Raw genomic sequence first — 53283 nt, 5'->3', positions numbered from 1 at the left:
TCAAAATTTTTTTCTTTCATGTTATTGTTTCTAACATATTTATAAGATGATTTCTTTGTTGCTTTGTATGTCCCTTCCCCCGCCCCTGCTTTCACTGTATTTGATGTTGGTATAATTTGTGGAGGGGAAGGGCAAAAACAAATCATTTAAATAGGGATACAGGTGGACCCATTGCAACAATGAGTTGTACAAGTCATTATTTCGAAAAACAAACTTTACAACCTTGTGGAGGGGGGGGAGGGAAGGGGGAGGGAGGGAGGTGGGAGGGAGGAAGGGAAGGACAGAGGAGAAAGGAAGAAAGGAAGGAAGGAAGAAGGAAGGAAGAACAAAGAAGAGAAGACAATGGGGTAATGGGGTTGGGGAGTAAAGACAGGATTTATGGGGATGCTGTTTCCTAGATGAGTGGCAGCAAGGTCTCAGTATGCTTAGTGTAACACATACAATGATATGAGTAATCTGCATTCACTGAGCATAAATTTAGTACATGTGCCAGCCACTCAATGCTAAATACTTTACCCACATTATTTCCTATAATCGCTCCAACAATGCACTGGAGTTATGACAAGCCCTTATTTTGCAGTTAGAAAAATATAGGCTCAGAAAGATTCAGTAACGTGTCTAAGTTTATGGAGTTAGTTCAAGCAGAGGCTGGAATTCTCATCTGTGTGTTTCCAAAGTTCCTTTTCTTTACTTCATTCTTTTATGAATACTATACAAAGCTCCCACTGACATATTGTACACATGTGGCTAAAATCACAGCCCATGCATTCAGGAAACAATGAAATAAGACTAGAGAGTCTGTTTGGATCTTTAGTCTTCACACATGCTGCTGCCTGCTGACTTGTGGAGGTACTGTAAGACAGTATGGAAGTTAAGCAATAAGGCTGGGAATGTGGCTTCATGGTAGAGTGCTTGCCCAGCAGCATGCACAAAGCCCTGGGTTTGATTCCTCAGTACCACATAAACAGAAAAGGCCGGAGCGAGAGCTGTGGCTCCAGTGAGTGCTAGATTTGAGTAAAAGAAGCTCAGGGACAGTACCTAGGCCCTGAGTTCAAGCCCCCAGGACTGGAAAAATAAAGAAAGAAGGAGGAGGAGGAGGAGGAAGGAGAAGCAGGAGGAGGAGGAAGAGAAAGAGGAGGAAGAGGAGGAGGAGGAGGAGGAGGAGGAGGAGGAACAATGTAGAAGAAAGTCCATATTTTTTTGTGCTGGTACTTGGGCGTGAACTCAGGATCTGTATGTACACTGTCCCTTAGCTTTTTTTTTTTGCCCACCTTGGGGCTTGAACTATGGGCCTGGGTGCTGTCCCTCAGCTCGGGCTGGCTTTGAACCTTGTTTCTCAGATCTCAGTCTCCTGAGGAGCTAGGATTACAAGCCTGAGTCATCAGCACCTGGCTAAAATCAGCTAATATGAACATTCATTCGAAAGACATGGAGATAATAATGACCAAAAAGGCCAAGGGCCTAGCCCTGTGTTTGGAACTCAGGCTTTCAAAGCCTAAATTTTCATTCAGAAGGGGTGTGTGTGTGTGTGTGTGTGTGTGTGTTGGTTTTTTTTCTCTCATGGCTGGCACTCCACTGCATGAGCCATCTCTCCAGTTTAATTTGTTGTTCTGGATAATTGGAGATAGTCTTAAAAGACTCTTCAGTTCTAGCTGGCTTGAAACCTCGATATTTAGTGCTTTACCTCTTGAGTAGCTAGGATAACAAATGTGAGCCACTGGTGCCTGGTTTAGAAAACTTACTTAGTTTACATCATCCTAGTCTTGGTATAGACAATGGTATTGCAAGTATTAAGTAAAAGCCTAACTGCTTCATACCCTGACTTGAAGAGCAGTCTGATTGGGAAGATCAGTGTTCACTCTCAAGCACCCAAACCCAGAAGGGGACCCTTGAAGTAGGTAAAGAGGAAACAAAATCCCCAGAGGGATTAGGGAGGTTCCAGTTGCCTCAGTATCTTTCAGTGACAGGATTTTAGGGTAACTGTTTGCCTAGTTTAGTATAATTAAGTTAAAGAATTAAGGCAGGCACCAATGGCTCATGTTTGTAATCTTAGCTACTGGGAAGAATAAGATCTGAGGATCTTATTAATCTGCAAAAAAACAGAAGTGGAGTTGTGGTTCAACTGGTAGATCACCAAACTTGCGTGAAAAATAAAAGCCCAAGTGAGCCCTAGTATCTGCACCAAAATCAAAACAAAACCAAAAATAAACTAGCTGATCTTCTGAAAGTTCCATACACTTCTGAAAGTCAATGTGTCTACATGAGTTTGCATTAGCAGATTTAAGCATTGGAGTGAATTTCTGAGAGCATGCCACATCACTGCCTCTTGTGAAGTCTTTCTGGTTGGCTGGCATTCAGGGAGGAGGAGTGGGAGGGAGGAAATCCAAGACAATTATTCTTTGGCAGCCTTGGACTGGGAGAACAGGTAAAGCTGTATTGAGAGTGGGCAGTTCCTGTCAGGCAAGTATCAGTATTAATGCATCCTTGCCTTTGATCAAAAGTTACTCATGGGAAAGAAGTGAATAACTCATAAATTACATCCAGGTCTTTGGAGGAAATGTGAGTTTGTTTTCAAGTGGTAAAAGCTACAGAAAGAGGGGCTGAGGGTGTGGTTCCATGGTACAGTGATTCCTAGCATTCAGGAGCTTCTAGGAACCTACCTCCACAACACTGCAAACCAATAACAACAATAATTAAAAAAAATAAAACTCCACTATTATCACCCCAAGCACTAATAACAAAACTAGAACAAGACTGGGAACCAGTGGTTCACTCCTATAATCCTAGCTACTCAGGAGGGCTGAGACCTGGGGATCAAGGTTAAAAGCTAGCCCTGGAAGAAAAATGGTTAAGACTCTTATATCCAATTAATCAACAAAAAGCTGAAAGTGGAGTTGTGCCTTGAGTGGTAGAGTACCAGCCTTGAGTGTAAAAGCTAATCACCAGTATAAGGCCCTAAGTTCAAGAAGTAGTTCTGGCACAAGAAAAAAAGGAGGGAGGAAAGAAGAAAGGGAAGAAAGGAAGGAAGGAAAGAAGGAAGGAAGCAAGGAAGGAAGGAAGGAAGGAAGGAAGGAAGGAAGAAAATTTTTTTTTGTTAGTGTGGGACTTGAACTCTGGGCCTGGACGCTGTCCCTCAGCTCTTCAGCTCAAGACTTGATCCACAGCTCCGCTTACGGTTTTCTGAGTGGTTTATTGGAGATGAGTCTCATGGGCATTCCTGCCAGGGCTGACTTTGAACTGTGATCCTAGATCTCAGCCTCCTGAATAGGTAGGATTACAGGTGTGAGCCATCAGTGCCCAGCAGGAATTCTTGGAAGAAAAAAAAAAAAAAACTAGAGCAAGAATAGCTGTTTGTGACACCAAAATGCAGACAGAAAGGAGAACAAATGAGATAGTAGAGATAGTATATTTTTCCACAATTAGCAGAGAAAGGTCCAGATTTCTCTAAAGGTTACCAATAGGATTAGTGAGGTGACAGGTATCCTACGGCTTCTCAGGGCCAGGATTCTGGGTGTAACTTATTTGCCTAGCTTGACATAATTAGGTTAAGGAACTGACTTTCCTATAAGGTTTCTTTTTTTACATCTATGGATCTTTCTTATAATAGCTCCATAAGTAGAGACCAGGGATGTTGGTAAACATCTTAGCACCAAACAACTCCAACAACAAATTACTTGGGTGAAAATGTCACTAATGCTGAGGCTGAGAAACAGAGGTATAGCGGATATTGTCACCCAATATGTTAAAAGTGAAGATTCTGGGGCTGGGGATGTAGCTCAATGGTAGAATGCTTGTCTAGGAAGTATGAGACCCTGGGTTTAGTCTCTGTACCACAAAACCAAACCAAATCCTAAAGATTCTGAGGCAGAGAGAGTAGTAGTAAATGGCCAAGGTCAAATGAGCTGGAAAGTGGCTCAAACCCAGCCTGGCTGGCTGAGTCCAGTTCTTTTCTTACATTGTTGCAATGCTACTGAAAGATGTTTTGTCTTGTTTATACTTCTGGCTGTGCTGCCTCCCTAGAGTGATAAGCACACCATCACAGATTAGAAGAAGGTAGAATATACAAACGTCGAATATACAGTCTCTCAATCCATTTTAACTCTGTAACTTGCATCATAAGTTCACCGTCTAAAAGACGAGTCAATCCTCCCAGCTCTTATATCCCAAACAATGTTGTGTGTGTGTGTGTGTGTGTGTGTGCGCGCGCGCGTGCACGTGCATGCCAGTACCAGGGCTTAAACTCGGTTTCTTGAGCTCTCAGCTTCTTCACTTAAAGTTGGTATTCTACCACTTGAGACACATCTAAAGTTTTTGCTTTTTGTGTTTAACTGGAGATTAGAATCTCTCAGATTTCTTTCTCCCAACTAGCACTCAACTGTCATTTTTGGATTTAAGCCTTCTTGGTAGCTAGGATTGCAAGCATGAGCCACCAGGGCCCACCCAAAAGAATGTCTTTAGTCCCTTTCCCAAAATTAGCTTCCCAAAGGGGTCCCAACTTGCACTGTAAATCTCACAAAGGAAGCCTATTGATATAATTGAGCACAAACCTCCTATTTTCCAGGTGAAGATAATGAATGCTAGAAAAAGGTTCATCACAGTTTTGAGGAAGAGGGATAAAGAACTTACTTATCCTGCCACCTAGAGCATAACTTATGCTACTGCATTCTCTAGAATCAGGTCTGTATAACATACCATTCATTCCATAATATCTATGGTACTTGGTACTGGATATAGGCCAACACAACCTTGGCACATCCATGTACTGTTAAAAGTATTATTCTGGAATTTAAGGATCCTAATGGGATATGGTAGTGTTAGGAAGGAAGAGAGCTATAGTAACCCCCTTCCCTTTATAACATCTCTCTGTGGTCAGGGATATTGACTCCCATTCACTTCAACCCTATTTCCCCTCCCTTACTGCCTAGCTCTTGCCTTAGCATCTCTGGTATTGGCCAAAGTGTTCTTTCTGAGGCCAACTTTGAGGCTGAGCAGGTTACTTACTGGTAGCTTGCTTAGCCTTAGCAGGGTTCCATTCCCAGCATCAACAAAAGAAAAATCTTGCTGATGTTGGTGAGGGTTGCCCCTACACTTCACAGTAAAGGAAGTTTTCCTAAACAAACATTTGCTTCTTTAATTTTTACTAAATGTAAAAAAATTCATACAGGCCGGGCACGGGTGGCTCATGTCTGTAATCCTAGCTACTCAGGAGGCTGAGATCTGAGGATCACAGTTCAAAACCAGGCTAGGCAGGAAAGTCTGTGAGACTCTTATATCCAATTAACCACCAGAAAACCAGAAGTGGCACTGTGGCTCAAGTGGTAGGGTGCTAGCCTTGATCTGAAAGCTGAAGGACGGAGCCCAGGCCCAGACTATAAGCCCCATGACTGACCAAAAAAAAAATTCATCCAGGTCACAGTGGTGTTCACCTATAGTCTCAGTTATGAAGAAGGCTAGGCAGAAAGATTACTTGAACCCAGAACTTTAAGGCCAGATTGGGTAATATAGTCTCAAAAAATGAAAAGAGAAAGAAAAAAAGAAAGAAGAGCTGGGGTCATGGTTCAAGTGGCAGAGCATTTTCCTAGCATGCTTGAGACCCTGAGTTGAATCTCCAGATCTGCAAAGAAAAGTAAACTGAATAAATAATGTGTAAAATTTGATCCATTTTCACCTATGTGGATGTCTATGAAACTGGCCACAATCAATATGCCAAGCATATTAATCACCTCAGAAATTAGAATAGTTTTTTAAATTTATTTATTTATTTTTTATTTGTGAACATACTGTACAGAGGGGTTACAATTACATGGGCAGGATAATGCGTACATTTCTTACCAAGCATTGCAGCCTCCTCCTTTGGTTTACCCTTCACATCCCTTCCCAGCCTCCCCCCTCCCCCCCAATCCCAACCCTTCTCCTCCGCTCCTCCCCCCCCCGACCAACGTTGTAAAGCTCGTTTTGGACATGATAACTTATACTTCTCGTTGTTGCATCAGGAGAATAGTTTTTTATTAGCATACATTAGGTATATAAGGGGGAGGAGCTATTGTTGTGACACTTCTAACCATCTATACATTTCCCAACTAACCCCATCCCCTCCATATCTCTTCCTTACCCTACTCCCAACTTACCCCAAACAATTTCAACAAGTTTCAGTGTCCCATGTTCATCCATGCAAATAATCTACCTCAACTATATCCCCTTTTCAGTAGTTGAGCATAGAGCTGGCTACTCTGAATTGAAGACAAGGTCTTTGGTTGATGTAAGCATTCCTGCAGACAAGGCTGTTGCTATCTTTGTATGCAGACCTTGATTCTGGGCAAGCACACTCCATAAATGATCTGGGAGAACAATGATACATTTCTTGTTACATAGAGAAACTGGGCAGTTTGTCTGGAGCACTATTTTTCCAGAGCCTCATTTCTCACTGTGGAGGCAGAAATTGGCCTGATAACCACTCAAGCCCCTCTTTGCTGGGATTTGTACTTTAATTCCTATAGAACATCCATAACCAGCTTATGCTACAGGACAATGACAGATTGGGACACTGCACTCTACTTTTCTGCTTGCTTGTAAGTTTTCCCTTTATATTTATATTCTGTGGGATTTCCCCAAATACTAGCAAAGTAGCCTGTTAATAAGGTAAAGCTGGGTTTATTGCTTAGTGAGTAAAGGAAAATATCATCTCTGCTAGGCTTTGGCAATGTCTCAGAGAGTGGTTGGCAAGGTCAGAACTTGAGAATCATAAGTTTGGTTTGAAGTGGGTCTTCCAATGTAGGGTCTTCAGTTAAACAAGGATTGTGATATAAATAGTCCAGGATAGGTTGACACAGCAAACCAGGATTTTGAGATGAGAGAAACAAAGAAGCTAGCAAATTGCATGCTCTGTTTATGATTTCCATTGAAAAATTACATTTTTTCCATTGCTGGGGATTAGAACCCAGAGTCTCACACTTGTTTAAGCAAGCACTCTAACATTAAACTACGTTGTTAGCTCTAGAATTCAATTAAATTTAATATAGGTATTGTTTTGTGTACCTTGTTTCTATTATATGTGTGTGTGTGTGAGTGTGTGAGTGTGTGTGTGTATGTGTGTGTGTGAGAGAGAGAGAGAGAGAGAGAGGATTTATGAAGTATATGTTTTTCAAAGAGTATAGATTTTGTGTGTGTGTGCTGGTCTTGGGGCTTGAATTCAAAACCTTAGCACTGTCCCTGAGCTTTTTTTGCTCAAGGATAGCAAGGATCCACAGTGCTACATCCGGGTTTTTGTTTGTTTATGTGGTACTGATGAATCAAATCCAAGTATTCATGCATGCTAGGGAACCACTCTACCACTAAGCTACATTCCCAGCCCAATACCGATAAGATTCCACATAGAGCTAATCTCTTTTTCATGTAGCTTGTGACTTAGTGAAACAGACATGATCTGAAGATTTGAACAGAGGGCCTCATTCAGGTAGATGAAGAGGTTGAGTGTGTGTATGTGTGAGTGTGTGTTTAAGCCCCCAGTCTTGGGGCTTAAATTCAGGGCCTGGGTCTCTTAGCTTTTTTTTTTTTTTTTTGCTGATGGCTGTAACATTCTATTGAGTGAGAATTTTGAATCCATAAAGCTGTTTTCCATTTCAGTAGAGGGGTGAAATAGAATGTTGCTACTGTACTGCAGCATAAAAGAGACTAGAAAAGAACAAGTTATTATTGTAAACATCTAAAACATTTTTGCCAGTACTGCAGCTGGGCACTATCCCATAGCTTTTAAACATTTTTATTGTTATTATAAAGGTGATGTACAGAGGGGTTACAGTTACACAAGTCAGGTAACGAGTGAACTTTCTTTTGGACAATTATCACTCCTTCCTTCTCTCTCTTCCAGTTTTTTCCTCCCATCCCCATCCCCATTTTCCTTTGGAAAATGTCGTCTCTTCCCTCACACTCTCCCAATCCCTTAGCTTTTTGGCTCAACGCTGTCTCTCGATCACTTGAACCACCCTTCTACTTCCTGCACCTAGCTAAAATAATTTTTTTTTTTTTTGTCGATCATGGGGTTTGAACTCTGGGCCTGAGTGCCGTCCCTCATCTCTTCAACTCAAGGCTAGTGCACTACCACTTGAGCTACAGTGCCATTTCTGGGGTTTGGGGGTGGTTTATTGGAGATAAGAGTATCACGGCCTTTCCTGCCTGAGCTAGCTTTGAAACATGATCCTAAGATCTCAGCCTCCTGAGTAGCTAGGATTACAGGAGTGAGCCAGCAGTGCCTAGCACTGAAATAAATCTTAAAGAAGTCATTTCACTGGGATTCAGTCTGTTTAGGACAGGAACTAGGTAAAAATGATCTTTGAGGGTATCTCACTGGAAGGATATTATATTATCCTCTACATAGAATTCTACAACACAAACAGGCAGTTAATTTGAGATGTATTAGCAGGCAATCCCATTCTTAGGTATTGCTGGATTGAACAATTGATGTGATACAATGGCCAATGAAGAGTTGCCATTCTCACATGGATTATATCCTTCTATGTGGAAATTCTGCCACTTTAGGGATTTGGCAGGCAGATTACCCTCCCCCACCATCAAGTCTGAATTCCCCCAAAGGGTTCATTCCTTTGCATATGGCACTCTTTAGCCAAGCATCTTGGCCTTTCACACATTTTTTTTTTTTTGCTTTTCTGTTTATCAAAAATGAACCTTGAAAACCAGGCGCAGATGGCTTTGCTACTCAGGAGGCTGAGATTTGAGGATCACAGTTCAAAGCCAGCCCAGGCAGGAAGATTCATGAGACTCTTATCTCCAATTAACCACGAGAAAACCGGAAGTGGAAGTGTCTCAAAGAGCTCAGGGACAGCACTCAGGCCCACAGTTCAAGCTCCATGACCAACAAAAAAAAATGAAGCTTGACTTCTTTCTTCTTGAAAAGGAAGCCTGCAGTGACAGTTTAGTAAGAGTAGCTTGTTAAAGAATTAGCCACTAAATAAAGAATGAAAGATTACTAGAGGCTAGCCAGGAATGGCAGTGCATGGCTATAATCCTAGGTACTTAAGAGAAGTAGCCAAGCTGGGCACTGGTGGCACATGCCTGTAATCCTAGCTACTAAGGAGGCTGAGATCTGAGGATCACAGTTCAAAGCCAGACTGGGCAGCAAAGTCTCCCAGAAAACCAAAAGTGGCTCTGTGGCTCAAGTGGTAGAGTGCTTGCCTTGAGCTGAAGTGCTGAGGGACTGTGCCCAGGCACTGAGTTCATGCCCCAGAAATGGCACACACACAAAAAAGATGCAGGAGCTAAGTTAAAAATCTGAGGCCATGGACTGGGAATGTGGCTTAGTGGTAGAGTGCTTTCCTAGCATGCATGAAGCCCTGGATTCAATTCCTCAGTATCCATACAAAGAAAAAACCAGAAGTGGCACTATGGCCCAAGGATAGAGAGCTAGCTTTGAGCAAAAGAAGCTCAGGGACAGTGCCCAGGCCCAACTGGACCCAAAAACAAACAAACAAACAAACAATGGGAGTTGGGTGCTGGTAGCCTAGGCCTGTAATCCTAGCTACTTAGGCTGAGATCTAAGGTAAGAAAATCAGCCAGCCTGGGCAAGAAAGTTTGAGACTCCTTTCCCCAATTAACCAGCAAAGAAAGAGAGAGAAAGAGAGGGGGGAGGGAGAGGGAGAGCGATAGCGATAGTGAGAGAGAGCAAGCTAGCAAGAGAGAGAGGGAGGGACAGAAGGAGGGAAGGGCCAAGAGGGGAGGAGAAGAAGAGGGGAGAGGTGTGGGGGAGGAAACTGAAGGAGGGAGGGGGGAAGGGGAGGAAAGTGAAGGAGGGGGAAGGGGAGAAGGGGAAGGTGTAAGAGGGGGGAAGGGGAGGAGGAAGGGAAGGAAAGTGGAGAAGGGAGGGGAGGGAAGGAGAGGGGACAAGTGAGGGGAGGAGAGGAAGCAAGCTGGAAGTGCCCCTGTCGCTCAAGTAGTAAAGTGACTGTTCTCTTCTGAGTGTTATCTACAGAGCTGGGCTTCAGAGTACATAGACCTGTGAGGAAATCAATTTTCCTCCTTTCTTTCTTTTTGGTGCCTGTACTGGGGCTTCAACTCAGGGCCTAGGTGCTGTCCTTTAGCTTTTTCCCTCAAGTATAGCACTCTCCCATATGAGCAACACCTTCACTTCTGGGTTTTTGCTGGTTAATTGGAGTTGAGTCTCACAGACTCTGGACTCTCCTTCCTGGGATGATTTCAAACCTGGATCCTCAGATTTTAACTCTGGAGTACCTAGGATTACCAGCCTGAGCCATCAATGCTCAGCTTTCCCTCTTTTCTTTTTTTCTCAGTTGTGGTAGTACAAGGTGAATCATTCCAGAAGCCACATTTTGAAATATAGAATATTGGAGTCTTTATTATACAGTTAACGGGCTGGAAGCTGCCAATTGTAACAAAGGCCTGCAACAGGCAAATACACATAACACAGCCAGGAATCATGCTAAAGAGGAAAGAAAGAACAAAAACAATACCAACAAGCCAATTTAGCTTGGGGGCAGATCCACAGGAAATTCCCAGTCCCAGGCACTGGACTGACAGATGCAGTAACCTATCAGCCAAGTGCCTGCCCCTGTCTCCAGGGATCCGGGCACACCAATCACCTGGGGGACAGGTGATGGGCAGGGGGCTTTCTTCTCCAAGCATGAAGACAAGATGCCAGGCCCTATAGTCCACCATGTGGTGGCCAGACCTAGCCTCCTTACTCAGGGCCTGGGCTTTGTCCCTGGGCCTCTTTTATTTCCCAAGGTGTTCCATCACCATTTATTTTCATTTGTAGTTTGTGATAATGCAAAACATTCTTTTTTTATTGTGAAAATATAATTACATGGGCAAGATAACGAGTACATTTCTTATCAAGCATTGTTGCCTCCTCCTTTGTTTCCCCTTCCCATCCCCCTCTTTCCTCCCCCATCCCCCCCCCTTCATCCCTGGGCCTCTTTTTGCTCAAGGCTAGCACTCTACCACTTGAGCCACAGAGCCACTTCTGGCTTTTGAGTGGTTAACTGGAGATAAGAATCTCACAGGGACTTACTTCTTTGCCTGGGCTGGCTTCAAACTGCAATCCTCAGATCTCAGGCTCCTGAGTAGTACCCAATTTCCCTCCTTTCTTAATGGTGCCATCTTAGGCCATGCAACTGAGCCTCAGCTTTCTTTTCTGTAAACTAATGAAAACAAAATCAACTTTATTGAATGGACAAAATGCATACGGAACTTAAGGAAATTCTTTTAGTAAAGTTATTGTGGTTGGGAAGAAGATCACAAAAAGAAAAGAAACTTAGAATTTCATAGCAATAGAGGCATATAAAGAGGCAATTCATCCATGATACTTGGGGTAGTCACAAAGAAAGATGGCAATAGATTTAAGTTCAAGGTAGGTTCAAGGCTGGTGCTCTGCCTCTTGGGCCACACCTCCATTTCCAGCATTTTTTCAGGTTACTTGGATAAGAGTTTCTTGGATTTGTCTCTCTGGGCTGGCTTCAAACCTTGTCCTCAGACTTCAGCCTCCTGAGTAGCTAAGATTGCAGGTGTGAACCACTGGCAACTGGCTACAGTGAGCTCCTTTTGAACCTTTACAAAAGGATGGAAAGATTTCTCAATTTTGGCTGCATTCCTTGAGGCCAGAGTTCAGGTAAAAGTTTAAGCAATTATCATACAACCTGACTTAAAGTAATCATTGATGTATTCAGTCTTTTCTTCAAATGGATGTTCAAAATATTGCAATTTAAAGAAAGGCCTGGTAGATTTCTTAGCTAAATACAAAAGACTATATTCTGTGGCAAATTCACACGTCCTTTCTATTTTTCCTGATTCCCGTAAGATTCATGGGTGATTTTGTTGGGGAAACTGGATTTTTGACAAATGAATTTGAATCTTACAAATGAATTGTGATTTTTATAAGGAGGAAAGAAAGGAACATGTTCTAGGTAGGCTAAGAAGCCAAAGAGATACAGACTTAAAAGAACCACAGCCAAATTACATTCTAGAGCATGTTGGCTGGTGAAAAGATACACAAAAGAATACATTGCTATACAGTGTAAAGGAGCCACTCTCAGCAGTGTTAACATTGCTACCAGCCATTCTCAAGTGTTTAATTGGAGAATAATTTCTATGAGGACTGGGAGGTAGTCCTAAATATATTTTAGCCAACCTGCAAAATCGAAAGGATTTCACAATATTGCTTTCTCCACTGAAGAATCCCCAAATCCCAAGTATGCAGAAAAAAGTAAATTTACCTTTGTGGATACTAAAAGCAACAGTAGTAGATGCTAGGAGAGGTAAAAAAAAAATCCTAGAACTTATCAGGTGTGACATCACAGCTATAATTCCAGCACTGAGTAGATTGAAACAGAAGTGATATATTTAAAGCCAGCCTGTGCTATATAGTAAAACTCTGCCTACAAACAAATATCCTACAATTTTCTTTTTTCCCCTTTACTTTTCTGTGCTGTTAGTGGGGCTTGAACTCAGGGCCTTGCAATTGCAGTTGGCTTTTTCACTCAAGGTTGATGTTCTATTACTGAAGCTACACTCCCATTCCCATCTTTCAATTTTAAACTATGAAAAAGAACTGGAACATATTCGAAAACCCTCTTGTAGAGGAAAAAAATAACACCCAAAACAACAACCAAGATTCAGAAAGGGGCAGAGTCTTGTCCAAGGTTACAGTAGTGGCAAAACCCAGGTAAGACTAGAACCCAGGCCTATGTACTTTCTTTTAAAAAAACAATTTTTATTGAGATTAAGTGATTAATAAATTTCACAGTATTGTGGGGATAGTGATACTTAAAGTTACAAACACATTTTAACCTTTATGAGGTGCATTGTCATTATTATGGTCTATAAAGCTTATGGACTCTACAATGTACTTTCAACTCTTATTCCAGTAATTCAAGCAGAGGAACTATGTCTGGATACTTGCCAGGAGATATTTTTTTTCAACTTAATTATATGTTAGATGTTTTCCATATTTCTGTTTCAATGTCTAAAGTTTTCTACTGAATTATCAAATCATAGAACTATAACCATATATACACCAATTGTATAAAACAAAAATATACTATATAATTTATATAAATGTATTCCTACACAAATTTATTATGAACTAATTTATACTAATTTATTTGTTGATTTAATTAATTTATAAAGTTATACTCTATAAATATATTTGAATATAATATAAAATTTATAAATTAGGGCTAGGAATGTGGCTTAGTGGTAAAGTGCTTACCTTGCATGCATGAAGCCCAGGGTTCGATTCCTTAGTACCAGATAAACAGAAAAAGCCAGAAGTGGCCCTGTGCTCAAGTGGTAGAGTGCTAGTCTTGAGCAAAAGCAGCTCAGGGACAGTACTAGTGTAAGGTATATTAAATAGGTAGGTAGCGGATGAAGAGAACACCATGTGCTATTCAGCCAGAAGAAGTTTATTTACCGAACTGCTGCCTCCACTGTGCATGGTGGAGAGACATGGCTGAAAAGGAAAGGGGCAACCCACCCCAGGCCAGGACTTATCTAGGCCAGGGACAGGAAGAGGTGCCGCTAGGTGGGGGAAAGGTGTGGCCACACTGGATCCCCACAGACCTCAGCGTCTGGAACCCTCCTAAGGTCAGATGGGAGGCATGTGACCAGAGCAGGATGTGACCTAGCAGGAGGGGAAGGTGACTGCTTCCAGGTTTGCCAGTTACTTAGGTAACAGATTGTGGGCAGAAACTTAGCCAAGAGGTAGAGAGGTGTCCTTGTGCAGACCTTACACCCAGGCCCTGAGTTCAAGCCCCAGAACTGGCAAAAGTTTTAAAAATAAATGATCTCGTTATAAATATTTATTATAATCAATTATGATATTAAATATATTGTTATAATTTTATCACATATATTTATTATATATTATAAATATATTTGTGTATTATGCATAAATATATAATTTATTTGTACTTATACATTGTATATGCTTATAGCTTATAAATATGTATTGAATGTATTTATAAATATTTGTCTATAATTATTTAGAAATAGTCATGTTATAATTAACATACGAACATAATTTTATTAATCATATATATTTGCAAACAATATAAAATATTTATATGAAGATATATTTACAACCATATAGAAATATAACTCAAAGCACATTTTCAGGAAGTACACTAGCTGACCACTTTCCCTTCGCAGTCCGCCAATGGCGGCAGCTGACTCTTCCCGCCCTTGCCACGCCGCCGTCCAGTCCCCGCCTCCACCCACATCCCCACACGCGTTGCCGTTTGTGAAGGAAGCGGGTGAGCAAGCGGAACTTTGGCGGAACCCAGAGATCGAACGCAGTCGAGCTATTAGGGATGTTTTGTGAACAGAACACTTCCTGCGGCGAGGACGTAATTACGTCTGTGACCTCTATGTTCCATATTCCGATTGGCTACGCTCATACTGGAAGGCGGGCTTGCGTCCGGGTCATGATTTCCAATTGGCTGATGGAGCTCGGCGGTCCGTTAAAGTCAGAGTAGCACGAGAAGAGGCGGGGGTAAGCTAACGTCGCCGCACGAGACTCGGCCTTTGGCTTAGTCTTGCGGGGATGGATCGAGTGTGGAGTGCGTGGTACAGGAAGGGCGTTAAAGAAAAAGAGTTGTCGCCGGCAAAGAGCCAAAGCATCGTGGTGTCCTGGCTTAGCAAGGCGGAATGGGACCAGGTGACGGTTTATCTGTTCTGTGATGACTTAAAGTTGCAACGATACGCGCTAAACCGAATCTCCGCGTGGAGGAGCAGGTAATGCGGCCGCTGTGTCGCGCGCTGGCGAGTTCCTAAAAGGTTCAGTTGGCCCGTCCCCCCCAACCCCCCAGATTGTCAGATACTACCACTTTTCTCAAGCGTGCGGGGAAAGTTGAAGCCAGGCTCCGTTTGTAGATGGAAATCTTGTAACAACTTAACGTTTTCTTTCTCTTGGGGAGAGTCCTGGAGGGACTAATGATGCCTCACCTAGGGCTTCAGAAACACTTGAGAGGTGGCTTTCGGATTGAAATTAGGGAGAGGAGGGGAGGGGCTTGTCTGAAAAGATGAGTCTGCATGTGTGTTGTGTTTATTTCAGTCTAGTTGGGTTGGGGCAAACTAACAAGGAATATGGGGCTTCTCTAACAGCTTGATGGTGTGAAAAAACGTGTGTCCAGCCCCACAACTGATTTGACAGTCTAGCAATTAGGTGTCCTTTGTATACCTTAATCAGTCCCTCGTGCCCTGTGTTGCTTTTGGATACCATGAGCCTGTCTTCCACTTTGGTTTCTTAACTTCATGTACACCCGACCTTTTATATATAATAGGAATATTTGTGCAGTGACCAAAATTCTGAGATAGGGTGGACAACTGTAAGGGACTTTTATGACGGTGCTGGTCTGTGGCTCCTTTAGGTTAGGCAACGAACTTCCTCTGGCAGTGGCTACTACTGCTGACCTGATACGTTGTAAACTCATGGATATAGCTGGTAATGTGGGCCATGATGAACTTAGACTGCTGTATGGCATGGCATTAGTCAGGTAAGACCTACCTGGGACTTAAGAGTGGGCGGGAGGTTGGCTTTGGGATCTTTCAGGTGATTGGCCTGTGGTAAGCAAAGCTTGTTTTCAGGGACTACCAGAAGCAAAATGCTGTGGCTTGGCTTATCATTGCTTATATTGATATAGGTTTTTGTACCCCATGCCAACATAACTTTTCTTTCTTTCCCTGTCCTTGTAAGCCACTCTCTTCCATTTTTCTTTTCCTCTGGCATGTGGGGAGGCTTTGGATTGGATGTCCTCTTTGGGTTTCCTCCAGTTTTCATAATCCTAATTTGGTTTCTTTTCTCATTAACTCCTCATCCAGAGGGGCTTTTTTCTACATTTTGTATTTTATTTTGCGTTTTTAATTGTTATTATTATGTAGTTGTACAAAGGAGTTACAATTGTATAAGTCATATTACCAGTACAGGACCTCTTGAACAATGTCACCCTTTTCATCACCCCTCCCCATTTTCCCCCTCCTGTCTCTACCCTCAAGTTACATAGTTCAGTTTTTACATAATGTATGCTGAATAGAATGACTGCATTTGCTCACACTTCATTCCCCTAGAGGGACTTTCTAATTTCCCTTGACTGTGATTTAATATAGATTTTGCAGTCTTTTTTTTGGGGGGGGGAGTCCATTCGTGGGGCCTGAACTCGGCCTGGGCGATGTCCCTCAGCTCTTCAGCTCAAGGCTAGCGCTTTACCCCTTGAGCCACAGCGCCACTTCCGGCTTTTTTTTCTTTTTGCTTATGTGGTGCTGGGGAATCGAACCTAGGGCCATAGGCATGCAAGGCAAGCGCTCTACCACTGAGCCACCTTCCCAGCCCACAGATTTTGCAGTCTTATTCTTATGTATATGTACACCAACTATTTTTCTTTTTATTTCCTTCATGAATGAATGGTTGCTGATTTGTGAAAGTGAAGACCTGAGCTGAGAGTTCCTGATTTGCAAAACTGGCTCATACCTGTGAGGAGAAAGGGCAGGGAGATTGTGACTGAGTTTTTTCATGTCAAAGTCTAGTCTCATCTCATCCCATTCTCTTTGTCTGTCTTGAGATCCTCATATCCTCTTCCATGTACATATCATATTATATAGTCCTTTATTATACCATCTGTAACACACATTCTAGCATTTTATGTCATAATTATTTATCCCAGATTGAACTCATCAAGGCCAGAGCAATATCTACTCTGTATGGTTTCAGTACAGAGCAGACTCAGTAAATGTTGGAGTGGTTGGAATTATCTTTGCTTTGGCTGACATCAACCATATTAACAGGACACTCATTTGGAAGATTGTGGAAATGCAAGGTGTCAGTAACGCAGCAAGGTATTTTGTATAAAACAGTTCTTTTGGGCTGTGTCACTTACTTCTTCCCTAACCCCAGGTTTGTGAATCTTATCTCGGAGAGGAGGACAAAGTATACCAAGCTCCCCCTCAGGTACCTGGCTCAGGAGGTGCGTATGATAAAATAGCCTTAATTCTCTTTCGCCTAGAGGATTTACAAAATGGGTATGAGGTAAGGTATGTTAACAGACTAGTTCATTACATCACTACTAGCTGAAATCAGCAGGAATTCCTGAGCCTAATTTCCCTTTTTTTGTGTCACTTCTGAGGCTTGAGACACAGCTCCTCTCTGGCTTTTTGGTGGCTAATTGGAGATAAAAGTCTCATGGACTTTCTTGCCCAGGATGGCTTCAAACTGTGATCCTCAGATCTCAACCTCCTGAGTAGCTAGGATTACAGGCATGATCTACCGACATCCAGATTCCAGTTTTTAAGCAACAGAATTGTTCCCTTAATCCTCATAACTTAAATTTCGGTGGGCTTGTCTAGCCCTGCTGCCTTAGAGTGGCCCAGTGAAGCTGAGGAGCCTGAATATACAGGGGACATGAAAGAGGTGGCAGTCAAAAAGCACTTACCTTTAGATAGCTGACAATCTGAAGGAGGAGACAGCTCAGCCATGCTGCAAGAAGATCCTAGATATTCCTACCATGAGTTAGTATGTGAAAACTGTGTAGAGGCTCAGAGGACAGGTAAGTTCTCAATCATCAAGAGAAGTTTCCTGGAAGAGGTATGGGAAGAAAAGATGGGTAATAGGCACTCAGGGAAAAGCAAAGGGAAAGGGCAGAAGGAGGCTGGAGAATGTGATTGTTAATGCTCATTCAGAAGTCTCTGTTGCAGGTGAATGGTTGGTGGTTGGGGGATATGAGTACCTTTTCTGATTTTTAAGACCACCTTCACAGAGCAGTAAAACTGAGCAAGAGACCCTTTTTTTGTGCCAGTCCTGGAGCTTGAACTCAGGCTCTGTCCCTGAGCTTTAGTGCTAAGGCTAGTGCTTTACCACTTTGAGTCACAGCTTTACTTTCAGCTTTTGTTGGTTAATTGGAGATGGGAGTTTCATGGCCTTTCCTGCCCTAGGCTGGCTTCAAACTGTGATCCTCAGATCTCTGTCTCCTAAGTAGGATTATATGTGTGAGCCATCAGCACTGGGCTAAGAAACCCATTTTTAACCTTGACTCTGTTAGAATGACTAGGGTCTTCTACCAGAGAATCAGTTTCTTTTTGTTCTTGTTGTTGTCAGTAGTGGGGCTTGAACTCTGGTTCAGCTCTTCAGCTCAAGGCTAGCACTCTTCCATTTGAGCCAGCTTTTTCTGTTTATGTGATGCTGAGGAATCGAACCCAGGGCCTCATGCATGCAAGGCAGGCACTCTAGCACTGAGCCACCTTCCCAGTCCCCAGAACATCAGTTTCTATATCTGTAAAGTGAGAGGAGTTATCAGGCTAATTTATCACTGGGTTCCTTTCAGCCTTTGCATTTTTTAATTTTTGTACTCATTCCTCAATTCCACTCAGATAAACATTCCAGATTGGATTGTTGAACTTCGCCATGAATTGACTCACAAGAAAATGCCACATCTAAATGAATGTCGCAAAGGTGAGTCCCCACCTTTGAGGAGAGTATAAGTATCATGGTTAAACATTGGAGCCTGGACTAAGTGGCATTTGAGGTAGAGGGATTGTAGGAAAAATCTTACCAGGATTCAAAGCCAGGAATAAAGTGAAACAAATCAGTTACTCACCTTGGGCACAACATTTAAGGGTCTGTCAAGTCTGATGATCCAGATAAATAGTACTGGGGCTCAATATGAGGATTTGAACTAAGGGCCTTCAATTTGCTAGGTGAGCTGCTCTATCCCATGAGCCATACCCCTGTGGTAAGTGGAATTTTAATGTGAAAAACTATGTGATGAACAAAGTTTGGAAAATAAAAACAAAATTAGACTTACTGAGTTCTTTTGCCTTAGGCTTTGTAGGATACTGATCTTATTTGTCTTGTTACCTTGAATAGTTTCTTAGCCTCCTCTTAAATTTTGCACTTGAGGTAATACCTCTCCAGCTTCACTATACAGCAGGGACAGCAAGATGAGACACATGAGCCATCAACAGTGTCATATATCTAGGAGATCTTTGGACATTCTACCCATCTCAATTGGAAACCCATTATTTAGAGACAGAAGGAAGGATTGTGGTTTAAGGCCTGCCTGAGCATAAAAGTTTGTGAGATGCCATCTCAACCAGTGGCTGGGTATGGTGGTGCTTATCTGTTATCCCAGCTTTGGGAAAAGTATAATGGCTAGGTGCAGTGGTGTAAACCTGAAATCCCCAGTAACATGGAAAAGCACAAACAGGCATAAAGCAGGAACCTACTTGAAAATAGCCAAGGCAAAAAGAAGTTAGCGGCATGGCTGAAGTTGTTAAGCACCTGCCACCAAAAAACAAATGAACAACCTGGTGATTTAGTTTGGCTTTGGCTAAGGCTGTGTGGGGCTGAGTCCCAGTTTCTTACTTACCATCACTTGCTGTTTTTAGCATCCAATGTCAGTATAATTTGTGTTCTAGGAAAGATGCTAGCAAATAGGAGAAAACAAAAAGGGATAACTCAGACTCAGGAAGACGAGTTTTTAGAGGCCCTGTAGTTGCTAGGCACATGCTCTACCACTTGAGCTACACTGATATGAATGATTACTAGACTTTCCCATTGCTCACAAGATGAGGTTGGAGGGCCAGAGAGCTGGGGACCTGCTAGTTGCTTGCTTGCAGCTGGTTCTATGCTATTGCCTTTCCTTCTTCAGGCTGCCAGTTTGTGCTGAAATGGCTCCAGAACACCTACTGGTGCCATCAGTTGGAGAACAGTATGAAAGATACTTTGGAGTTTGAGGAAGAGAAGATGGAGATAGGAGAAGATTACCAAGAAGATAATCTAGGAAATGCAGGAGGAAACCCCAGAGGAAAAACTGGAGGAAACCAAAAGTCTAACACCAGAAGAAACTCTGGAGGAAACGCAGAAGGAAACCCCGGAAGATACTCCGAAGTAAATCTTGGAGGAATCCCTGGAGGAAATATAGGAGGAAGCTCCAGAGGAAGCTCCAGAGAAAACTCGGGAGGAAACTCAGGAGGGAATCCCAGAAAAAACCCAGGGGATATGGGAGGAGACATAGAAGAAGAGGAAGAAGATACGAATGTTGATGATGAGCAGAGATCTGAGTCTAAGGATGATGTAAAAGGTGCAGAGTTGGATGTCAAGGATGATGAAAACACAAAAGGCAGTGAAGTGGTGGATTCTCGAGGGAAAAGGCCTGTGAGACATAAGGAGTTGTATGGTAGGTGCACATGAATGAGGATAAGCATGAGCCTGGACATTTTAGACTTAGGGTCAAGCACTTGTTACTTTGTAGGCTTGGCATTTGCAGTAGCCTGTGGTGAGTTCTAGCTTGAAAAATTACTATCACAAACCATCATGCCCAGTTTCCATAGTCAAGTCGTTGTCATATTTGCCTCTCAAATTATTTTCCTTGAGTTCTGTGAAGTAGGTCTGAAAGGAATATTAGTTCTCAGTTCACAACTCATGAAATGAAATGAGACAGGCTCACAATCCCAGCTGAGCAGGCTGGTTGCCCTACCTGTCTCCTCATTCTGTTTTCAGAAAGAGCCTGTCAGCTGCTGATATCTTATGAAGAGGAACAGTTTAAGGTAAGGAATTGCCCTTGAGCTGGTATACTCTCATTTGCTCTAGCATTTATTCTTGCCAGCTACCTGAGAGAGAAAGAAGTTAAATTCTTTTTTTTTTTTTTTTGGGTCCAGTCATGGGGCCTGAACTCTGGGCCTGGGCGCTGTCCCTCAGCTCTTCAGCTCAAGGCTAGCGCTCTACCCCTTGAGCCACAGCGCCACTTCCGGCTTTTTTCTTTTTTGCTTATGTGGTGCTGAGGAATCGAACCCAGGGCCTCATGCATGCAAGGTAAGCACTCTACCACTGAGCCACCTTCCCAGCCCAGAAATTAAATTCTTACGAAGGAATTTGAGAGAAAAGTGGCAAAGCATGAGAGAACTTCTCAGAAAGAGAGGGGGGAACTAGGATGGAAAGAAGAGGTATGGAGTCCATTAGGGTCATCCACACCAGTGGAAGAGAGTAGATGATGAAGTTTGTGGATAATCTTCCCTTTGGGTAGGAGATACCTACTGGGAATGGGCAGTTGCACAATCCTACAGTTTTGCAGCTGATGGGCAGGTGGAGGAGTATCAAGAACTTCACTAGATGGGGGCTGGGAAGGTGGCTCAGTGGTAGAGTGCTTGCCTTGCATGCATGAGGCCCTGGGTTAAATTCCTCAGCACCACATAAGCAAAAAGAAAAAAGCCGGAAGTGGCGCTATGGCTCAAGAGGTCAAGTGCTAGCCTTGAGCTGACGAGCTGAGGGACAGCGCCCAGGCCCAGAGTTCAAGCCCCACAACCAGCCCCCCCCAAAAAAAAGAACTTCGCTAGATCAGGTCAGCTGGAGGGTGCTTTTGATTTTTTTTGTTGGTGGTGATGTGGGGCTTGAACTCAGGACCTGAGCTCTATCCTTAACCTTTTTCACTCAAGGCTAGCACTCTACCACTTTGAACCACAGCTCTACTTCTGTTTTTTTGGTGGTTAATTGGAGATAAGAGTCTCATGGACATTGCCTGGGCAGACATTGAACTGTGATCCTTAGATTTCAGCCTTCTGAGTAGCCAGAATTACAGGCATGAGCCATCAGCACTCTGTTGGGGGGTGCTATTTTGATAGGGAGGGGGTCATTTAACTCAGAAAGCATTTAATTCAACTCTACATTTTCAGACAAAAAGGAACTAAAGGGGCTGGGAAGGTGGCTCAGTGGCAGAGCGCTTGCCTTGCATGCCTGAGGCCCTGGGTTCGATTCCTCAGCACCACATAAAGAAAAAAGCCGGAAGTGGCACTGTGGCTCAAGTGGTAGAGCGTTAACCTTGAGCTGAAGAGCTGAGGGACAGCACCTAGGCCCAGAGTTCAGGCCCCACGACCGGACCCAAAAAAAAAAAAAGGAACTAAAGCCATAGATGATTGAAAGGCAGAACCAGGTCATATACAGTTAATGATAGAACCAGAATAAGAAGCCAGGTCTTGCCTTCCATATCCATTATATCCCTTCATTCCCCTCTGGCCATCTCCATCCAGATGCTCTTACTGGACATCAGTCTTATGATTGAGAACCACAGGGTCTGGTTATTTTTAGTTTCTGGGCCAACGGGAGTTGTGCATCTACCCCTATCTATCCTGTCCTGTCTCCTGAAGGTCAGTGCTGTGGTCCCCTGGGAAAGGGATACTAGCGGGGTTACCTGGTGGTTTGCCTGGTGTAATCAGCCTTCTGATGGGATCCTCTTTGCTTACAGGTGCTTGAGAAATACAGATATTTACCTCAGGCTGTTAAGGCGTGGAATGACATGTCCCCACATATAGAATGGATCCTGGGTGAGCTCAAGGGCATTGCATGGGAGAACAGGTATGCAACCAAGTAACCAGGGGCTTTCTTTCTAGAGTAAGAGAGTACATCCTTATTCACACACACACACAGGTTCTAGGCTTGAACTCAGCCTTATTCACACACACACACACACACACACACAGGTTCTAGGCTTGAACTCAGCCTTACACACACACACACACACACACACACACACACACACACACACACACAGAGGTTCTAGGCTTGAACTCAGGACCTGGTCACTGTCCTTTAGTTTTTTCACTGAAGGTTGCCACTCTACTACTTGAGCTATAGTTCCACTTTTGGCTGTTTTGGTGGTTCATTGGAGATAAGAGTCAAATGGACTTTGCTGCTTGGGCTGGCTTCAGATCTTCAGATCTCAGCTTCCTGAGTAGCTAGGATTGCAAAGCATGAGCTACTGGTGCCCAGCTTACGTGTTTCCTTTTTATCCCTGAAATGTAGTGCTCACCTTAAAGCAAAAAAATACCTTTTTGGTGCCACTCCTGGGACTTGAACTCAGGACCTCAGTGCTACTTGTGAGGTTTTGTGCTCTAGGCTAGCTAGCATTCTATCATTTGAGCCTTAGGTCCACTTCTAGCTTAAAAAAAAATTGGTGGTTAATTAATGGTAAGAGTCTCATGACTTTTCCTGCTTAGTCTGGCTTTGAATCAAAGTTTTCAAATTTTAGCCTCCTGAGTAGCTAGGATAATAAGCATGGACTACACTGGTGCTTGGCTAAGAGTAATTTTTAAAGAATCTTCATGAAGTGTTTTTAATACATGATGTCAACCCTATCACTTTGTTCTTTACCAGAGCACAAAGTATTGCTTTATCTGTCTTGTTCCTATCTTGTTCTTGGGGCATTCTACTTAAATTCAGGTAGAAGGGACTCTAGGGGAACTTTTTACTATGAACCTGTGGCCATGGTCTGGGGTTATAGTTCAGAGGTAGAACATTTACCTAACATGCATATTCCCTGAGTTTAATTCTCAGCACTAACAGAACAAATGCTAGGCTTTCACAACTAGGGAAAGCTAGAAGATGAGATGGAGCAGAGAGCATAGGTAGGTGGTATAGAATGTAGAGTAGATCTGCTGGGGAGCCTGCGATGTAGTATGGACTTTCCCCTGCACTCTGTTCTTTTCATTCTTATTAGTTTCAAAGGTGTTCCGTCAGTTTTTCCAGCCTTGTCGGTGAGAAAATAGCATTGTGCCATACACAGTAGTGTTTTACTGTAGTGCTGAGCAGGAATCTGGTGGCTTCTTTAAGTGATCTTGGTTTTCTTTTTTTCTTTCTTTTTTTTTTTTTTGGTCAATTTTGGGGATTAAACTCAGCCTGGGCACTGTCCCTGAGCTCTTTTTGCTCAAGGCTAGTGCTCTATCAATTTGAGCTGAAGCTCCATTTCCAGTTTTCTGGTGGTTAATTGGAGATTAGAGTCTCATGGACTTTCTTGCCCAGGGTCGCTCTGAACCATGGTCCTTAGATCTCAGGCTCCTGAGTAGCTTGGATTACAGGTGTGAGCCACAAGCACTTTGGACATGAGTGTAGTATAGTCTCTCCTGGCACTGGGACATCTTAAGGTGCTTTATTTCCTTCCTGACCTGGTCAACAAGGAGGGAATCTTGGGAGCCACTAGTAAGAATCAGTTTTCATTTGCTGATTTAGTGGTTTAGATTGGAAGTAGATGAAAATGAGCGATTATCTTGGTAGCCAATGTCTTCAACTCCTCTAACTTTCTTCTGGGTCCCTAGAACTCTGGATTATATTTTGTCTATCAATTGAATCCTCAGGGTTTCTATGTCGAGGATCTAGCCGACAGGCCATATAAGGCCTGTGCAGTCATTTGGTGAGTATTGGAACAGATACGTATGCTTTTTGTCAGCTGCTCAGATCCCATTTGCCTGTATTGAAATTTTTATATGGCCTATAAATGGCATAAATGTCCAAAATGGCACCCCTGATCTAAAAGAAAACAGCCAAAGAGAGGAGAGATAGATGACTAAAGAAGAATGGTCAAGAGAAGCAACAAAGATTACAGGACCTAAATTCTGAAATCCCTTTACCATACTCTAGGTCGGACACACTGTCTCTGTCTCTCTCTGTTTCTCCCCCCCCCTCTCCTTTCCTCCCTCCCTCTGTAGGCTATGGGCTTTTTTTGCCCGTCCTGGGGCTAGAACTCAGGTCCTGGGAATTGTTCAAGGCTAGCACTCTATCACTTGAGCCACAGTGCCACTTCTGGCTTTTTCTGTGTATGTGGTACTGAGGAATCAAACCCAGGGCTTCATGCATGCTAGGCAAGCACACTACCACTGAGCCACATTTCAAACTGTATGGACTTCTTACACACACACACACACACACACACACACACACACACACACACACTTTTGTTGGTTCTACTTAGGTAGCCACTATACACACACACACACACAATTTTGTTGGTTCTACTTAGGTAGCCACTATTACTCTTCTTGTAGGCCTTAGATGGACATGTGTTTGGCGAGTTCATGTTCAAAACCCATTGATCCTAGACACTCTAACCCTTGCTCCAGAAGGTGTTCAGTTATCTTCTGCCTCATTTCTCCTAGTGATGCTTTTGGTCACATGAACAAAAGATGCTAGCTGCCTTGGGGCTATTGCAGGCAGGGAGGAGGAATAGGTGAGGTCTTCTGTCCTCTTCAGTTTACAAAACTAGTTTTCTTTTTTTGGTACTGGGTATTGAACTCTGACCAGTGCTGTGGTACTGAGCAACACACTCAGCCCCTTCCTCAAGTTATCAGTCATTTAAAAATAACCAGTAAGGGCTGGGATGTAGCTCAGTGGCAAAGCGCTTGCCTAGCAAGTGCAACCTCCTGGGTTCGATCCCCGGTACCAAAAAAAAAAAAAAAAAAGACATAAAAATAACCAGTAAATGGATCCAGCATATTTATAGTGGTCATGTTTTTGTTTTGTTTTGTTTTTCCCCTGGGATGGGGGTTTTGTTCTATTGTCCAAGTGAATCTTCAACTCCTAGGCTGAAGCAGTGCTCCCACCCTTAGCCTTTTAACTACTTGGGACAATAGGTTTGTGCCACCATGCCCAGATAAACTCTGATGTCTCCTTTTAGGAATGCTGTGTTGGATGCTTTTCTGGATGATGGATTCCTCATTCCCACATTTGAACAGTTGGCAGCTTTGCAGATAGAATATGAAGGTAGAGTCCTGGGAGCCATTGTAACCTTGAGGTTTTGAGTGGGAACACTGGTGGTGGGCCATAGGGCCCTGGTTGGGGGGGATGGAAACTTCTCAGCCCTTTTGGCTGAGCATGACAGGTAGCCCTGCTGACAACACTGTTGGAGCTGTCCTTAGCTGGCTTGGAATTGACTAGGTGGGGTAAGGAGGGTAGAGTGGGAGAATCTTAATACCATTATTGTGTCACATTAATTGTGATTTAGCCACTGGCTAGAGAGCTAGAACAGCAGCATTGGAAGGGCCTTATGAGGTCATCTAGCTCAACATCCTCATATTACAGATGGTCACACTGAGGTCCAGAAAGGGGATGATATTGGCCCAAAGTCACGCAGTGAGTTACCAACAAAGTTGAAGTCAGAACCAGAGTTTTTTTTTTCTTTTTCTTTTTTTTAAAGTCAGTGGTTGGTTGCAAAACCCTAACTGGTTTCTCTTTCTCTGCTATTCTGCTCTCCCCTTTCTTCCTGTTTTGTGGTGGCAACCATATTGGTGATGGTGGTGGGGGGTCCTGTGCGTGTCCACTTGTGTTCTGGTGTGTGCACGCGTGCTCTCTTGCTTTTGTACTGTTTCTTTCTCGCCCTATTTCCTTTCCACCTTTATCAATGGTGTCCCTCACAAACCAGAAAACATGAACTTGGATGACGCCTTGGTGCCAAAGCCATTCTCTCAGTTCTGGCAGCCCCTGCTCAGGGGCTTGCACTCCCAGACCTTCACAGAAGCCCTGATGCAAAGGATGTTCACTGAACTGCCATCTTTGGGGGACAGTGGGATCCGGGCTACCTACATCCTTCGATGGATCGTTGAACTGATTGTAGCCAACACTAAGTCTGGTGAGAGAAACAATTCTAGCCAAGGGCATAAGGCAGACTGGGCAAGAGTGTGTGTGCCACTGCCCTCAGCTCTCTACTGAAAAGCATTAGGCAGATACCTACTTAGGTAAAGGTTTACGTTTGCCCAAGCGGTTCTGCACACAGCTGTAGACAACAGACTGGGCTGAGCAAAAAGCCTGCATACTGCTGGGCGCCGGTGGCTTACGCCTGTAATCCTAGCTACTCAGGAGGCTGAGATCTGAGGATAGCGGTTCGAAGCCAGCCCCGGCAGAAAAGTCAGTGAGACTCTTATCTCCAATTAACCACCAGAAAACCGGAAGTGGTGCTGTGGCTTAAGTGGTAGAGCGTTTGCCTTGAGCTGAAGAGTGCAGGGACAGCGCCCAAGCCCAGAGTTCAAGCCTCACAACCAACAAAAACAAAAACAAAAAACCTGCATACCTTTAGCAGTTAGGAAGTATAGTGGGGGAGGAACTTGCGGGGTATAGAGAGAAGGTTAGTAAAGGTTGCTTCTCCTTAAGTCATTCTTTTCTCTTAGGTCGGAATGCTCGCCTCTTTTCTGCAAGCCAGTGGGAAGCAAGAAAGAGCTGGAGGCTTTTCAACTGCTCTGCCTCCATTGACTGGTCCCAGGTGGTTCAGTTCTGCTTGGGATCACCTTGCTGGGCCAGCCCCCAACTCCTTCAGCTGTAAGTCTTTTGAATTCCTTCTGGTAAGAGGGTGAGGCCCTGGAATCCTTAGGGCCACTCAGCCCTGGACTGGCCAGCCATTAGAGGGCCCTTTTCACGACACTTAGTCCAGTCCCTCTCCCACCAACAGGTGGCAGAGCTAAGTCCAGCTAACTGAGTGGCAAGAATATGTTTTTGCCTAAGATCATTCAGTGTAAGACTTGGCTAAACTGAGTCCAGCAAGAGAATGTTTAGCACATTGGCCTGCACAGAGTAAGTGCACAATTAATGGTAGCTGCTGTATATTACCAAATCCAGGTTTTTTACTCTAAGCCCAGTGCTATTTCCTCTGTTTCCGTCTCAAAGTATACCTCTGATAGTTGCTCAGCAACTAACAGTGGCTCCCTGTTGCCTTCTTGGTGAAGTGAAGGCTTCGTAGTCTGACATTTCATATATTTTTCTGATTCTGGCCTTAACCTATCATGGTAACCCTATACATAAGTCCCCTTTACCAGTCTGCTCTGGGTTCTGGTCAAATGGAATATTGCACTGATTTCTGTAAATGTCTGTGGTTGTTTCCCTTTCCCTTTCTCTGTCATTTTCTGCCCCCCTTCTCCTACCCCCACCACTTCCCTCATTCTCATGGAAGCTGTCAACACCTGAATGATTTTCTTCCTGCTTTCTGGAGCAATATCTATTGCATTTGGGTGATCATCTGACACTACAGCCTTCAACCCAGTGATTTTCAGTCTCTGCTATACCCAGCAGCCCATTTCCATCTCAAAGCTGTTTCACATCTGAAAGCTGACATCCCTGCATCCCACTCAGTGACTACAACCTACAACCTCTTGTCCTGCTTCTCACCCTTGCCTATCCATGACACCTGTTCTGTGCCTGTACTAAGACTTCTATCCCTCCATTTCCTTGCTGCCTTCCTGCCTGTGGTTGGTCACTCATCATCAACACCCTCAGCTCTCCTTATCCTTTGGCTGTGTCTGACTTGCAACCCACTGTGCTGGGATTAATCTTCCAACTCTACTTCCCCTGCTCCTCAGCCTGTTTAGCTGAGTTCTGCTGGAGAAAACCACATAGTCCTGTGGATTGCTGCCACTGCAGAGGTATGATGTTTAATCTTGGGCTAGGCTTCAGTTCTGTTTGTTTGAACTTTTACTTGTTTTCTGACCACTTTCCTGTTCTCTGACTACTCTAAAACCTTACCACTCACTTGAAGTCCTCCTCCTCTCCCATTTCTCACCCTAGCTTCCTCGAGCACAAGGAGGCATTCGACAGGGCCCTCTCCACCTGAGGTCCAGCCCTCGTAAACTGATATGCAGCTGCAGTCAACCTCACCAGTCTCAGGATGAGATGGCCTTATCCCACCTCAAAGCCTGCTCCTCCACCTGTGCTCTGAAACTACCTCTGCCAGCATCGCTGGGGCCTCACTCCAGCCTCTCACTTGCTCTAAGGACTCTTGCTCTTCAACTTGCAAATGTGCCTGAGTTTTTCTCATCTTAAAAACAAAACAGAATAATAATTACAGTACAGCACAAAATGGTTAGACTCTGCATCTTCGTTGAGTTATTGCCAGCTTTGCAAACCTGTTCAAGCAGTCCTCAGTAGTTTGTCTCTTATTCCTTAATCTATTACCATTTGTGCCCACCCTTACAGCTGCATTGACCTAATTACCAAGTACAGGGGCCAATTTCTGAGTCTGCTGCCTTAATGCTGTTTACCATTCCCTCCTGGAAAGGCTTGTACTCATTCCTAGTTACTAAGGCACAAATCTCTATAGCCCAGGCTCTTCCCCCCACAATTCAGCCTCATTTACTCAGTGCATGCTGAACATGGATGACCCATAGGCACAGTATTGTGACCAAAAGAGAATTTCTTACTCCCTGTCCCAACCCCAAAGTGATCTTCCTCTATTCCCAGTGTCACTGATGGTGGCAATATTTACTCTGTCCTGTTGACTCCCTAAAATCTGAGATTTTTGTGTTACCCTTTCTACTCCCATGTTGTCCTCTTCGGGCTACTAGACTATTTTGAAGGGCAAGGTCTCTGCATTAGCTATCTAGCCCCAGCACAGCAAACAAATACAAGCCTTGGTAAATGTTGATCTGAACCTGCTCTGCTGTATTCTTGATAGCAGTGCTGTCCTTGATGAAGGCTTAACCCAGTGTCCACAGTGGGAGACTTGATGCCCCAAACATTCTTAATCCCCCAATCCTACTATTCAGTCCAAAGGTCTTTCTTGACCTTTTATGGCATTTGGGGCACAATATTTTTTAAGATTAGAAACCGTGGCCTTATAGACAAACTCAGCCAAGTCAAGACCTAGAGGAAATAGGACTGAACCTGACAGCCACACTGCCAGAAGTGTATACTCTAGATTAGAAGTGATTTAGATGGATGAAAAACTGAGAGAAGAGCTGAAAGGGCCTGGAGAGTCAGGATGCAGCATCAAAGAAGACACATTTGAACTGTTCAAGCAGGGAAAGTAGAGGACATTTCAACATGTAGAAGGAACAGCTTGTGTATGTATTAGTGGGAGGGAATGCAGAGAGCAGCTTGGAAAGGTTTGGATAGGTGGCTTTCAAGGTACTTTCCAATCCTAAGTGCCTGCAGAATGGAAGCTGCTGGTCTTGGAGAAGTCTGGACCACAGAGATCTTCTCCCAACCAAGCATACCAGAGGGATGCGACACATGCCAGCAGTAACAGCGGCTCACTTGGGTATGATTCCCTATGCACAGATTCTGCCTTTCCCAGATAATCAGTAAGTTTAGATGAAATTACCCCATTACACAGCATTGATAATAGAGGGGATATTCCCAGGTATTTTGCAAGTAATCAAGGGCTAGAATCCAGATAGCTATCCTTGGTCCTATGCTCTTCAGTAATGCTCCACTAGGTGGTACTGTTGCAGAAAGCATCTATTAGTAAATGAATATAGAACTTGCCCTTTGTTTTTCCTAGAGTAAAAATAAAAGAGAACATAGGTGATTACCAGGCATGGTGCTGTGTGTTTTTGTAGCAGTTATTTCAGATAATTTGACACAGCAATCTTGGGAGGTGGAAATATGATACTCTGACAGGTAGAACATTAAGGGTGTGAGGATTAAAGTCACATGGTTTGTTGACAATGGGATAGATCTGGGTTTGGGTCCTGTGAAACTTTCCATCATCCTGAACTTGTGACTACCTCACTCCTGAGCTTTGAGCTTGCACACTGAGGAAGGAGATGCATTTTACAATGCTTGTCATCCTGTCACCTTAGTGGGCAGGCTAGACAGCTAGAGGTAATGGGAGGGTAACAATAGCAGTGCAATAGTATCTCATCAGTACCAACTGCCTGAGAATATTTATTATTAATCACACTAATGGTCCACAGTGAAAGGGCAGAGACTTTCTCCTTGGCTTTTTCTCTAATAAAGCTAAAAGCTGTTCCTAGCTAACTGCTAGTAAATTCCACTTGAGCCAGTATCCTTCTAAAATATGAAATTAGTCCTGCAGAGCAGAAAGGGTCTCTTAGTAGAGTCTAATATTAGCTATAAGGCCTGTCGTCCCCCAACAGATGGGTGACCATACACATGACCAGCCTGCATGCGCCTAGAGGGAAACCAGACATAAGTCCCTTCATGAAGCAGGTGCAATACACATGCATACACCTAGAAGAACAGTCCCCATCCTGCCACCCTGCCCATGTGTGCATCAGTGCTGGTGCCAGGTTGTAAGCAAGTTTGGGTGAGGTATGCTTGTCTTCTCCCATGAGCTCTGTATCTGGTGGTTGTTTGCTGTTGATGCCATCTGTTTGTGTGTGTGTGTGTGTATGTGTGTGTGTGTGTGTGTGTTTACATGATGTCATCAGGTTTAATTCTTCTCTGACCCTTGCTGTCAGTCTGTCTGTCTGTTTGTCTGTGTGAGCAGCTTCTCCCTTGCATCTCCACTGGCTGTACCCTTACATCAGCCCTCACTGACTCTGACCTGAACTGTCCCAAGAGGCTCTGCCCTGGTCTCCCTGCCTCTAGGCTGCCCTGCCCAGGTCCCCTCTACGTGACCATCCAACACCTGATCACCATGATGATCATCAGAAACCACAGCTTTCATGTGTGCTCAGAGTTGGCAGGTGACCTGCACCCCAACACACATGCACCTCCCTTTTCAGCCTTCTTTTTCTCCCCTTTCCAGGGGGGCCTCACCTGCACCAAGGCCTCCCTCAGTCTCCTTCCTTGTGCTTTCTGCCTCCCCCAGCTGTTCCTGTAGTACCCACCATCAGTTCCCAATGCTCATAGGGTCTTCCTTGACTTCCTGCTTTGTCTTGTCAACTGCTGCCTTTTCCCCTCTATTCCAGGCTGGGCTGTAGCTACTCACATAAAGAGAGTACATCTTGTCTTCCATGCAGAAGGAGCCTAGCATACTTCCAGGCATATCCTTGGAGCTCAGAAAGATTGTTCAGCTAGACCAGGAGAGAGGGATCTGCCATTCTTATTTCCAGCCCTGCAGGCCTGTTTATGATAGTTTTTCAGTGCAGACTAAATAGCTATCATAGATTGCATGCCCACTATGTACCAGACACTGTGCCAGATAGCCTATGTGAGCTTTATTTCCTCATCCCAAGAACCTTATAGGTGCCATTATGATCTTCATTTTAATGAGAACAGAAATGAGGCATAGATGAAGCACAGAGCTTGTTTAGGACCCTATCATGATACTTTTGTTTCTGTCTTACCTGCTCTACAATAAATACTGCCTATCAGAGGCATGTGTAGAGGGGCAAAGAATATATTCCAAGCCTGGAGTGTTGAGGTATGAAGTAACTTGATATTTTGAATCTTTCCTACCTCATCCCTCTTTTTGCTCAGTGTCTTCAAAGCCATGGGACAAGCCATACCAAAGGAGGATCAGGCGAAGCTGCTGCGCGTCTGTTCAATATATACACAGAGTGGGGGTTTTGACCAGGAGGAGGATGACACGGTGGTCCCTACTCCCATTGGGAAGACTCCATTCACAATAGAGAATCTGTATCGGATCCTCAATCCACCTGACTCCAACTGTAAGTCTGAAGAAAAGGCTCAGCAGTCAGAGGAGCAGGGTAGTCTTCATGATGTCAATCAACAAGTTGAGGAAGAGGAGATGGAGAAGGAGGAGGAAAAGGTCTTGGAGGAGGAGATAGAGGAAAAACAAGAAAAAGAGGAATCAGAGAAGGAGAAGCAAAAGGTCTTGCAGGACCAGATAGAGGAAGAGCAGGAAGAAGAAAAGGAGGAGGAAGAGGAAGATGAGGAGGATGAGGATGAAGATGAGGATGAGGATGAGGACGAGGATGAGGATGAGGACAAGGAAGATGAGGAAGAAGAGGAGGAAGAGGAAAATGACATGGAAGATGAAGAAGGGGATGGAGAAGATGAAGAAGATGATAATGATGAAGAGGAAGGAAACATGGAAGCTTCTTCTTATACTACATCAGAGTCTCCCACAGTGATGCAAGCCAGGATCATGGCCCACAAAAGAGAAGTTTTACAGGGCTCTGCATGGCAAGTTGGTTCAGGTAAGGACTCTGATATTCCTCATTGACTTCTTTCTCTGGCTGTCTTCTTTTTTTTTTTTTGGTGTCATAGGGCTTGAACTCTGGGCCTGGGTGCTGTCCCCCTCAGCTCTTTAGCTCAAGGTGAGCACTCTACCACTTGATCCACAGCACCACTTCTGGTTTTCTGGTGGTTAATTGGAGATAAGAGTCTCACTGTCTTTTCTGCCCTGGGTGCTTTTGAACTGTGATCCTCAGATCTTAGCTTCCTCAATAGCTAGGATTATAGGCATGAACCACCAGTACCCAGTTACCTCTTCTTTTTAATTAAGGGAAATTATTAATTGGAACGCTTTGTAGAGTGAGACCAAATTGGCCTTGAACTCATTGTCCTCCTGTCTCACACTCCTGAGTTTTTAGTATTAAAGACTACCATATTTGACTTCAGTGTTTTTGGTGGTACTTGGATTTGAACTCAGGACCTTGTACTTGTTAGGCAGGTGCTTTGATGCTGAGCCACACCTCTAACCCTCCAAGTCTCATTTTTTTTCACATGGGGTATCACTGTGTTGCTCAGGCTGATCCCTGACCAATTTATCTGTCTCAGCCTCCAAGTAGGTGGCACTACTGCTGATAACACTGGCTCTTAAAGTTGCACCCTGTGGATAGGGTTCAAAGTAACAGGAGGTAGCCAGTATGAAGCAAGTCTAAGAGGCAGCCAAGTACATGGATGATGAGTGTCTTTGTACCCTCTTAGGATGGAGTATGTAAACACCAAGGACCACTGTAAGGCTGCCAGCTCTTTTAGGTAGAGCACATCCAGAAGGAATTGACATGGATATGGGCACTAGGCTGGAGAAAGCAAGAGGCAAGAGGATGTATGTATATATTATTCTGCATATTTCAGGTGCAGTAATTATTTACTTGAGTTCATGAAGGCTGGCCAGTAGTGACAAGATTTTGCTGTATTTAGAAAGAATAAACTCAAGACATTGAGTCAGAGAAACTGAAAGTAAGATGAGAAGAGCAAAGAAGGAGTGGTGGGGATTTCAGGTGTTTATACAAGCTCACAAGCCCAAACATGAAAGGTGGGACAGAGAGCGTTGCTGATGAAGAGTAGGAGCCTGAATCTTCCTCCAAGGGTAGTCTTTTGTGTGCCTTCATTTGGGTTGGGGAGTAGGAACTTCAAGGAAGGCAGACCCAGGAAAAGTAGTAGACAAGTCTGCAGAATATGTGGAGGGGGGTGGGGCCTATATACTGAATCTTAGGGAAGGGAGGAAAACAAGTGGGTCTGATAATGAACAATATGGAACTCGAAGGTGTGAGTAAATGAGCTCCTGGGACAGATGTGGAAGGGCTGGGGCATAAAAGCCCAGAAAAGGAGTGCTAGAGGGTATGTGTGTGTGTGTGTAAAAGCCCAGAAAAGGAGTGCTAGAGGGTGTGTGTGTGTGTGTGTAAAAGCCCAGAAAAGGAGTGCTAGAGGGTGTGTGTGTGTGTGTGTGTGTGTGTGTGTGTAAAGGCCCAGAAAAGGAGTGCTAGAGGGTGTGTGTGTGTGTGTGTGTGTAACCAGAAAAGGAGTGCTAGAGGGTGTGTGTGTGTGTGTGTAAAAGCCCAGAAAAGGAGTGCTAGAGGGTGTGTGTGTGTGTGTGTGTGTGTGTGTGTGTGTGTAAAAGCCCAGAAAAGGAGTGCTAGAGGGTGTGTGTGTGTGTGTGTATGTGTGTGTGTGTGTGTAAAAGCCCAGAAAAGGAGTGCAGAGGGTGTGTGTGTGTGTGTGTGTGTGTGTGTGTGTGTGTGTGTCCCAGAAAAGGAGTGCTAGAGGGTGTGTGTGTGCTCACCATTTTTTCCAGTCTTGGGGCTTGAACTCAGGGCCTGGGCACTGTCCCTGAGCTTCTTTTGTTCAAGGCTAGCGCTCTACCACTTGAGCCACAGCACCACTTCCGGCTTTTCCTGTTTCTGTGGTACTGAGAATGGAACCCAGGGCTTCATGCTTGCTTGGCAAACAGTCTACTACTGAGCCACATTCCCAGCCCAAGCCTACAATTTTTTAAAATTGACACATAATTGTACCTATATGTGAGATAATTTGATATGTAAAAGAATAGAAACAACTCTTCTTTTTTTTTTTTTTGTTGGTCGTGGGGCTTGAACTCTGGGCTTGGACGCTGTTCTTGTGCTCTTCAGCTCAAGGCGAGCGCTGGGCTTGGACGCTGTTCTTGTGCTCTTCAGCTCAAGGCGAGCGCTCTACCGCTTGAGCCACAGCACCACTTCCGGTTTTCTAGCGGGGTTTATTGGAGATAAGAGCCTCACGAACTTTCCTGCCCGGGATGGCTTTAAACCGAGATTCTCAGATCTCAGCCTCCTGAGTAGCTAGGATTACAGGTGTGAGCCACCGGCGCCCGGCTAGAAACAACTCTTCTTAGGGAACATCTCTGTGGTTTACATAGAAACCTGCTGGTCCAAGCTAGTGTGGTAAACTACTGGCCACGAGTCAGAAAGCTGATCTGATGAGTGAGAGATAAAGGCTCTGAGTTCAAGTCCTGGGTATGTACAAGGCGGTCCAGGGTTCATCCTTTTCCGATTTTTTTTTTTAGCATTATGGCAAGGAGAATTCTTTGAGTACTAGGGAGATGCAGGTTCTCAGAAATAGATCCTATGTGAAAAGGCTCAGTAGTAAATGTGTGCACGTGCTCTCTCTCTCTCTTTGTCTCTCTCTCCCCCTCTCTCCCCTTCCCCCCTTCTTCCCTCCCTCCCTCCCTCCCTCCTTCCTTCCTTCCTTCCGTCCCTCCCTTCCTCCCTTTTTTCTTTTAAGTCCTGGGATTTAAACGCAGGGCCTCACACTTTTTGCTCAGCTTTATCAATTATGGCTGGTGCTCTACCACTTCTGCTGATTATGTGGAGATAGTCTCATGGATCTGTCTACCTGGGATCACTCTGAACTATTATTCTCAAATCTCAGCCTTTTAATTAGCTAGGATTATAGACACTAGCTTCTAATACCCGGCATGTATGCTTCTCTTGACAGCACCAGATGGATTTGTGTAAGGATAGGGTGGAAGACTTTCCTTGTTTTTTTTTTTTGTCTGAGACCAAGACTCGAATTCAGTATCTGAAGCTTGCTTTTGCTCATTGGCTGGCACTCTATGACTTGAGCCATGCCTCCAACCCTGGAAGACTTTAGTATATCACTATGTTGGGATGTTCAAGTGATAAGGCAGAAGGAGATCAGGAATGCCTGGTATAGTGCATCCCCTAATGAAGTGTCTTTGCATGTGTGTTGGGGCTCTGGGTTGTGAACTAAGAGGGGCTCTTACCCTCTGTTTATGTCGATTGTCCACACACATTGTTGGGGGGGCGGCAGTAAGGATATGAAGATTTCTGTGTATTGTGCCTGTGAATGAAAAGTGTGGAAGGTAGGGAGTGAAAAGGGAACATTCACTGAATGGAGGTATGTGTGATTCTATATACATACTTGGGAGGTGGGACTACCCTTACCTGGAGAATGGATGTTCTTTATGTGTACATCTGGAGCCATGAAAACCTTGCAGGAGATGTAAGGAGCGTTTTACCTCTGACATAGACTCTAACCCTCAGGTTAGAGGTATGTGTAAATGCATGTGCATCTCTCTAGGTAAGGCAACTAAAAGGGGATAATGGCACTCAAGCTTCATGGGGGTTCTGTGTAGATATATAGGAAATTTTGGTTGTTCAGATACTGTGTGGTATTGGTGGATTTGGGGAGAGGATGCTATGGGAATCGTGGGGACCTCCCAGAGGGAAGTAGAGGTGAAGGTGGAAGACTGAGGGAGTGAAGAATCCAGGTCTGAAGATGTCTATTTCTGTGAAGGGACCTGTGTGAGAAGAGTGTAGAGAAGCCAAAAGTGTCATACCTTTGTGCTTATAGGTACATATATGAACACATGGAGAGGGAGAAGGGCTGTGAAGGCTGTGTGGTAGGGTGCTGAGGTGGGGGGGTCTCGTGAGGAGTGAGGCTAGGGGATGCAGAGAACCCATGCACAATAGGCTGAGTGGTGCGGGTGGGTGAACCTGTGCCCCAGATGGACTACCAGCTCATCAGCCCACTTTTGCTACCTCGTTCCACAGAAGATGTACGTTGGGACACATTCCCCTTAGGCCGTGTGCCAGGTCAAACCGGTGACCCATCAGAGTTTATGCTGGACAGTTATGATACAATGTATCTTTTGGACCAGCCTGTGGTAGACCAGAGGCTTCGTTCTCCAAAGTCCAAGACTAGGTAAGTACCCATCTGGGCAGGATTTCTTACCCCCCACCTTTGTCTACCACTCACAGGAGTAAAAGGAGACAAAGTGGGGTGGGTGAATAGGTAGCCAGGCCCTCTAGATCTTCCTATCTTTAGTGTGGGTAGCCAGTGAAGTAGCCATTCAAAGCTGGCTTGGCACCCCTCACAGATACAGTCTTGCTGTGTAGGTGGATGTACACGTGTGTGCACATGCATTTGGAAGGGAAGGGTCAGTAGCTTTCAGTGAATTTTTAAAGATTCCAGTATCCCACAGAGATCAAGAACAGATGCTCTGATCCAGCTTCTTTCTGTTTCTAATGAGAAAACTGAGGCCCAGAAAGGGGAAGGGATTTGTCCAAAGCTGCATAGAGTAATCAGTATGCCTTCTAGCACTGTGCAGGCATCTTGCTAGCAAGGCCTGTGCAGAACTCATGCTTTCCCTTGAAACTTACTTTGGATCATAGGCATAAAAGCCCTTGGGTCACCATGGAGCCAGGAACCAAGCAACCCTTACTTGAGAACAATGCTGGTAACACTCAGGAGCCCAGGGGGCCTGTATATTCTGGAATGCTGGGCCATTATGGCCAGGAGAATCCTGTGAGTACGAAGAGAGAGACCTCCATGGGCCCCTGAAATTGAGAGTCCATTCCTCTGTTGTTTGCCTATTTCTGTTGAGATGTGACTTGAGCATTCTGGAAGAAAGCTCGAGAATCCAGGGGCTCCAGGAGCAGGCCAGGCCCAGCTCAAGGCAGTGTCATGGACTCTTTCTAAAGCTAGTGGCTGTTAGGCCTCATGGAGAAGAGAGGAGGCAGCTGGGGCAGGTAGTTGGGAGTCGGGTTCACATGTCTGAAAGGCCCCTTCTCCCTTCAGCCATAAGTAGGTTGGCTCTGGGTAATAATGGCTGGCTTGATGAGCACCAGGGTATCAAGGGTGAAGTGTGCATAGGTGGAGCTGTTAAATCAGGAAGAAAGTTGACTCAGCCCCATTTCTATCCATCCTATAGTAAGGAGGCTTTACTAGATAGGAAGACCATTTGCTACCTCTCCTTTTTGTCTCAGCTCCATCCTTGGCTAGGCTATGCGGCCTTCGGTAAGTATTTTCTCATCTGTAGTCTCAGTTTCCTTGTCCATAAAGTCATGGGTAATGGGAGGGGTTGAACTAGATCATTTCTAAGGGTTTTTCAGCTGCAGTAGTATAACCCTGGATCTGCTTGAAGGCTTTGCTCTCAGTTATCACTGGAAGGACCTTTGACCTTCAGGAAGCAGAGGAAGCAAGAGTGTTTTGAGCTGGGCCAGGAGAGGGCAGGTGTCTCTTTCAAATAGATGTCCAGTCTTGGGATGAAAGCCAGGCCTATCCATAGTCCAAGCATGGCCTTGACCCCTTAACCAGCCATTAAATGTGGTATGGATCCAGTGCTTGGGCCCCCAAGCACTAGGGCCTTGAAGGAAGCAGTCATTCTCAATATCTTCATGAGGCCTTCTTCCTTATATCAACCCACAAAGCTCTGCGTGGGCTTTAATCTGGTTTGTGTACTAGAGCTGTGCATAATACATCATTTGAAAATTCCGTTCTTCCTTCTCTCCTTCAACTGGAGGAAGGGCAAAGCTATCCCTCGGGCCCACCAGGATATTACTTCTCAGTTATTTGCCTCTTTATAAAGCAAAGAATGGGGGTGGACACTTCCCACAGGCATACATAGCAAGCACTCTTAGCTCTGCCAGAGTCTAGAGTCATCTTTTTCCATGACTGATTGTCCCCACTCTCTCCACAGCACCCTGGGCTTAAGCTACAACAGCAGTTGCACCAGTAGCATCAACCATGAGGGCCTTCTTTGGAACCCTGCACAGCTGTATCGGCTCAAGGCTGGTGTGCAGCTCTTCTGATTGACACTTCAACTCAATTTCCTACTACAGTAGAATTTTAATTTTTTCCCTTTTGTTTTGAAGAAAAATAAACAAGCAACTGTTATTTTGGTGTTTGTGAATTGAGAAGGTGCATTCTGTTCTTCCTTAGCCTTTGAATAGAAGCTGGATCCTCAGGCCCTTTAGTCTACTGGTTTGATTGCTCCTACAGCCAGACTCCACCCATGCCTTCTTCCTGGCACCTGAAATAATTTCTTCACTCCTTGGCTGTAGTATGAGTCCAGCTCCTATGGAACTATCAGGTCCCAGAGGAGAAGCACTGCTGGCCACAGAGCCTAGCCAGCAACTGAAGTATGGTGGAGTGGTAGGGGAGAAGAGTGTGGGGGAGGAAGTTGCTTAGAGTTTCCATAACATTGGGAAGAAGACCGAGGTGTTTTAGCTTTTCTCCTTACACAGAACAGTAATCAAGAGCCAGAGATATATCTTTCTTTTTTATGTCTATCTTTTAACCTAAAAAAAGAGTGTACTTCTCTGCAGTGGGTATTATGAGACAGATTTAGGGGCTGACCCACAGTTCTTCTCTATTGCCACTTGATCCCTTCAGACACCTCACCTCAGAATGCTACTTGTGGCAGCCTGTAGCCCTCAAGAGAGACTGGCAGAGACTTCACCCTGATGAGGTGGGACAGAGTTAACCAGTGATAATCCTGATGCTTCTGCAAGTGGCTATGCCAAGCAATGATGGACAGAGTTAGCCTATGAAAATGCCAAGGGAGAACCTGGTGGAAATGCTGTGCCCAAATTCATTCAAGCCCACTCACCTTCTTTGCAATTATGGGGAGAAACCCAGGGTTTCCGACATGATAGGCAAGTGTTGCCACGGAGCTATACTCCCTCAAAACCACCAGTAGGGGGTTTTAAATTAAGACCTCTAGAGAATCTGTAACATCTGGAAGGATGTACTAACATCTTTTTTTTGAGCAGGGATATTATTCTGGGAGCTAGCCCACAACTTTTTCTTTTTTGGTACCAGTAAATGTGTGCTCTAGTTGGTTTTTCAGCACCTGGGGAGATGGCTAACACAAGTTCTCAGTTCTTAACCCCTTCACTATAGCAACCCTGACTTTTTCCACTAGATATAGTATATTGAGATCTTTCTTCTGACAAAAGGGGTTTTCTGTTAAAAAAAAAAAATAAGGGCTGGAAATTACAGTTCTAGTCTGCTACCACCCCTCCCATTTAGTGCCTGTCTTAGGACTTGAACTCAGGGCCTAAGCACTGTCCCTGAGCCTTTTTACTCAAGGTGAGTGTCCTACCACTTGAGCCACAGCTCTACTTCTGGCTTTTTGGTGGTTATTTGGCGAGAAGAGTCTCATGGACTTCCCTGCCTCAGCTAGCTTTGAACAGTGATACTCATATGCAAGTCTCCTGAGTAGCTAGGATTATAGGCATGAGCCACTGGTGCCCAACAGAATATAGGTTTTTGAACCAGACAACATGAATCGAGAAGGTTGAGAGTAGGCAGCAAACAATATTTTAACTGTTCTGAGGATTCTGATATAAAGTGAGATACACTAGTAGGGAGGGAAAACTGCTCAAAGATCTTCAATCCAAGCAGGTTGCACTATTTCATGGGAAATCATGCCCATTTCTGCATGTGCTTATTTACCTTATATACTTGTAAGGATCAAAACAGGTAATAGATTTGAAAACATTTTTGGGGGGTTGTGCAGATCCTGGGGCTTGAACTATGGGCCTGGGTGCTGCTGTACCTGAGTATTTTTTGCTAAAGGTTCCTCCTACCATTTGAACCACAGCTTCACTTCTAGCATTTATGACACTTAATTGGAGATGAGTCTTAGATGTTCTTATCTGGGCTGACTTTGAACCTCTAGTTTCCTGAATAGCTAGGATATAAGTGTGAGTCACTGACACCAGGCTGAAAGTGCTTTTTAATGCATATCATGCTTTATAGGTGACAGGCATGGATTCCTGCTAGGGTTGGTAAGCCTTGAATTCAGTACTATTTCTCATGACATGGGATGGTATTTGTTGTTTTCTCTTGGCCTCAAAGAGTGATCTAAAGTTAAAAGAGCAGACTATCTAAACTCATTTCTAGCACAGGTTTGAATTGAGAGCCAGTGGTCATTGTTGGCTAAAGTCCTCTGGAGACTTGGGAATTGTGAAGCTAGACAGGGTTTTCAAGGTGGTGGAGATTATGGATGATGGGTGGAGTTGCCAGGAAGCAACCTTATCTACTGCTCTTGGTTCCCTTCTGATTAGAGACTGGAGACAACTGGAAAAGTCTGTGAACTGTAAATTCATCAGAGATTGACAACTTGATTTCTGTCTCCCACTCTACTCCTTGTGGTAGAGTCTTTGCACCAACAAAATTATAATAAAGGAGCAAAGCCTAAGTTATTGTTCAAGATTCTTGAAAGACTTGCCTCAAGGAAGGATTAACACGGACTAAACAGGAGGTGGAACAGCTTGTGAGAAGAGATGACATCCTCTCTATACTCCATCATTAGTACTGGCCTTCAAAGGCAAGACTGTACTAGTTAGAACAAGGAGTAAATGGAAGGTCCAAGTTTAGAAGGCTTGAGAAAGTATGGTTGAGGGTACAGAACAAGATCCAGTTTGAAACATGATTTGATGTGTTAGATCATGAGGCCAAACCAGTGAGCAGAGGATGTTATAACCAGCCTGGTAGATTTACTACCTGTAATTAGAGAAGCAGCATTGGGCATTGAATTGGCTCCTCTTTGAATTATAATTATTCTTACCATTCTCCCTATGCTCACGCCACTACTGTCCATCAAGGAAGTCTTAGTATGCTTCATTCCCTCATTACTGTGCAAGTTCCCCAAGACAGGAACCGTTTTGATCTGTTTCAGCTGAGTAGATGTCAGGCTCCTGGTTGGTAGTCAGTAAAAAGCTGGTCCATGTGTGTTTCTGGAATGTGAGGGGGCAACAAGAGTAAAAGAAATGGAAGAGAGGAGTTAAGTCCCATGGAAGGAGGTAGGGAAGGAGGAAGGCGATTGATTTGCAAATTCACAAATAGACCTACAAAGGTTCCCTAAGGCTGAGGTTCACTGAAGCTCCTGTGGCTACCTCTGCCTTTAAAATGAAATTACCCTAGATACAGTATGGTAGAGGATGGACAGGAGGCTCCAGAGAGGCCTGAAGGAAGACAGCAAAGTACTATACTGTTATGAAGTGCTTGCAAGTCATAAGGCAACGAGACTTCCAGTCTTGCAATCGCTACTAATTCTGCTTGGCTTTGGTTTAAAACAAAATCTCAATGCTCTTGGAGCCTCATTTTCCATATGGCAACCCAAAGAAGTGTGTGTGTGTGTGTGTGTGTTTAGAGGGGGGAAGTGCTGGGGCTTGAACTTAGGGAGTCTGGGCTCTGTCTCTGAGCTATTTTTTTTTATTGTGAAAATACTGTACAGAGGGGTTACAATTACATGGGCAAGATCATGAGTACATTTCTTACCAAGCATTGCAGCCTCCTCCTTTGTTTCCCCTTCCCATCCCTTCCCATCCTCCCCCCACTCCCCCACCCAATCCTCCCCGGCCCCCCCCTTGTAAAGTTCTCTGAGCTATTTTCCTCAAGGCTAATGCTCTTACCACTTGAGCCACACCTCCACTTCCAGCTTTTTGGTAGTTTTTTATTGGAGATGAGTCAGCCTGGGCTTTGAACTGGATCCTCAGATCTCAGCCTCCAGAGTAACTAGGATTACAGACATGAGCCATTGACACTGTCTGAGGTGTACTTCATGAGTGTGCAGTGTAGCATACTACATCCCCTTGTGGCCCTCTTTTTCTGACTTCAGTCCCTGTAGATGTGTCTGAGGTCTTATGGTATTCAGGTAAGAATTATATTCTGTGTACAGAAATAAGTGTTAGCTGAGATTACCACCTGATTTTGACCCACTAGTGGAAGTCAGCTTTGTCCTGTGGGAACCAGTGGTTTGACTAGCATTTAGTTTAGTGTTAGTCTAGGAGCTATGTTAATCTTAAAAAATTAGAGGGTATATATTTGCTGTGGTGGAATTCAGATGAACTCATTTGTGGGTAGGGAATCTTTCCCTTAAAGTTTCTCTAAATATGCAAGTTACCAAGAGTTAACTAATATTTTAGGAGCAAAGTAATTATCTATTTATACCCATATACATATTGTGACGTGATGTGTGTGTGTGTGTGTGTGTGTGTGTGTGTGTGTGTGTGTGTGTATGTGTTTGGTGGCTTTTGCCATTGATGTTAAAGAAAGAGACATTAGTAGTTAGTAGACAAATAGTTTATAAGTAGTAGTGGTTACAACTCATTGTTGTCAGTGATAACAGCATTTTTCATCACAATTGTAGGTGAGACAGAACTCATGTAGAAGTCAGCACATTCATGCTAGTGTGAACATATTACAAAGCATTGCACATGCATTATAGAGATAGACAAAACTGGGGAAGAGATATATTTTCACTCACCTCAGGTTGGCTTTGTGTATTTTGTCATTGAGACTTACATTATGTTTGGGTCAAACAAGAAACCCAAAGTGGTTTTATAAAAGTTTACAACCATTAAACAATATTGTTTAATCCCACAATTGGATAAAGCAAACTACTATAGCTCAATGATACACAAACCAGGACTAAATATAGTCAATCTGCCTATGTGTATAGCTAGCTATAATACAACCGATATTGAATAAGCTGAGTCTTTACAAAGGCATTGACTACTTTAGACTAACAGATTCTAGAAATACACTGGTTTGGTTTCTAATGAGAACTAACTGTAGTGCCATTTTGGTTGACAATTATGCACTCCTCAGTGTCAGACCTGAAGAGAAGCAAAACTAGGGGAAGGCAGAGAAGGGAAGGTTAGGAGGAGACCTGAGCAGGGCTCTTTGGACCGCTTGGCATTACTTTCCCTGTGCAGATCTAGACCTGGTTCACAGAGTAAAACAAAGTGTATTGAAATTGTTGGCCCTCAAAAAGGGCATTCAAAGTCCCATACTTACAGCATAGAGAAATGGTAACTGAGCGCCTCTCAAAACAAACTCTTGCATGTTAGAAGAAAACTCGGTGACAAAGGTTAATGGATATCAATGACTGAACTACTGTATAAAGATAAATTTATTCTAAAATAGAAAAAATGAATTTTAGAGAAGTAGTCTCCTAAAAACTAAAAGGGACTGAAGCAGGAGGTGGGGAAGGGGAGTAAGAGGGGAGGAAGAAAATCATGCTGTGTTTCATTACTTCGAAGAAAAGTTTTGAGGACCATTTTCAAAAGGCATTTGACTTCTCTGTCATTTTCCCTTGCATAGCTGGCACCTTAAGAGAGAGTACAATGGTTTCATGTTACCTTTGAAAAGGCTCCTTTTCCTTTGAGCTGTCTTACGGAAAGGGTGCCCTGGATTGACCATGCCACTCCAAGATCATATTTCTCCTTTGGGTTGAAATCAAAGCAATGAGAACAAGGTCACCAAAAGAAAACAAACCCCACAAAAAATTCTACAAAATCTAAGGTCTAAACAGGCACAGACTTGCTATGAGGTCAGAAAATCAGTGAAAGAATTAAAATTACAAAGCACCTCTTGCAAAATATACTGCTGCTTGAAAACCACAGAAAACTCTGTGCAGTAACTCCTGCTGAGTGCTTAGAGGTAAGTATCCTGAAGGACACACACTGAGCCCCATAAAGGAAGCTTGATTTTATTATCAAGGGAGCCAAGGAGGTCCCAAATGCTCTTTGTTATGTGCTGTTTTTTTAATCATTACAGACAAAATAGAAAAGCCAAAATGCATGTAGACCTCAATATAAAGAAAATGTTGCTCTGATAACTGAGTCAAGCTGGATGCATGCATTCATAGTTGTACAGCTTCATTAGAGATGCTTGCTGATGACTCGCCGACACTCTCTACAAAATCCCTTTTGTAAGGATATATCAAATTCACTAGGCTAAAGAGAGCTTATGCAATATAATGCTTCAAAATGTACACATAATAGCTGTGTGCCTAACGATAAAGAGGCCTTGAAAATGTCGGTCTATAAACTGTTACTGCCCTTTGGAAATAAAAGCTCATTTGTGACCCCTGGGCTACTTCCCTGTGACACACAGTGCCACAGACATCAGTGGTGAAAATCAGTTCTAAATATAGTTTAAGATGCGTATTTGTACATTTGTTTCTATACAATCAGGAAAAAATGAGATACAATTTGTATCAACAAAAGGTCATTTCTGGTTATTTGAGGCATTGCTCCTAGCTGCTTTGGTTTATACACATTTTATGAGAATGACAATTCTTCTTAGAAAATAAGAAATACATATGTTATCTTCAAAAGATCTCCAGTATTGGGAGGAGCTTACAGTGATTACTTTGTATGTTAAATATGAGCACGTCAAGATGAATTGCAAGCTGACAAGATTGGTCTTGTGCTTCTGTTTAGATTGTGCAGCTAGTGGATACTGCAGTGCCATTAATGATTTTGGTAAGAAGATGGAATAACTGGCACAAAGGCATTAATCAGTTACCCTGATTTAGTTGTAGGGCAGATTTAGAAGGTGCAAGAAGCTGAAGGGATGAAGTGGTATTTGTGTGAAATAGCAAGCACTGCAATAGCAACTGTCACTTTGGATGGACCTACATGATAGAACATATGATATTTTTACCAATAAGCCAGGGGATGGGAACAATAGGAAATGAGTGCAAAGTTGTGATTAAGTGAAGACAAATACTGGTAATCACATTGTGCTGATCAGCAGTGGGAAGACACAGAAAGCTCAAAAGCAGCATGCAAGCCATGATCAAACTACCAGAAACAACCCTGACTACAGCCTGACATTCGGAGTGTTTCACATTAAGAAACATTTATAGGCAGTGTCATACCTTCTCATGAAGAAACAAAAGGCCAAGGCCAGGCCTTCTCAACTTTCATGAAAAACAGGACTATAGGAATTAGCAAGTTCCAGCTCAAGAAATAGTGAGCTGGTCATGGTTTCAAATGTTGAAATATACAGTGGACTTCCAAAAAGGGGATTGATTTAGTGCAGCTTTAAAAACAACAATAACAACAACAACAACAAACACCTCTTCTAGAGGCATTTGCCTACAAAGGTTCTCACCCTGAGCAAGATACAAATTGTGCAAATGGTGCCACCCAACCCCAAAGTCAGATCTTGAATAATGCATCTAAGAATTATCTAACTTATCAAGTGCACCCTTTTTGCGTAGATTTGAAGTGTATAACTGAGCCAATGATTAGCAAAGATGCAGCCTTCCCATTTGGGAAGTTGCCTTTTACCACCTAGAAAATTCCCTGGTTTTGTTTCTTAAAGAAATTCTGCCCCACCAGTGATTGACCTTATTGCCCAAAGGGTGGACAGCAGGAGAAAGTAGACTACATGGCTATGCACTGTCCTGCATAACATTGGATTCTGTGATGTTGAATACTGCATAGGTCAGAAGTCCAAAAAGCATCCAAATCATCCATTAGTCCCTCACCCCTCATCATGTGAAGCTTCTATATTCATCATTTAGTGCTACATGGGCCTTGGCCATCTCTCTTGAGACAAGGTGAGTGGACTCGGGTAAAGTCCCTTGATCCTGGGCAGACTTTTCTGCACTTGTGGTAGCACACACATACTATATGTGGAACTTGAGCCTATCCAATAGCTTCTCTGCAGAAGGCTGCAACTTGACCCCTAATGTGCTGAAGTGGAGAGACTTGGAAGCTAAAAACTGCTAATAAATGTTGGCAAGTAAAAAGTGCAAAGGAAAGAGAGCTGGTTTGCTCTGGTGCCTACAAAAATGATTTTCAAATATTGGCATGATATTTCACTTTCAAATCTAGTTGAAACTGAAATATGACAAAATCATCAAGTCAGACCTACTATGTATACATATATAAACTAACAACTGTGTAGATCCTATCTTCTCACTATCACTATATAAAAGTTTATACCAGAGATACACACATATACACACCTCATACACACACATCTCAAACCAAATATATACATTCATACATGCAATAGAATTGCTAAAAGTAGGGTCAAATATAACTAGAAGATTCTACATGACCCTATAACTTGGTTAAAGGTATTGAATGATCAGATATCCATGCAATAAGAGTATGTATTTACTTTTAAATAATGCTTCCAGTATTCTTATTAAAACTCTAAAATGTTTAATTCAGTATGCCATCAGATTCTGGTACATTTGTAATCTACGTTGGATGTATCATCCATACTTTGTAATATAGAATGTGTGACTGAGAACACAATGGCAATGGAATCCCTTGGGACTGCTTGCATGTATGCCTTTCCCCTGGGATTTGTCCTCCATTACCTACAAAATACAGTGCAAAGGGCAAGGGACTTAGAGTTCGAGGACTTCTGTGTGTGTCTTGACTTGGTCATTTACTATCAGTGTGACCTTGGCAAGTCACTTTAATGTGACTGAGTGCCAGCTGCTTTCTTTGCAAAAGAGGATGTTTAGGAAGACCTACCTCACAGAGTTGTTATCCACTTAAATGATGTAAACACTCTGTAACTTTTAAAGGGCTGCACAAAGTTTAGTTACTAAAGCATACTCTCAGTATATTATTAGTATTAATCTTCATATTCCTAGTAAGGAAGTTTCCTAGTAAGGAAGTAAGTTCCCCTATCACATCAACGTGCAGCCCGAAGCTTGGCAACAATCAAGGCTGCCAGTTGCTGAGCATCTGCTGTGTGGGGATTCTTCTCCATCACTGAAAGAACGATGTTAGAAGGGAAAATATTGCAGAGGTTCTTGTAGGTCTGATATTGGTGCTCTGGGATCATATGCTCCCTGGAATCATTACACATTCCAACCCAAGGATTCCTCCAGAGCTGCTCCATCTTTTCAGGCACGCTCCTTACCATGACTGGCTCATAACATGGCTGCATGAGGCTATTACTTAAGGGATAGGAGTGGTAACCATAGGATTCGGTTGCACAGGGAAGTGGATCCCAGCTGGCATGCTGTTCCCGGCACAGAGGAGGTCGTCTTTGCCGCATGGGGTTGCTCTCATAGAGGCGGGAGTCAGAAATACTGTCCATTCGAGTCATCACTAGAGCCCGGCCTGGTTGGGAGGTTGCCCCAGGATGAATGTTGGGGGGAATAGGATAGTCTCCAGGGCAGCCAGAGTGTGCTCCAGTTGCTGGGTGCTGGGCATGCAAAGCTAAGTGGGAGACTGACTGCTTGTGGGGGGCTTGTTTGGTGGAATCCTCTGGGCCATAGCTCTGTACTCTCGTTAAGGCTTCATGGTAACCATGAGAAAAAGGCTGAAGACGGTTCTGAGATGCAGAGCGGTGCAGCTTCAAACTGCCTTCCGGGTGGGTATCAGCTACAGCCAAGTACAAGTTGTTATAAGAGGAATAGTTGTCATTCCTAGTATGGCTCATACGACTGTCAGGACAGAGGTTAGGATTCCGGACATACACGCCCTGGTCTGCGTCAGCCACGTAGTACTCTCGGTTGTGCATGCTGTTGATGTTCAGTTTGGAGAAGTCGCCTAGCATTGAATAGTAGCCATGGTCCCCCATGGACTCAAACTTTGGGTATTGCTCAGTGTAGCTAATAGGAGTCCCATGGCTGTTGGTAACCAGGATAGGGGGGTACTGCATGCTGGCCATGTGCTCCAGTGAGGCCTTCTGGTGAGGAAAATGAGAGGATCCTGGCACTGGGCTGCTAGCTGAACGGGTGTTGAGTGCACCCACTGCATGGCTTTTGGGGAGTGGGATTGTAGGAACACTAAGGGCAGTCACAAGTGAGGGGACAGAGCTGGCCTCAGGCTTACGGGCAATGGACAGCCATTCTTCAGGCTCCACAGCCACAGACCGGATGCTGGGATCTGATTGGCGCTTGGGGGCCACACGTTTGACCTCTGAGGTCATTTCACCTTTGGCATTAGACATCCCCATGCCACACTTGGCCAGGGTGCCCTCACTCATAGTTTTCACTGTGGACAATTTGGCACTGATGCGAAGCTCATCAGCCACTGAACGCTGGGGTTGGTTAGCCCGCTCCGGATGGTAATATTTGCACTTGTGGCCATAGGTGCATTTTTTGCCTGAAAAAATATAATGCCTTGAGGTTAAGACTCTTTCCACACTATCAGAAACGGTTGTGACAATCTGGTCATTCAGGCTAGGCTTAACGAGTCATAAAGATGAACAACAGACAACACCAAGGAGGCATCACACACTGGAAGAACTGGAAAGCTGAGGAGGAAACTTTCATACAGAAGCTAATAGCTGAGTAGCTTTAATGTTGCAGTATCATACAACTTTGCCCAGGCATCATCTGCATGTGGAGGAAACATAGTGTAATAGAAGGCACATGATATGGTACGCACAGCACAGGTTTAAGGGCCGGTCAAACCTGAGTTGCAATTTCAGCCATTTCCTATACTGGTCATGTGACCATGATGACATGTGTGTGTGTGTGTGTGTGTGTGTGTGTGTGTGTGTGCCACTAATGGGGCTTCATTGTTCAGGTCCTCACACTGTGGCTTGGCTGTTTTGCTTAAGGCTGTTGCTCTTCCACTTGAGCCACACTTCCACTTCTAGCTTTTTGCTGGATGTGAGAGTCTCTTAGAATTTTTTTTTGGGGGGGTCTGGTCATGGGGCCTGAACTCTGGGCCTGGGCGCTGTCCCTCAGCTCTTCAGCTCAAGGCTAGTGCTCTACCACTTGAGCCACAGCACCAGTTCCGGCTTTTTTCTTTTTGCTTATGTGGTGCTAAGGAATCGAACCCAGGGCCTCATGCATGCAAGACAAGCACTCTACCACTGAGCCACCTTCCAAGCCCTGTAAGAGTCTTTTGGATTTGTCTGTGTGAGCTGGATTTGAACCTGATCCTCAGATCTCAGCTAGCTGGATTTGAACCTGATCCTCAGATCTCAGCTGCCTGAGTAGTTAGGATTATAGGCATGAGTCATTGCCACTGGGCTTAAATGACTTTATTTTCTGAGCCTCATTTTCCTCTTCTGTCAAGAGGGTTCATACTCATATCTATATCATAGTATCATTGAAAAGAAGGTAATGAACATAAAAACCCTCTGTGATTTAAATGGTCATTGAGGACAAAATTTAAAATCTCCCTTCCCCTTACATATGATTATCCACAAAAGAGAAAATATCCAAATTAGCCTTAGATCAAGCCTGAGACCAGTGCCCCCTTACAAATGAAGCTTGGAAATTGGCATGGTGGCTCACACCTGTAACCCTAGCTACTTAGGAAGCTGAGATCTGATGATCATGGTTTGAAGCTAACCCACGTAGGAAAGAAAGTCCATGAAACTCTTATCTCCAATTAACCACCCAAAAAGCCAGAAGTGGAACTGTGGCTCAATTGGTAGAGCACTGCTCTGAGCAAATAAGTTCAGAGACAGTGGTCAGGCCCTGAGTTCAAGCCCCAGGAACACCACACAAAAAAATAAAGTTTGGAGGCAACTACAAAGTTTGACTGAGATGGTAAGGGTGATGTGTGCAGATGGCTAATCAGGAGATGGATATCTGAGGATCATTGCTCAAAACCAACCTAAGCAGGAATGCCTATGAGCCTCTTACGGCCAGTCAGCCACCAAAACAACTAGTTTTGACTCAAGTGGTACAGAGCTAGCCTTGAGCACAATACATTCAGAAACAGCACTGAGGCCCCAAGTTCAAACTCAGAAAAAAAAAAAAGGAAAGGATATTTTCTCCTTGGCAATTACCTGCCTGAGAGGCATGTTGTTCTTGGCTCCAAACCCAGTCTGGCATTGTCCCCCTGCTTCAATGAGCATTACTTGGCTCCCAGGCTATGTGTCAGGACTTAGCTTCTAGATAAGTATTAACTAATACTCCTTTCAATGCTGTTTTTTTTGTTGTTGTTTTGTTTTCTGTCGGTTGTGGGGTCTGAACTCTGGGCCTGAGCACTGTCCTTCAGCTCTTCAGCTCAAGGCTAGCTCTCTACCACTTGAGCCACAGTGCCACTTCTGGCTTTTTGTGCTTATGTGGTGCTGAGGAATTGAACCCATGGCCTCATGCATGCAAGGCAAGCGCTCTACCACTGAGCCACCTTCCCAGCCCTCAATGCTGCTTATTTTTTGGGAGGGAGTGGGAGTTTTGAACTCAGCCTGGGCACTGTTTGTCAGCTTTTTCACTGAAGGCTAGCTAGTCTCATGCACTTTCTAAGATTTCACGGTTTTTTTGGGGGGGGGCGTCCAGTCATGGGGCCTGAACTCTGGGCCTGGGCACTGTCCCTCAGCTCTTCAGCTCAAGGCTAGCACTCTACCACTTGAGCCACAGCACCACTTCCGGCTTTTTTCTTTTTGCTTATGTGGTGCTGAGGAACCAAACCTAGGGCCTCAGACATGCAAGGCAAGCGCTCTACCACTGAGGCACCTTCCCAGCCCTAAGATTTCACTTTAAATACATAACTGAGTGGACATAAAGATATATATTAGTTCCTAGAATAAGATCAAGCCAAAATTTCCCATTTGAAAGGAAGTTCTGCAATGGAAACATATCCACAGAGTCCTTTGGTATCCCTTACTACTGACCTCAGTTTAGCACCTAAGTACTTACCATAAGGACACGGTTGCTTCTTGTGCTCAGGAACAACAGGTCTCTTTCTTAGAAAATTTTCAAGGCTGGGGCCATGGCGTCCTAAAGGATCGTCTGGAGGCATAAATCTGAAAGCAAGAAAATAAGAGGTAAATGTCTTCACTTCTATCCTCATGACTCCTCATGAGGGGTTCACATCTTCATGAATTCTTGCCTGCAGCATTGTCATGACCTTCCTGACACACAGCTACCTTCTGCTAATAAAACATGTCTTCCCTTGTCTCCATGTGATCACGTTTGCCCTGCACATCATCCTTCCATGGACTCTATGCTCTAGTCATATTAGCATGTCTGCTACATTCCCACTGCATGCCACCCATCTTCACACCTTCATCATTTTCTTTATAATATCCCCTTCAACTGTCCTACCCAGCAGCTCTTTTTAATCTGTAAAATTCATTTCAAACATCATCTATTGGGAGGCCTTTTCTTGTTAATCACATAGACAAAGCAAATGCTTGTTTTTTGTTGCCAGTCCTGGGGCTTGAACTTAGGACCTGAGTACTGTCCCTGAGTTTCTTTTTGCTCAAGGCTAGCACTCTACCACTTGAGCCACAGCGTGACTTCGGGCCTTTTATGTTTATGTGTTGTTAAGGAATCAAACCTAGGGCTTTGTGCATACTAGGCAGGCACTCTACAACCAAGTCACATTCCCAGCCCCAAAGCAAATGTTTTTTTAAGTTAAGTATTGCCAGGGGCCTGTGGCTCACATCTGTAATCCTAGCTACTCAGGAGGCTGAGATCTGAGGACAGAGGTTCAAATCCAGCCCAGGCAGGAAACTTCATGAGAATTTTATCTCCAATTAGCCACCAAAACTGAAAGTGGAGCTGTGACTCAAGTGGTAGAGCACTAGCCTTGAACAAGAAAGCCTGGGGCGAAGGCTCTGTCCATGAGTTTAAGCCCTAGAACTGGCAAGGGAAAAAGTTAAGTGTAGAGCTTTATCAGAATATATTATGCTATTCTTTCCCCCCCTCCTTTTTTCCTCTTTCAAAATATCATTTTATTGTTAGTAATGTATTGTATAGTCTCCTCCCCTTATTCTCTCTTCCCACTCTCCCTCCTTCCATCCTTTTCTCTTCCTCCACACTCTCCTGCTCTCTCTCACTATCTTACTGACTCTCTCACTCTTTCCCTCTCTCTAGATGTCTCCTCCACACACTCCCCACTTTTCTCTCCTTTGAGCCCTTTGTGAATGGACCCTGTTTCCTATTCAGTTTTTTATCTTCATAGTGACCAGCCTAACACAATTAGTGTTCACTAATTTTTATTGAAATCTAGTCCTAGTAACTTGGATATAAGGCAATTTCTTTTCTTTTCTTTTTTTTTGGGGGGTCCGGTCATGGAGCCTGAACTCTGGGCCTGGGCGCTGTCCCTGAGCTCCTCAGCTCAAGGCTAGAGCTCTACCACTTAAGCCACAGTGCCACTTCGGCTTTTTTCTTTTTTGCTATGTGGTACTGAGGAATCAAACCCAGGGCCTCATGCATGCAAGGCAAGCGCTCTACCACTGAGCCACCTTCCCAGCCCCGATATAAGGCAATTTCAAGCCCAGTGGAAAGCAACACACTTGTCATTTACGAAGGAATACATCAGCAACCGCTCCTCTATAAACTTCTTCCATTCTGGCTTTTCAACTTGAAGGTCTCGGTAGTTATCATTTGACACAATGATGCCATCAGAATCAAAAGCCAATTTCACTATAAACCGGTCATCATAACAGACAACTCTTCTGCCCTGAACTCTCCGGGATGGTGTGAAGACAAGAATCTTCTCTTTCTCCAATTTACGTAGTATATCTTGATCTGTCAAAATACATTATATGTTAAAGTAGAAATCATCTTTGGAGGGGCTGGGAATGTGGCTTAGTGGTAGAGTGCTTGCCTAGCATGCATGAAGCCCTGGGTTCAATTCCTCAGTACCACATAAACAGAAAAAGCCAGAAGT

The 53283-nt window shown here is 44.0% G+C and overlaps 2 protein-coding genes across 4 annotated transcripts in view; one reads left to right on the top strand and one right to left on the bottom strand.

The window, feature by feature from the left end:
* Positions 1–14512: 14512 nt before the first annotated feature.
* Las1l (LAS1-like, ribosome biogenesis factor) lies at positions 14513–38828 on the top strand. 3 transcript variants are annotated; one of them, XM_013034307.1, is made up of 14 exons: positions 14513–14760; positions 15396–15521; positions 16916–16985; positions 18385–18466; positions 19665–20192; positions 20516–20562; positions 22254–22363; positions 25455–25540; positions 25859–25909; positions 26199–26405; positions 26941–27088; positions 31928–32610; positions 36688–36838; positions 38616–38828. In XM_013034307.1, the coding sequence occupies exons 1-14, from the start codon at positions 14570–14572 to the stop codon at positions 38725–38727; spliced, it is 2592 nt and encodes an 863-aa protein (XP_012889761.1). In that variant the 5' UTR covers positions 14513–14569; the 3' UTR covers positions 38728–38828. The 3 variants fall into 3 exon arrangements, with proteins under 3 accessions (XP_012889761.1, XP_012889759.1, XP_012889760.1); XM_013034305.1 differs by lacking the exon at positions 25859–25909; XM_013034306.1 differs by lacking the exons at positions 15396–15521; positions 25859–25909.
* Positions 38829–47085: 8257 nt separating this feature from the next.
* The window catches only part of Zc3h12b (zinc finger CCCH-type containing 12B), an 18402-nt gene continuing 12204 nt past the window's right edge, over positions 47086–53283 (bottom strand). The window contains exons 3-5 of the mRNA XM_013034300.1: positions 52907–53141; positions 51303–51409; positions 47086–48804 (exon numbers count right to left, since the gene is read on the bottom strand). Coding sequence (XP_012889754.1) covers positions 47381–48804; positions 51303–51409; positions 52907–53141 — 1766 coding nt within the window. The 3' untranslated portion in view covers positions 47086–47380. The remainder of the gene's footprint in view (positions 48805–51302; positions 51410–52906; positions 53142–53283) is intronic.

This window comes from Dipodomys ordii, unplaced genomic scaffold (genome assembly GCF_000151885.1).
Source record: "Dipodomys ordii isolate 6190 unplaced genomic scaffold, Dord_2.0 Scaffold187, whole genome shotgun sequence".
Lineage (NCBI taxonomy): Eukaryota > Metazoa > Chordata > Mammalia > Rodentia > Heteromyidae > Dipodomys > Dipodomys ordii.
Note: the sequence above shows the minus strand (reverse complement) of the source record. Positions and strands in the feature narration are given on the sequence as shown.

Bases quoted from the DNA above. Each gene is read 5' to 3' on its own strand.
- Las1l (XM_013034307.1), top strand. From the start codon at position 14,570: ATGGATCGAGTGTGGAGTGCGTGGTACAGGAAGGGCGTTAAAGAAAAA. The intron at 18,467-19,664 runs GTGAGTCCCCAC...TTCCTTCTTCAG, and splicing joins TCTAAATGAATGTCGCAAAG to GCTGCCAGTTTGTGCTGAAA. The intron at 20,193-20,515 runs GTAGGTGCACAT...TTCTGTTTTCAG, and splicing joins GAGACATAAGGAGTTGTATG to AAAGAGCCTGTCAGCTGCTG.